This window comes from Ipomoea nil, unplaced genomic scaffold (assembly GCF_001879475.1).
Source record: "Ipomoea nil cultivar Tokyo-kokei standard unplaced genomic scaffold, Asagao_1.1 scaffold3162, whole genome shotgun sequence".
NCBI lineage: Eukaryota > Viridiplantae > Streptophyta > Magnoliopsida > Solanales > Convolvulaceae > Ipomoea > Ipomoea nil.
In genome coordinates this window covers 1,649,475-1,713,553 of record NW_017619590.1, presented here as the reverse complement: position 1 = coordinate 1,713,553, position 64,079 = coordinate 1,649,475, and the positions used below count along the sequence as shown (strand labels likewise).

At 37.0% G+C, this 64,079-nt stretch overlaps 3 protein-coding genes and 1 long non-coding RNA gene across 4 annotated transcripts; 2 read left to right on the top strand and 2 right to left on the bottom strand.

Annotated features, from left to right (window-relative positions):
* The first annotated feature begins 21,475 nt into the window (after window positions 1-21,475).
* LOC109167444 (serine/threonine-protein phosphatase 7 long form homolog) lies at window positions 21,476-23,666 on the top strand. Its single transcript, XM_019316459.1, has 4 exons — window positions 21,476-22,358; window positions 22,603-22,693; window positions 22,788-23,225; window positions 23,349-23,666. Exons 1-4 carry the CDS (start codon window positions 21,520-21,522, stop codon window positions 23,664-23,666), a joined length of 1,686 nt encoding a protein of 561 aa, XP_019172004.1. The 5' UTR covers window positions 21,476-21,519.
* Window positions 23,667-31,047: 7,381 nt separating this feature from the next.
* On the bottom strand, window positions 31,048-31,707 carry LOC109167443 (uncharacterized mitochondrial protein AtMg00810-like). The gene has a single exon (XM_019316458.1). The coding sequence runs from the start codon at window positions 31,705-31,707 to the stop codon at window positions 31,048-31,050; it is 660 nt and encodes a 219-aa protein (XP_019172003.1).
* Window positions 31,708-35,739: 4,032 nt separating this feature from the next.
* Window positions 35,740-36,049, bottom strand: LOC109167462. The gene is made up of 2 exons (XR_002051865.1): window positions 35,955-36,049; window positions 35,740-35,828 (listed from the first exon to the last, which is right to left on the bottom strand). It is a non-coding gene; the product is annotated as an uncharacterized LOC109167462 (long non-coding RNA).
* A 23,040-nt stretch (window positions 36,050-59,089) lies between these two features.
* LOC109167442 (serine/threonine-protein phosphatase 7 long form homolog) lies at window positions 59,090-61,377 on the top strand. The gene is made up of 3 exons (XM_019316457.1): window positions 59,090-60,069; window positions 60,314-60,936; window positions 61,060-61,377. The coding sequence occupies exons 2-3, from the start codon at window positions 60,571-60,573 to the stop codon at window positions 61,375-61,377; spliced, it is 684 nt and encodes a 227-aa protein (XP_019172002.1). The 5' UTR covers window positions 59,090-60,069; window positions 60,314-60,570.
* Window positions 61,378-64,079: the final 2,702 nt, after the last annotated feature.

Here is a 64,079-nt window from a genome sequence, read left to right as displayed (position 1 = left end):
GCTAGAAGAAGAAGAAAGCTCCAAAGGTATAACCCATGGACTCCCAAGCTATTCTAAGACTCTGTGAAGTCTTTTGTTGTTTAGAATTGAGTAGAAATGCTAGATATTTGAAGGATTTGAGCTACTAAGTGATCCATTTTTGGGTTATGTTGTGTTATTGATGTTTTGGTTGAGCTAGTTCTTGTCTGAGATTTATTGCAAGAGAAATGAAGAAGAACTGGTGCATAGGTAGTGCACCAGTAGGCTTGCTGGCCTCAGCCAACGGCCCAACAAGGGGACCGTTGGCTAAGGCCGATGCTCACCGGGCATAGGGAACGGCCCTAAGAGAGGGTCGTTGCCTAGAGCTGGTCAGTGAGCGGTATGAGGGGCGGGCCTAGTTGAGCCTCGCCCCAAGTTCCGTTGGCCGTCCCATGTGCAGTGGTCGGGCCCTTGAGGCTCAACTACGTGTCGTTTCGGACGGGGTGTCGAGGGCCCTTGTGGCTCAGTACCTCGGGTCCGTCTCGACGCACGTTTTGGCTTTGATTTCATTGAGAGTTTAGAGAAGAATTGAGCATTTTATGCTAAGATTGGTAAGCCTAATTGTTGCAGAGGTTGGTTTGAGTAATTCACAGTGATTGTGTTTAAGTTTATGAGACTTGAGTATTTTGTTGCTAAGCATGTCATTGTTTGATTGTTAAATAGAGAGCCATGAGCTTAATTAGTTGAGTTTAGATATCAAAGCATGCCTAAATTGTACAATATGAGTTGAGAAAGTTCACTGCCAAGTTGCTATTATCAAGTATGCCTATCTTGAAAGTGTTTTGAGCTCCAATAGCATGTTAAATACTTGCTAAGTGTTTATTGAGAAGAATTGTTAAGTTTTCAGTAGCAAGCATGATGTATGAAGTTGTTGAGTTTTACAGTGAATAGAAGTTAGAAGCACTATTTCACAGTAAATGTCTTTGTTGAGCATTCCATGTTTTAAAGGTGCATAAGTGGCCATTGTGAGCCTAAGTATTATATTCTAAAATCTCATTTTCATGTAGAAAGCCATTATCTTGTCATTTTGAGGTTGAGTTAATGAGTATGTGCATTTTCGCATAAGAAAAGTATTGCATGATTTGAGTTGCATGAGTGATATATCTATATATATCTATCGTGAGGAAAACAGTATTTTTTGAAGGACCCGTTTGGAGTATGTCCTTTCGGAGTAAATGAGAAAGCAACGGACATTGCGATCCGATATCATGTAACGCGGCGTATTCCCACGTTACTAGGTTGGAAACTTCCCACCAGGCTTGGAATCCTGGTCAGGGGGTGTGCACACTGATAGTTCGATACCTGATTCCACAGAGTATTAGTTTTGGAACCACGAGATTGGTTCTGTGGGCGAGACGAGAGATTGGCCGGCTATACGCCGTACCCAATGGGTTATTTCACACTATGGTGAAGCCCGGCTCGCCCACGAGTAAAGAGAAAGAAAACGAGTCAAGAGACTCAAGAGAAAGAAAGTGAGTCATAGTGACTCAAGAGAAAGAAAGTGAGTCATATATTGAGACTCAAAGAAAAGAAAAGCAAAGCAAGTCATTTATGACAACAAGAAACCTCCACAGAAAAGACTTCTTTGAAAGAGTGTGATAGTATATACTTATATATCTTGCACTAGATTGCATGAGTAGAAGCATGTGATCGTTTACTTATACATCTTGCACTAGATTGCATGAGTAGAAGCATGAGATCGTTTACTTATACATCTTGCACTAGATTGCATGAGTAGTAGCATGAGATTGCTTATTTATATATCTTGCACTAGATTGCATGAGTAGAAGCATGAGATTGCTTATTTATATATCTTGCACTGGATTGCGTGAGTAGTAGTACGGGATTACTTATCTATATATCATGCACGAGATTGCATGAGTAGAATAAATGTGAAATGTACACCGTTCGTAAATATTATAATTATACTTTAAAGTTAATTCTATTTACAAAACTAACATTCTAACAATGCAATGCATGACCTAAAATCATGTTCAAATGCCACAGTTTTTTTTATTAAGCAATACTAATTTGTTTGTTCATTTTAGACGTCACAATATATTAACAATGAATATTAGAAAACATGGCTCTATTGGTCAACATTTGAATCTCGAAAATTATAATCATATCAAGTAGTAACACAACACCTTGATCACAATGTTATCGACACAAATGTATTGCGCATCATCTGATAGATGATGGCACACAGTGTCCCCAAACCACTTCTGGCCTTTCTAGAGAATTTGAAGTCAATAGTGTAACACCCCCAAATTCTAACATGCGAGCCTAATATAGTTCATACGTACACTTACAACACGTTTGGTTCGCGAAATGAATTTTGAGGGAATAAGAATATGTATGGAATAAAATAGAAATTGTATTCTATTGTTTGGTTCGGTGAAGGAATAGACTGTAGGATGAAATGAATATGTATGGAATAAAATAGAAATTTTATTTTTATATTATCAAATGAAATTGTAGTTATATCAAAATGATACTGTAGTTGTGGTGAAATGAAACTGCAGTGTATATAAAATGAAACTGAATAACATTTCACATATTTGAGTGTATATTGTACAATGAAGCTGTAATTATATTAAAATGATTATGTAGTTGTGTTTTAATAAAACTTGTGTATAAAAAATAAAATAAAATAACATTTTCATATATTTGAGTCTATAAATATCGAATGAAACTGTAGTTATATCGAAATGAAACTGTAGTTGTGTTGAACTGAAACTTAAGTGTGTTAGGAATAAAATGTAATAGTTTTGATGAGCCAAATTTGTATTTTTAGAACTCCCCAATTTTATTTTTGAGTCTAGTTGTCTATTAGTCTAAGTCCCAAGTCAAGCCATAAAGTCTACGAAATTCTTAGCAAAATATACTTATCCAGAATGTTACTATTTGAGAATTATTTACCTTGGAAGACATCAAAGGATCAAGCAATGAAGTGGATAAGGAACAAGGTTGTTAAAGTTAGAGGTTGTGGGTTTCAGACTCAATCTCTACATTTTTGAGTAAGAGATAAAGAAGGGGATGACCAAGAGGTAGACTCGGATTAATTTGTGAATTAATCTAAAATGCTACTAAAGCCATTCTGGTAATAAAGATTAAATCCAAAAATATTAACCAATGAGTTAATATGGTGTAGTGGTAAAAGCTTGGGAGATATATTTTGTTGGCTCATGTTCAAATCTCACCAGAAGCATATTTTTGGAAAGATGACACTTGTTAAAGTGCATGCTGCAATGTGGACACATGTAATGCTAAGTTGACTACAAGTTTAGAAGCTTGTGGACATGATAAGGAAGATGTACGTGAATTCTTCTTTCTCATTTAAATCTCTTGCTATGCATCTCAAATCATTTCAGAAGAAGAAGAAATGGTCGAAGATATATTTTTTACTCAAGCAAGAATCAGCAGCAAATCTTTTGGAAGATTTCATCATTTTGAATCCGTCAAGATAAGGAAATTATTTTTCGGAGAAGATTCAGCTGATGAGCCGATATGTATGACTTTTGAAGAATTGTCAGGTGAGGATTTTCAAACTCACTGTAAGAAGCCCATCTCTTGCATTAAATCACCACAATGCAAGTTGGCAATAATGTGTAGCTGATCAAGATGAACGATCAAGATCAAGTGATGCTACAACGGTAATATAGCTTCTTTCGCTATATATACCAGAAGACTTGAAGACATGAAGCAGATCAAGGGAGGCAACACAACAAAAATAGAAAAGCAAAAATTTGAAATATCCAGTTGAGCTTTCACGAGAGATTCTTCAAGTCCTTAGAAGAGAAATTTGTTTTCTCTAAATCTTACCTCTACTGTGTGTAGAAAGAGGGTTGAGTGTAGCTTTGTGCAAGACACTACCCTGTTGAGTGTAGCTTTGTGCGAGACACTCGTGAGTGTAGCTTTGTGCGAGACACTCGTGAGTGTAGCTTTGTGCGAGACACTCGTGGTTGCTGAGTGTAGCTGTGTGCGAGACGCTCGGTGGTGCTAAGTGTAGCTGTGTGCAAGACACTTAGTTGGTGTAGGAGTATAGCTTTGTGCAAGATACCCAGGAGTAAAGCTTTGTGCGAGATACTCGGGATTGAGTGTAGCTGTGTGCAAAACACTCGGGAAGTGCCTGTGTGCACTGATTCACTATTTGTATCTGGGTGAACGAGATAGTGAATTTCCTCCTTGGAGTGAAAGGAGAAGAGTGGACTAGGAGGATTACACCACCTCTGAACCACTATAAATTGCCTCTCTCATTTACTTACTGCTTTTATTTATTATTGCATGCATACTAACCCATTTACTATTCGTCTTATTCATTCATCTTATTGATTGGGTTATGTGACTTTACAAGTGCATGCAGACACAATTGCTTTTGGATTCATCTCATTGCTTCACACGTGATATTGCATATGTATTGAGTGAACCATCTCTTTAAATATTTTGTTGTCTTGCATGTTGAATATTTGACTGACCCATCTTATATTGTGCGAATTTATTCATCTGGGTCTAGTAGTTTTCACGTATGCATGTGAGCATAAATTTGCATACTTATTATTTGAGCCATACCAAGCATATCCATCATATTGCATGTGATATATCTCTTTGATTTTACGTAACACTTGGTTGATTAATTATTCCGCTGCGCATCTAAATTTCATATCTTGTTATTTAGAGTTGAAATTATCAAAGTGTTATTAATTGTGAAAAAGTTTAGAAAGTCTATTCACCCCCCCCCCCCCCCCCTCTAGACTTTTTACCACCCTATCGGGACCAACAAAGTGTATACAAAATGAAACTGAATAACAGAGTTACTTTTTGCAGAAGGGTCCGGAACAACGGGAAACGGATGCCGTTTCTTCTCGTTAAACAAAACGACGTCGTTTTGATGCGCGGTGCATAATCGATTATGCACCGCGGTGCACGCTATAATTTGTCGCTAAAAATGTGGTCATTTTGAGGCACTATTTTGAGTGGAGTCCACTTTTAATTTGGGTTGAGTCAAAGTAGATTTGGATTCTCTTAGTCGAGATGATGAATTTCGTATAAGTATACACTTAAAATAGATAATAGGTAAATGAGAAATTGATTCTCAAAGTATGTCCATTAAATTAGTAAAATGGAGTTTTGAAAGTCTTTAAAAGAGTCTTTGTTCTACATTGAAAAAGTATGTGGGGTTGAACTAGTATAAGAGTTAATACCCAAAATGATCCTCGACTATAGTGGTTTTTCTCAATTTCGTCCTAAACGACTTTGGTGACCTAATGTAGTCCCAGACTTTTGTGTTTTCGCTCAATTTAGTCCTTCGTTTGTTATTCCGCCAAATTGGTGTTAAATAAAAGGACAATTTAGTAATCTCAATATTGACCTGTCTTTACTCTCAGCCCTGCGAAGTGAGAAATCCCTCTTTTTTTTTTTTTTTACGGATTACTCCCAGACCTGCGAATCAAATTTTATATTCGTATGTGTTAGGAACACTTGTATTAGGATTTTGATGATACCAATGTAACATAGAAAGTAGACCCCTAACCGTCATTACTTTTAATCGCTGCTTTCGTCGTAGACGAAAGTTGCCATAACTCACATGTAATTCGTGTTAAGCTAGTCAAACACACGAAGACGAGTTATGTTTAGTTGTTAGGGTTATCAAGATGAAAGAAGACACGAAGCATGAAGCAACTACAACGAGAGTTTACTAGGAGTTGTCATTTAGCACGAAAGGACAGTCTTATTTATGACAATCCTTCAAGACATTCCTTCTCATCAATAGCAAGAAGAATGTCTCCACTGTCTGACTTGACAACATCCTAGGAACAAAAGGACCTCAACTTGTGGGACACGCATACCAAGGAACATTAAATGAAGATGTACTATTTCCTGAAGCTAAAGGACAAAACCCTAAGGCTCCCCATGCCATCAATGGCTACAAGGTACAACCCCATTAATGGAGCATTTAATGCGGGAAGCTCCCCGGTCCTTACCCACTGGACAATAGGTTTGAAAATTTCATCTCCCTCCAATGGGTGGAATTTTCCTCATCTATATAAACCCACCTTCATCAACTTAGAAGGTGCTGGTTCCTATCACTCGATTTATCTATACGCAAAAGCTCTTAAACGTTCTCAGCTCTTTCAAGCTTTTGTGAACCAGTGTTAAGGTGCAAAGATACTTGAAGAAGTTCATTGATACTCATCTTACACCTTAAAGAAGTCTTGCAACTTGTACGAAGCAATCATTCCTCATCAGTCAAGACTTCATCACGTTGGAGAAATCAGAAATCATTTTCTACCAACCTCAACGCTGAAGAAGACGTTGATAGAGGCGGAGTAAACTCGAGGAGTTGAAAAACCTACGAAGGCTGTCCGGCTTAGTGATCAAGGAAGTCTTTGTGTAATTGTACTAACGAGTGATAGTGCAATCCTTCCATAAGTTGTGGAAGAAGAGTGGAGTAGGCAAAGTTAGCCGAACCACTATTAAACTCTCGTCTCCCTATCTCTTTACTTACGCTTTTTATTTCTGCATCATATTATTTTTCTCGTCATTACCGAAAGCTCTCTTTATAACAAAAACCCGTGCAAAGCAAATAAACGAACTTAACTTTTCCGCTGCGCCAAAACACTGAAAGGTTGTTTTTAGGGCAAAACACGAAAAAAGTCTATTCACCCCCCCCCCCCCCCCTCTAGACTCTCGCTACAACTCTACCGGGACCAACAGTATGTTTGAGAGTAATTCTGGGAGTAATTCGTAAAGAAAGAGGGATTTCGCACTTTGCCAGTCTAGGAGTAAAGAGATGTCAACATTGAAATTACTGAATTGTCTATCTATTTAACACCAAATGGACGAAACACCAAACAGATGACTAAATTGAGCAAAAACATAAAAGTCTAGGACTACATTAGGTCACCAAAGTCGTTTAGAACGAAATTGAGAAAAACCATTATAGTCGAGGATCATTTTAGGTATTAACTCACTAGTATGTTGGTAGAAGACTCCTTAAATTTGATAGCACAAACAAGTTAAGTTATTTTATATATGTTATAAATATATAAAATAAAATCATGGCCCAAACATATAATATTCTGACCATTTAAATTATACAATTAACAAGCCCATCAATTTTTGACAAATTAATTGGTCCAATTGTATATGCAGTTGTTATACTGTGGACTATGGTCCGAAAATAGTGCCGTTTTTTTAAGTAAAGAAATCAATAGTTTAGTGTTTATTACATGAAGATTTAGATTTGGAGTCACAATGACTCATTCTTTCGCTTTGGAGTCTCAATGACTCATACTTTCTCTTTGAACGAACGAGGTAGGAACTTCATCATAGTGTGAATGAACCAATCTGGGCACGGCATCTAGCCGACCTAATACTGCACGATATAATTTGCCATTGTATATGCGGTTGTTATATGGCAAATTATTGTGTGGACCATGGTGCACACATTGTTATGTAGACCATAACAAAAAGTACATTTTTAATATATTAAATATACATTATTTTTGTACTGCATGTACATTATACAATATAATGAACACTCAGTACAAAATAATGTACATCCCCTGAATACAATGTACATTATTTTTGTACTGAATATATATTATTTTACCGTATACAAAATATGGTCCACACAACTTGTGTGGACCATGGTCCACACAATAATAATTGGTTGTTGTATTGTGGACTATGGTCCAAAAACAGCGCCGTTTCTTTAAGTAAAGAAACGTCAGCCGTTAAATTTTAACAAATTTCATATTTTTGGTGTGTTCAGAACAAAATGAAACTATAGTGTATCTACAATGAAATTGTGTCGCATATTGTGCTTATATTATCAAATTAAACTGTAATTGAATTAAAATGATATTTTAGTTGTGTTAAAATGAAACTGCATTATGTATAAAATAAAACTGAATAACATGTCTCACATATTGAGTGTATATTGTAAAATAAAATTTAGTTGAATTGAAATAATACTTTAGCTTTGCTGAAGTGAAACTACAGTATGTATAAAAAGAAACTGAATAACATGTCTCACATATTGTGTGTATATTGTCAAATGAAACTGTAGTTTACAGGCACCATCAAACATGCAAGTCAATTGCAATCTTTTAAAGTTAAGGGACACTGAGAAGCATTTTACTTGCTCTTTGTCCTTCTTAGAAATAGCCTTATCGCTGCCAGTAATATGTGAAGCATTTGTAAGTGATACGCACCCAAATGGATGGGTAGTTTACTCATGCAATAAAAGGAATGAATGCAAGAATGGAAATAATTAAGCAAAAAAAGGAATGAATGGAAGAATGGAAATTAAGCAAAAAAAAAGGAATGAATGCAAGAATGGAAATCAGGAAAATAGAATGCACAAATCAGGGAAAGAGCTTAACTTAAGGGATTTAGACAATAATAAATCAGAGACACAATTATCTCATTTTCTATATTTGTTTATTTCTTCTTCCAAAAGGCTGAACTCCAACCCGACAGAGTATTTGGGAGGATGTAAATCATGGTAACTCAACTGAACATCAACCACAGAGACTACCCCCCTCACTTTGAGAGGTTGCTCCCTGGTCATTTTTCCAAAGTTTCACCTCTGTGACCAGTTGAGCTGCCCATGCAGGTTTATTTGTTTATTTCTTTGTATTATAAATTGGAGTCTCTAGATGAGAGGAAGGCATCCAATCTTTTATCCTTAGTCTGAAGGCTTTAGTAGCTGGGCAAGAGCCTAAAACTCTTGTTGAACAAGAGCCTAAAACTCTTGTTGGGAAAAGTCATAGTGACAATCCTTTTTTTTTTTATTATTAATTTCTATTCTTGAATTCATTCCTTTTATTGCATGAGTAAACTACCCATTCCTTTGCGTGCATATCAGTAAGCCTGTAGGCATTTAATCCAGCTATCACCTTTTCACTTTGGGCTTCAGATCTTTTACCTGAAGACGACTGACCAATTTTAGCAGTGAACTCAACTGTTCTATTGAGGATTTACCCACTATCTAATGAGCTCTCAATCAAGCCGGAATGACTGCCCAATCAAAATAGGAGCATTATTCCTGAATGATTGACATGTAGTGTTACTGACCTCTCTGGTAAAGGTTAGCCCTTGTGATGCAAAATTTATTGCATCCTTAATGAGAGAAAAATTAATTGACAAAGAACACATACTCTCCTAGAATCTGTAGCTGATTGTAAATTAATCAACATTCACTTTGTTGAGTGCTAATAACATCATGTTATTATCAACTCCCTTGAAAGAGAGCCCTGAGGATTGTGAATGTTCATTTGAATTGCTAAAAGCATTAGTAGCTGACAAGGCACTACTAATACAGTAATATCCATGGTATAGGTATCACCTGTTGTCACAGCTATGAACTGATCAGTTTCCTTCACCTGGCTGACTTTAACCTTTATAATTCCTCTGCAGTTAAGCCTATTCTAGGACCCTTAACAAAGTGAACTATGGAAAACCCCAATGAGGAATCAATTTTAGTGGAACTCTCTATTGGCTTTCTAGCCATACTCATGCTTCCAATGCCAACTGATGGAGCATGTATCTCATTATAGTGAACGGGTTTTGTAATCCCATTGTCTACAAGCCACTCAGTATATTGCACTGGTACCAAGTGGAAACTCATGGAATTCAACGAGGGCAAAAGATGTTTGAACTTCATAGTGAAGAAAATGAATGACTGTTTGTCCCTTCAACTGCTAGTCCCTTGTTGGGGGGTAACTCTGACTGAGAACGATCCACAAACCACTGAAGTCAACTTCTGGATCCAACTGTTGAGGAATTATTCTAAGCTACTGCAGAATCATTTATCCAGACTGCTTTATCATAGAATCCCTTGCTCTGTAATAAGTAACACGAAGTCATTCAACTATTAAATTTCACAGTATAGTTTTGCATTCAAGCTGCAGAAATATATAAATTGCAATATTTTCCACTTCATTTCTAATTTTAATTCTTTTCTATTCTCACACAAAAGCTCAACAATCAACATCCCACAATCTCTGCAAACTTTCTTAAAATCCAATTTCAACAATCAAATCAAAACAAATAAGCTAAAAGATTTTAAAATGTGACAACATATTTTATTAAGCAATACTAATTTGTTTGTTTATTTTAGACGTCACCACATATTACCAATGAATATTAGGAAATACGGCTCTATTGGTCAACATTAGAATTTGGAAAACTATAATCATATCAAGTAGTAATACAACACCTTGATCACAATGTTATCGACACAAATTGTATTGCGCATCGTGTGACAGATGATGCCACACAGCGTCCCAAACCACTTCTGGCCTCTCTAGAGAATTTGAAGTCAGTAGTGTCACAAACAATTTCCTAAATGAATGAGAAGATGCACAGTCACTTGACTCATTGATTGCATCAATATATTCTCTATCATCGCTTGACTCATTGATCACATAAATATATTCTCTATCATCGTCATAAGCATCTCGATAGGAATCATACTAGACACCATTTACAGTTTTAATATCTTCATAACATGTTGCACCATGAACTATATATATTCAAAAGACATCTAAAATAATATATATATCTCACCACTCCCTGGAGGTACATAAAATATTCACTCAATATCCTCTTTGTCTAGGATGTCTCCGCGTAATTTTTTTTCACACAAATTTATTCAGCATCTCCACATAAGTTAACACTCTCGCCTTTGGATACTTTTTATTTGCTTCAAACCATGAAAGGAACATACTATTATTACTATAACCAACAGTGGTTCTGTTTAAAACAACATCAATTCGGCCTTCATCATCATAAAAAATACGTAGTAATAGATTATTGTTGGTCCGGTAGATGAAAGCTCAATCTTCAACAACTAACATTCAATACTGCATTTCAAAACCTAAAATGATGCCCATGAATTGAAGCCTCACAAGGAGATATGTATTGCTAATCATATTAAATGTTGATCTCATCAATGTTTTTACCAGTTTCCTCATCAATTGTGCTCTTGTAAAACACAACTGGAACTCTATTGATTGTGATTGATTACACCACTCTACATTAATGTGAGCTCTATACTTAAACAACAAATAACGATTGTGAGGAATTGAACCAAGTATATATTGTCGAGGTCAATGTCAAATTTGCTCACAATTCGACTATCTTTTCAACACCTATACACACGATAACCATCTTCATCAAAGCATGACACATCAACAAATTTCTTTGAAAAATACTTTATACAATGACCATTCGACATACACGGGGATTTCTTTCTTGCTTCACCACATGGGCCATGTATCATAAACTCCTCAAAAATATTATAATATGATGGATCTAAAATTTTGTCCGGAATTTCAACAAATATTATTCGATCAATCTCTTCTATAATAGTACCCCTATCACTTTTCTCAAGGAACAACAATATATGAGCATGAGGCCATCCATGCTTTTGAAATTCCACCGTATAGATAACTGCAAAAGAAATTCAAACCAATGTATGGACAATCCCAAGCAAGTTAAAGTAGGAATAGATAAATATGTGAAACCAAAGTTCGTATGCAACGATAATGATTATTATAAAAAAAAATATAAATTATACATGCATATTTTTTCATTTGAACAAATAAGAAATCATTGTTGGAAAATTTAGCTAAAAAGAACATTTAAAGTGGTCATTTTGAGGCAATATTTTGAGTGGAGTCCACTTCTAATTTAGATTGGGTCAGAGTAGATTTGGATTCTCTTAGTTGAGATGATGAATTTCGTATAAGTATACACTCAAAATAGATAATAGGTAAATGAGAAATTGATTCTCAAAGTATGTCCATTAAATTAGTACAATGGAGTTTTGAAAGGCTTTTAAAGAGTCTTTGTTATACATTAAAAAAGTATGTAGGGTTGAACTAGTATAAGAGTTAATACCCAAAATGGTTCTCGACTATAGTGGTTTTTCTCAATTTCGTCCTAAACGACTTTTGTGTTTTCGCCCAATTTAGTCCTCCGTTTGTTATTCCGTCAAATTGGTGTTAAATAAAGCGACAATTCAGTAATCTCAAGATTGACATCTCTTTACTCTCAGCCCTGCGAAGTGCGAAATCCCTCTTTCTTTTACGGATTACTCCCAGACCTGCAAATCAAATTTTACATTCGTAGGTTTGGGAGTAATTCGTAAAAAAAGAGGGATTTCGCACTTCGCCGGTCTAGGTGTAATGAGATGTCAATATTGAAATTACTGAATTGTCTATCTATTTAACACCAAATGGACGGGACACCAAACAGATGACTAAATTGAGAAAAAACACAAAAGCCTGGAACTAAATTGAGAAAAAACACAAAAGCCTGGAACTAAATTGAGCAAAAACATAAAAGTTTGGGACTACATTAGGTCACCAAAGTCGTTTAGGACAAAATTGAGAAAAACCATTATAGTCGAAAATCATTTTAGGTATTAACTCACTAGTATAAATAAATTTCAACTTTTTAAAAAGTCTGAAATATGTTGGTAGAAGACTCCTTAAAATTGATAGCACAATCAAGTTAAGTTCTTTTATATGTTATTAATATATAAAATAAAATCATGGCCCAAACATATAATATTCTGACCATTTAAATTATACAATTAACAAAACCATCAATTTTGACAAATTAATTGGTCCAATTGTATATGCGGTTGTCATACTGTGGACCATGGTCCGAAAACAGCGCCGTTTCTTTAAGTAAAGAAACGTCAGCCGTTAAATTTTAACAAATCCCGTATTTTTTGTGTGCTCAGAACAAAATGAAACTACAGTGTATCTAAAATGAAATTGTGCCGCATATTGTGCTTATATTATCAAATGAAACTGTAATTAAATTAAAATGATACTTTAGTTTATTAAATAATCCTTTATGCGCTATAACTTAAATACGGAAGCACAATTAACAATGATCGCATGTAAATCAAATCAATCAACTAAACAATGTTCATGATCATGGAATTTTAATTAAATAGGAAAGATAGGACTTACTTGGTTCCATTGAAGATGTAATCTCTAATTTGAATGAATCAAGAATATAATGCTTCACCTCTCTGATCCGTATACCTTATTCACCTCCTGATGATATGGAGACTAGAAAACTTAGAGATTTGAAACTGTTCAGATCCCTAGAGTTTTCCTGGGTATTTATAGATGTGATGAGAAACCCTCTTTCAAGAGGAATGGGGAACCTCCTTTAGGAATAGAAATCCCTTTAGGAATGTGACCTCCTTTAGGAATAGAAATCCCTTTAGGATTGTGAAACCCATAACCTTATCCATTATACATCTTTTATCCCTTATAAACTTAAATTTTAACAGAATGAGAGGGAGGGAATTTCACCCAGTAATTCCGCCTTTACACATCACTGATCATCAACGTGAGTACGTTATGGAATTACAACCTTTATTATATAAATCATTGTTAGGAAATAATTATTTCTAACAGTCTCCCACTGATTCATATGAGCATGTACATCTTAATTATATGAATCAACGTTAGGAATAAATTATTTCTAACAATCTCCCACTTGATTCATATATGTGTGACTTTACAATTTTCAATCCTTAATTTGAGCTCACTTAATATGAAAATTTAAAAGTCACCACCTTATCGAACTTTATTAACCGAATCATGGCGGTTACAGGCCTGACATAGCGTCCCGCTCTCTTTCATGTATCACAGTTAATAAGAATTCGAACCATAATAATAAGGTAAAATCGAAAGTACCTTATTCCTTATGTCTTAAACAAGACCATTGTTATCACTTCTGAATTATGCATAAATAAGTGATCAACATCAACCATAACAAAATCAAAACCTGAATAGATATCTAAGAGTATCATCAACCTGATGTGCTATCAAACATAAATCCATACATGTATGGCAGAGTTAACCGTTATACAAGGACTTTACCAGTATGCCCATCCTTCCAACATGGCCAATGAAGGTCATGGGCGCCAATCCCTTAATCAACGGATCCGTGATCATAAAATCGGTGCCAATATGCACTATTAATACTCTTTTGATTTTGTACCTTCTCCTTAATAGACAGAAATTTTAAATCCATGTGCTTGGCACCACTAGTATATCTGTCGTTCTTTGAGAAGAACATAGCTGCTGTATTATCATAATGAATCCTCAATGGTTTGGCTATAGTGTCGACAATGCCCAAACCATAAATAAAATTACGCAGCCATGATTATTGAATTGTAGCCTCAAAGCATGCTACAAATTCTGCCTTTATGGTGGAAGTAGCCTCAAAGCATGCTCACCCATATCCTTCATTTCAAAGTTCTTAGAAAGATATTCCTTAACATCACACAACATCCCTTTTATTATTAGCAGCAAGAAGAATGTCGTCAGCATGTAATACTAGGATTACAAGCTTGCTTCCATTAAACCTTTATGTAGATACACCGATCAACAGTGATCTCTACAAAACCAAATGACAATTTCAAGTACCATTGTCTAGAAGCATGTTTTAATCCATAGATCGACATCTTCAATCTACATACCAGATTTTCCTTTCCTGTGGCCATGAAGCCTTGCGGCTAATCCATGTATACTTCATCTTTTAATTTATCATTCAGAAAGGCAATTTTAACAACCATTTGGTGGAGCTCAAGAACAGAATGAGCCACCAAAACCAAAATAATTCTCAAGGAGAATTATTATCCTGTATGGCTTGGTTAAATGAGACTGGATAATTATCAATGCTCAAGTCACTTTCATGCTCAAGTGCATAAACAATATAGTCATTAGGAATTGCTGATCTTTTCTATCTAGTAGATCTCCTTAATGCCACTTCCTGCTGAGATTTCACTTGATCATCATCTTGAGTTTCAACCTCATCTTCATTTACAATAGCTTCCTCATGTGGAATTTGAGCATCTAGTTGCTGTTGTTCCAAGGTATTTCCATAAGGCTACACTGCACTGCAGTAATAGGAACAACAACAGGAAAAAGGATCACTTGATGAATCTGGAACCATCAATGACTCCTTAATCTCAACATTACGAGCTCCCACACTCCCACTGACTTCGCCATTTTAAATGAAGCGAGCATCACCAGACTCAACAATCCTCGTACTTATGATTATGACAATAAACATGTACCCTTTAGACCTTTCTGGATATCCAATGAAATAACCACTAATGGTTCTGGATTCCAATTTATTTTCATGTGGATTATATATCCTCACTCCAGCTTGACAGCCCCAAATGTGAAGATGCCTCAAACTAGGTTTCCTTCTTGTCCACAGTTCATAAGGTGTTTAAAAAAAAAACAACCTTACTAGGAACCCTATTGAGTAAGTGTGCTGTTGTCTTTAATGCATATATCCACAATGAAACAAACAATGTACAATTATTTACCTTACTCATAACCATTTCCCTTAGAGTACGATTTCACCTTTCTTCCACACCATTTTGATGTGGTGTGCCTAGCATTGTGTATAATGCACAAATGCCCTTAGATTCGAGGATTTTCTTTAAATGGGCCGAGAATTTACCCAACTTTTGATGTTTTCACATAATACTCATCACCTTTATATGATCTAGTTATCTTTACCTTTCTATTTAACTGACTCTCAACTTCAAATATGAATGTCTCTGGGACATCCACAGACTGAGATCTTTCACGCAGTAAATAGATGTAACAGTACCAGGATGATTATCATTAAAGGTAATAAAGTATTTATCACCGCTCCAAGATGGATCATCAAAAGAGACCACAGATATCTGTATGTATTAAATCAAGTAATCATGAGCTTCTTGTGGCTGAGTGTACTGATACATGTCTGACTTGCTTTACCTTTATGCAATCGACACATGCACCATACCAGTCAGTAAAATCTAATTGAGACAAAAATCCAACTTTAATAAGTCTCAATATTCTTTCTTTGGATATATGACTAAACCTTTTATGCCACAAGTCAGCTGAAGATTCTTTTGGTGCATTCCTTTTAACACAAACATCACATTAAATATTCATTTTAACAAAGTCATCATTAAGATTGAAACAATATAGTGTATCCAACAAAAACACCAGAATCATAAAGGTTTTTGTTGATACAAACATTTGTTTCCAATCTTAAAGTAAAAACTCAATGTTTCCAACCTAGCTGTTGAAACAAGATTTCTAGAACAATTTGGAACATACAGACAATTCTCAAGATCAAGGCAAAAACCTGTATCCAGCTTAATTCTGTAAGTTCCAATACCTTCAATTCTAGCTTTCATCATGTTTCCCATGAAAAGACACTTTTCATTTTCCCTATGAGGTTGAAACATCAAAAATCTTGCTTAATGTTATAAACATGTGTTGTAGCACCAGTGTCTTACCACCAAGTATTAGAAGGAATCTTAACAAGATTGGATTCAAAGTATACTGAAATTGAATGTATACTTTTATTTCCATCCAAGCTTTCCTCTTCAGGCATTCAGCCTTCTTGTGCCCAGGTTTGTTACAGAATAGCATTTCTGCACTTTCTGAACATCACCTTGCATGTTCATAGGATGCTTGACCTTCTTTTTTAAAACTTGCTGCTATTACTACTGACATCAGAACTGTCACCATTATAGCGTGATACAATAGTGTTCACTGCGAACATTTATCTCACATATCAATTGCTTTGAGTAACAAACCTTTATTCAGACTATAACTTATAGACCTTAAGTTTGCATTTAAATCCGCCTTTGGGTCAAATTTAAATATAATGTCAATTTACCAACATGCATCATTCACACATACTTGAATGAGACTATTCATCAAGTTTCAATTTAATATATAGGCCATCTTTGGACATGCACTACATATTAACAAAACAAGAATCATAATCTCCTAAATTGTCATTAATCACATGTCTGATCTACCTTTGGGCAACCGCTAGAACCATATGTTAATGATCACAAATGTTTATCAATCCTTTAGTGTCATTCAACGATGCAAAATACTTGTGTACGATAAACATTTGTAAACATAAATAATCATTTAGCTATTTCCTTGAGTGGGCCACTTTGGTGACTAACACACTCGCCTTATGCTAATAATTTATTTATGTGAGTAAACTTTAATTTATGTTGCAAACATAAACATAAATGATCATTTAGCTATTACCATGAGTGGGCCGCTTTGGCGACTAACGCACTCGCCTTATGCTAATAACTCATTTATGTAAGTAAACCTTGATTTATATATATGCTGTAAACATAAACATAAATGATTATTAGCTATTACCTTGAGTGGGCCGCTTTGGCGACTAACGCACTCGCTTTATGCTAATAATTCATTTATAAACATATATATAAACTAATAGTGGATATAACCTCCAACCATAATTGATCCCAAATGAGCCTCTATAATTTAAAGCAAGTCCTTAATGCCTTAAATAAACCAAACAGCTCAAATATAAACCCAAATTAAATGAGCCTAGAATTTAAAGCAAATCCATAATACCTTAAATAACCCAAATAGAAACACAGATTAAATGAGCCTAAAATTTAAAGTGACTCCATAATACTTTAAATAAACCCAAATAGACTCAATTTAATTGTCCAAACAAAATAAACCTTAATTTATATGTCGTTCTCTTATAACATATAATTCATGATTTGATAGAGACAAACCATATAACATATGAATCATATACCGTACGAACACAGTACAACTAACATGATTCCATATGATTCAAATCCAAATATATATATATATATATATATATATATATATTCATTACAGTATATACATACATGTATGACATATATCTGATGCTTGATTCGAAGAAACAGCCACAATTGATCCCATTTCATTCAAGACAATTATATATATATACTGCTACTCGTGTTAATTCCAGTTGCCCAACTCATATATACAGAGTAAACATACACAGTAATTCCATATATACATATTCAGCACAATATATAATTGTCGTACGCCATATACGAACCAAATAAATGCAAACATGCATGCGAAATAATTCGACAGACAAAATAGTATCACTGGAATACTAAGTGAAATTGTGTATCTGTATGCATGTGACATATGTTTGTTGTGTGCATATGATTCGCATGTATCTTTAATCAACAAATTCTTGAATATTCATAATATTTATATAATCACATACATAAACATTGTTGATTCCACATATGCGAATATAAATATAAATACTGAAATTATATATAATGCACAACTAATTAAACCTTAATAATTAAAAATCCCCAAATATCATAAACCCTGATTTTAGTGATTAATCAATTTACAAGCAGACTCTGATACCAAATATTAAATAATCCTTTATGCGCTATAACTTAAATGCGGAAGCACAATTAACAATGATTGCATGTAAATCAAATCAATCAACTAAACAATGTTCATGATCATGGACTTTTAATTAAATAGGAAAGATAGGACTTACTTGGTTCCATTGAAGATGTAATCTCTAATTTGAATGAATCAAGAATATAATGCTTCACCTCTCTGATCCGTATACCTTATTCACCTCCTGATGATATGGAGACTAGAAAACTTAGAGATTTGAAACTGTTCAGATCCCTAGAGTTTTCCTGGGTATTTATAGATGTGATGAGAAACCCTCTTTCAAGGGGAATGGGGAACCTCCTTTAGGAATAGAAATCCCTTTAGGAATGTGACCTCCTTTAGGAATAGAAATCCCTTTAGGATTGTGAAACCCATAACCTTATCCATTATACATCTTTTATCCCTTATAAACTTAAATTTAACAGAATGAGAGGGATGGAATTTCACCCAGTAATTCCGCCTTTACACATCACTGATCATCAACGTGAGTACCTTATGGAATTACAACCTTTATTATATAAATCATTGTTAGGAAATAATTATTTCTAATAGTCTCCCACTGATTCATATGAGCATGACATCTTAATTATATGAATCAACGTTAGGAATAAATTATTTCTAACATAGTTGTGTTAAAATAAAATGCAGTATGTATAAAATGAAACTGAATAACATGTCTCACATATTGAGTGTATATTGTCAAATAAAACTTTAGTTGAATTGAAATGATACTTTAGCTTTGCTGAAATGAAACTACAGTATGTATAAAAAGAAACTGAATAACATGTCTCACATATTGAGTGTATATTATCAAATGAAATTGTAGTTATATCGAAATGATACTTTAGTTGTGTTGTAATGAAACTACAGTGTATATAAAATGAAAATGAATAACAGTTTCACATATTTGAGTGCATATTATCCAATGAAGCCATAGTTGAATTAGAATACTAACTTAGTGGTGTTGTGATAAGACTATGGTGTGTATAAAATGAAATTCAATAACAGGTCTCACTGTAATAAGACTACTATATGTGTATAATAATGTCAAATGAAATTGTAATTGAAACAAAATTAAACTCTAGTTGTGTTGAGATGAAACTGCAATGTATATAAAATAAAACTGAATATGTTAGAAAATTAGAAGAAATTACGCGGAACGGGTGTCGTTTCTTTTCATTAAAGGAAACGGCACCGTTTTGGACCATGGTCAACAGTAAAATTTGCCACTGTATATGACTCAATCCATTTAATGGACCTCAAAATGTTAAAATCCACACCGTTTCATCGCTTTTCACCAATCTTCTTCCAGTTTTACTAAGATTTCAATCGGAATTGATTACTGTTCACCACAATTTCTTCTCACCTATTTCTTCAATTTTCGCTAAGATCTTGATTCAATTTCTCATCATTGTTCACCTTCCTTATATGTGATTCTACTCTGTTTGACTTGTTACTTTTAGTGTTGCACATGTATAGAAAGCAATCCAAAGATCTGTAAATGATTTTGACCATTTCTGGCAAGTGAATTGGTTTCCTCCGAGGGCGATTGAATTTCTCTTCATTGTTCATCTTCTTTTAAGGTAATTTAACTATAGCTATTTCGTTTGCATTCTTGTACGGATGTAAAGAGAAAACACAAAATCAGTAAGGATTTTTTACTACAACGCTTTGCTACCCACTCCGCCAAGCTCTAACCATACCTCTAGGGTTACAAGCAAAATATTTGTATGCAACCCTAAAATTGTACATGTACAAAATTACCCACGTACTGTATCGGGTGTTGCCCTCGCAACCCTAACCCGCTTTTAATACCCACTTTTCTTCGTTCCATCCAACACCTATCATCTTCTCCATAACGCGATTTCTAGCATTTCAAGCAATTGAACTTGTTTCCACCAACGAAGACTAACTTTTTCTGTCATTGTTTACCCTTCCTTCTAGGTAATTATACTCTAATCTTTAAGGAATTTTACAATTTCAAGCAAGTGAACCCATTTTTTTTAATTATGAAATTTCGATTTATCATCACTGCTCACATTGTTTTTTAGATAATTATATTCTATTTAACTTTTCACTACTTGTCTTATACAGGTATAGATCGATAACAAACTATAAATCTACAAGTGATTTCTATTATTTCAGCAGGTGAACTCATTCACTCGAGGGAAGAAGACCGAATTTCTAATTATAAATACATTCCATTAAGGTAATTCTACTCTATTTCACTCACATTACTTTGTCTTACATAGGTGAAGAGTGCAAATGCTAGATATATAAGTGATTTGTACCATTTTAGAAAGTCTATTATCCTTTAATTTGTTACAATAACAGAAAGCAATTTAATCTAATCAGCTATATATTATACTTCTTTGAATGAATAACTATATATATGATCTTATATTCATAAAAATGCTTGTGATGAAAATATGCATGTTATTTATGGTTGAATTTTGTTTGGGTGTTGTTCAACTAGTGGTACAATGGGCATTGTCAATGTGCTTGGGCTGGGTAGAAGATGAAGATATTATAATAAAAAGGGAAAAAAAACATTATAGAAGTCTTTGAGAACTTTAATTTGCTTATTTTATTTGGATGAGAATAGAAAAAAGAAAGTGTATGAAGATATTTTGAGGAGAAAATGCGCTTAGGAATTTGGATAAAACAACCCAATCCTATGTTTTATTGAAGATTCTTTCCTTCAAAAATTGAGAAGAAAGTCAGGGAAAATGATGATAAATAATATGAGAATAACATAAGGATAAAAGAAGTTATCCACTTATTTTGTTAAATATTGTTTTGATAATTTTTAAATTCAAAATTTTGTTTTTATTGTTAATAATACAGATATAACATCTAAATATACAAAAATTTTCATTAACAATAAATTTAATACATAAAAATTGAATTGTAAACATATAACTCGAATTTGAACTGAATAAATAAAATAAGATTGATAAATTATTTTTCACTAGTTCCCATCCTATCTCTATGTTCCTTTTCTTATATTTTCTCTTCCATTGTCTTCCCACAGATGTTTTACCCATATAAACAACTAGTCCTGTTGTATTAAGGACACATAGAATTACCAAAAATTTCTAGTTTCCATGTGTATTGTAGAGGTATAACAATGTTTATGTTTCAACATTTTTTTTTTTGTTTGGCTTTGTAGAACATGGCACAACTTGAACCAGGTCCCATTTGCAATTCTGTTCTTAACCGACAACAGCTTCATAGATCTACTCGAGTTTGGGAAGGATCTCGTCGAATAAATAAATCCTTAAAGTGTTGCAGATATGATAGTTCATTTTGGAGCGCAAAAAACGAATTTGATGATAGGGTTATGACATACATTCAACTGGCAGGTTTTGATGGGTTGTCGAGATTGGAAAGGATACATTTGGATTGGTCTTTGATCACTGCAATGGTGGAGAGATGGCGCCCAGAAACTCATTGTTTCCAACTTCCATTTGGGGAAGTCACCATCACATTGCAAGATGTGGAGATTCTTTTAGGACTGCGCATTGATGGCATGCCAGTGACAACTGTCCAAATGAGAACAAAAGATGAATGGTCTGACATATGTCATGACCTCCTCGGCATTAGGCCTAACAGTAACTCAATTTCCGGGAGCTCTCGTTTGGTAATGACATGTCTAAAGAACCCGACACCACTAACAGAGCATTCAACTGATGAAGACGTGCAACGCATGGCCCGACTACATATCATGCAATTACTAGGTGGAACGTTATTTCCTGACAAGTCAAACAACATGGTGAGACTATGTTTCTTAGACCACATCAGAGATTTGCGTAGTGCCAACAACTACAGTTGGGGAAGTGCTGTTCTTGCTTTTTTGTATCGAAGCATGTGCAGGGCAGCCATGGGTAATGCTAATCAAATTAGCGGTGCACTCATTCTTCTTCAATTGTGGGTTTGGGAGCGTATCACCTTATTCTCTCCGAACATACACTCCCTCCCTCAGGACCTAATAGATCGACCTAGAGCTGCCAGGTATATATGTATACTAATTTATTTCAAAACTATACTAATCTAAGACCATGTGTTAAAAAAAAAATGGTCCAATAGGTACCGCTCATCAAAAAGGCAGGAACATAAAATTTTTTAAAAAATAAAACAATTATACTAATTTATTTCAAAATTATACTAATCCAAGACCATGTTTCTTAGTTTCTACTTTCTGACAGGTAAAATTATTAGTCACTACACTAACCACTACTTACTATGCTATTTTTAGGTGGTGTACTTCTAAAGAATTTGGCGATGTAGCCAGTCATGTATTAAAAGTTTACAGGGATCAAATTGACAATATGAAAGAGGACAGTCATGTATGTACCAAGATACTTATATTCTAATACACACAGTACTGAAACATGCAAACCACTTAATGTATTAATAATTCAATTGCATTTTTGAGTGCAGTTTAAATGGAGACCATATGAAAACGAGTTGGATGAGTTACCAGATTATTGCAAAGCAGGGAAGCACGTCTGGATGACGAAGTCTCCTCTGATCATGTATGAGATTGTAGAGTGGCACTTACCAGACAGAGTTCTCCGCCAGTTTGGGAAGTTCAAGCAGCCGCCCCCGGCCAACTTTGACACCGGAGTAGACTTGCACAAGATTGATGGGAGAGGGAAAAGGGGCACAGACTGGAGCACTAGGCACATGAAATACTTGTTTGAATGGGAAAGCCGCGAAGAAAATGTCGTGAATGCGGTGGCTGATGATGATAATGACCAAACGTGGTTAGAAGAATACGAGAGATGGTATAGCTTGATTGCACGTCGTGTCATTACCAACCCAGTCCACCGTCCTGAAAGAGGATTCATGCCTTTAGCGTCAAAGCTAGAACACTTGGTAAGTTAATACTAACATAATAATAATAATAAATTTGGCAAATCAGAATTCAATATATTGATTCTGAAGATATATTATTAGTCCAAGAAAAATTTAATTTGTTTGATCAATATATGCATGCAGGTGAGGGTTACGCATAAGATAAGTGGGATGGCCAGAGAGGGTTTGGAGAAAGCTGGAAATGCAGGTGAAGGCTATGCTGCCATTGAGGAAGCGTGTGTTAAAGCTTTGACCCTCATAGGGGAAGATAGGAGAGTTGAAATTCAACCCAATGATGACATCCGGCCACAGGATGATGATGATAATGGTGGTGGTGCTCCGCCAAGGCGTGATGCTCGCCGTGAGCGGCGCAGAGAGCCGGGCAACGACCCCCGGCCTAGAAGAGGTGGGAGGAGGAAGAAGGTTAGAGTGGATGAAGGTGGTGGTGCACCTCAGAATTGAGTTATTAATAAATATTATATTGTGACCATCCATAGCTTCTTAGCTTGTCTGTCACTTCTTGTTTTGCTGATGAGGAAACACCAAAAAGGTGTACCACTGGAGAAAATGAATTATTGTTACTGACTTACAGGAATGAATGGTGTACTATAACATGTTTCTTTTGTGGCTGCAAATTGCTGGGTTTTCTCTAATGGCACTTGAATAGGGGAAAATGGAGGCTATATGGGACTTCTGTATCATTGAGGACAAGCTAGGATCAAGTTGAGGGGAATGGAAGGGAACTCTGTCATGTTGTTGAGGTTAAATTTCAATTTTTTTAGTTGTCTGATCTGATCTACTCAATTTTTTTTAGTGTACAATCAACCTGCTCACCTTCTCCAATCAATAGACTTTTTCAATTATATAGATTACAAATTCCACATAAGACTTCTATCAAACACATGGTGGGATTGCTAATCAATAACAAAGCAAAAACAGAGAAAACTGGAGCAAATTAATCTGAACCTCACATAAATTGAAACAAAAGTAATTTCTGATCCAACCAATAGTTCATAAAAATTAATGAGTGAAGGTTTTGGGATTAAAGAAATGAATTGAAGAAATAACCTGATATTGTTTGCGACGTTATTGCACACTTGTGTCGACTCCACACCCTTCTACCACTCTTCTTTCACTCTCCTTATGATGCAAGCAAAGGAGGAAGAGAATTTTAGGGTGAAAAGAGATGTAAACACTTGTATGAGTTGTCTACGGATCATCTGTTTATTTTTTTTTTCCTTGTTTTTGTTTCTCAAATTAAATTTTTGTTTTTTTTTTTTATAAATAAAATTAATATATAAAAATATATCATTAAAAAATTCTAATTGAGATTTTTAAATGATGTTCGCATTGATTTTCATTTATTTTTTAATTAAATCTATAGTTACATAAAATCATTTCTTTAATATAATGTATATGTAAATTTAAATTTGTTTTTACTAATATATAGAAGATAATACAGAGTAAATGGAGAAAGATTTGATGTATCAATACTATCAATAGTTTAGTGTTTATTACATGAAGATTTAGGTTTGGAGTCGCAATAACTCATTCTTTCTCTTTGGAGTCTCAATGACTCATACTTTCTCTTTGAATGAACGAGGTAAGAACTTCATCATAGTGTGAATGAACCTATCTGGGCACGGCATCTAGCCGACCTAATACTCTGTTTGTCCACCGAACCACTCTCTTGGTTCTATACTCTAACTCTGTGGAATCAGGTATCGAACTTTTAGTGTGCACACCCTCTGACCAGGATTCCAAGCCTGGCGGGCAGTTTCCAACCTCGTAACGTATGTAAATTAAAATTTGTTTAATTTGTTTTTACTAACATATAGAAGATAATACAGAGTAAATGGAAAAAGATTTGATGTATCAATAGTTTAGTGTTTATTACATGAAGATTTAGATTTATGATTATATAGAACAAATGGTATGAACATAGTACGACATATTGAATACTACTAAACATGACGCGTGAATGTTTATGTATATTAAGCTTTATTTTAAAAAATATAGAATTAACATTATAGACTTACTATAGAGTAAATAGAAGTAGATATGATGTACTTGCAATTTAATGTTTATATACATTAAGGTTTATGTTTATGAGCATATAAAACAAATTTTATCACTTGTACAAAAGAGGGAACACTCCTTATAAATTAGAGTTTTCGCCACCTTTTTTTTTTTAAAGGTGATGTTTGGTTAAAAAATGTGTGGTGACAAAATTGTAAATAAATTAATTAATAAGAAACCACGACCCTTTATAAACAAATTAAAAGGGACATGATTCTTTAAAAAAAAAAAAACTTGTCGAGTTTCCATGACCCTTTCTAGAAGAATGGGTCACGGAAACTTGATTAAAATAAAATAAAGAAATTAGAACTTTTCACGACCCTTTTTTGAAAAAAGTGTCGTGGGAAAGTCCTTCGCAAAACCAAATCCACATCGCAACCATACCAGGGCGTCCTCAATCTCTTATCTTCTCTTCTCCTCTGATCTCCCAAAACCTTCATTGTTGCCGTCGTTCGTCATCTCTCCTTCGTTGTCGTTTATCCCTTGTTGTCGTTCCACCACCGCCACCCTTATCCGCCATCTCCTCTCCTCACCTCTCCTCTCAAAAAACCTCCATTGTTGTTGTCATTCATGGTTTTTCCATTGTTGTCGTTGTGTCATCGCCACCCTCATCCCTCATCACTGTTCGACCATCTCCATTGTTGTCGTTGTAGCCTTTTCAGAAATTCATATCTTATCTTTGATGCTGTGTCAGAAAATATTCCAGTCATCTTCTTTGAGCTCCAAGTTCACGCAAATAGGCTCTCAAAATATGTCTGTTGTAGATCACGCCTACTGGAAAATTTAATCTTCAAAATTTTTGCTCCAATCTAGTCTCTTTCTATTTTGGACTAGTCACTTTCCTTTTATAACTTCAGCTCATACTTCTTCTCAATATGACGGCTACACTTTAGAATTTGCTGTATTTCATCTCCAATTGAGCCCCAGAAGGAATCTTGACTTTGCAATCTCATCCTAAGGAATCTTGACTTGCAATCTCATCCCAGAGAGTCTTGACTTGCAATCTCATCCCATAGACTTGAAATCTTCGCCCATTGTAATTTTATCTCACCTTATTTGAAATCTCCACCCAAACTTGCTGCCCCATCAGTCTTCTCATTCTAATCGATACCCAATACTTCTTCTCATCATTTCAATTTTGAAATTGCTTTCCAATACCAATTGCTACCCAAACTTCATGTGCCCCATCATTCTTCTCACTCCAATACCCAATACTATACTTCTTCTCATCACCCCATTGTAATTTTATCTCACCTTATTTGAAATCTCCGCCCAAATTGCTGCCCCATCATTCTTCTCATTCCAATTGATACCCAATACTTCTTCTCCCAAACTTCTTCATCTGCCCCATATATCATTCTTCTCATTCCAATCGATACCCAATACTTCTTCTCATCATTTCAATTTTGAAATTGCATCCCAATGCCAATCGCTAGTTGCTACCCAAACTTCACTGCCCAATATTCAATTTCATTGTAATCCCATCTCATTCGGCCAACCTTCGCCCAAACTTCATCTCACAATTTGACGTCTTTAAAATTTACCTTGTAAAATTGTAGTTGATGAGATTCGAACCTAAAACATTTAAATTAATATATCAACTTTCTAACCACTCCATCCATACAACCTTTTGGTTAATATGCTATTCTTCTTGATGTACTCCTTTCTTTTCTCAAATACTTGATCTCCATGGTAGCTTCATGCAATCTTCAATTCACGTCATCTTCTTCTTCGAATTTGGTGAGTGGATGAGACTTTAAGTATACATATCATATGCATACATCTTCCCCTGTTTTTCTCTTTTTAATCTATTAAATAATTTTCCGTTCATGGTCTATGACACAGCTAGACTTAATCAAATAAAATTGGGAGTTCTACAAATTACAATTTGGCATATCATAATCTATTACAAAAAACTTTTAACTTTGACGTCGAAAATTATAAATACGTAATTAAATGAATTTGATAGATTCTTAGTCACCTAGGAAAAAGAGTCCTACCTCTCATAGGTGAGATTTACTTATGTTAGGAACAAGTATATTAAGTAGATTTTGATGATACCAAATAGTTTGATAAATTTATGTCCCCAATTATTTTTTATTTCTAGACTTAAAGAAATTTTTCATGTAAATTCGAAAGGTCAACTTTTAGAATGAACTTTACTAACCAGAAAGTAAAAATTCTGGAAAGTAAACTAAATTTGATAAGTAACCTTACAATAGTTAAGTCTTGGAATGTTGTAATAGTAACTTCCAAAATGTCATTTTTCAAAAAGTCAAGGATCCGTAAAGCTGATGAGAGCTAATAGAGTTGTGTATTCAATAGCAATAATACAATGTACGTTTTACAGGTATATATAAGAAGGAAGTCTCAGAGAGACTGAGATAGGGAATCATAATCAAACACAAATACATAGAGTCCTAATACTCCCCCTCAAGCACAAGATACACTGGTGACTTGTAGCTTATCCCTAAGAAATGAGAACCGAGAACCAGGTAGAGCCTTTGTAAAGATATCTGCCAACTGATCCTTGGTTGAAATAAAGTTAACCTGTATATCACCATTTGCAACTCTGTCTCTAACAAAATGGTAGTCAATTTCTATATGCTTGGTTCTAGCATGAAAAATAGGGTTCGCACACATATATGTAGCTCCACGATTATCACACCAAAGCTTGGGAGTGGGCACATTGGTTATGCCGATTTCTCGTAGGAGAGAGAGAGAGAGTCCAGATTACCTCGGCACAGACATCTGCTAAAGCTTTACACTTGGCTTCAGTAGATGATCTAACAATTGTAACACCCCGTGTTACGACCTTCAAATCCGAATTAATTATTAAATTAATTCCGTTAATTAAAATAATTAACAGGGATTTAACACAATTATAATTCTCTTAATTAATCTATGCGATCCTTGATGGATCGTGGACCTTTGCCTGAACTAGAAACCTTAAGCCCGTAGGGAATAAGGAAAGTGGGCCTTATAATTATGACTCTGAATAGGTTTTCCTTAAACATATAAATAGAAGATTAGGAAGCAGATAGAACCCTTCCTCACCTCCTACTTACTCGAAAATACTCTCAGGAAATCCAGCCGAGGAAATCCCCCACCAGCAAGCTTAGGAAGATCAATTGGGAGAAGAATCTTAGGGAAGAACCTTAGTAGCCAAGGGAATCGATTAGGGCTAAGAGGTAACCCATGTCTTATAAAACCTATTTTCCTTGCTATATCTTGATTATTGGCTCCTTTGATAATTGTATGTGTGATTCTGTGATTGAGTCTTGATAGAGCCTTGCCTAGGATTTATACTGTGTTTATTTGATAATCTTGGTGATCTTGATGTTGTGATTGATCATATGTGTAATCTTGTATTTAATTATGTCTAGAGCCTGTTCCTAGGGTTTATATCGTGAATCTCGTTGTTGTGGCGTTCTTGGTATTCTTGGGTGGGTTTATGCATGATCGTTGTTGAGTCTAGCCTAGGACTTGTCTTTAGGGCTTGCATATAGATTTCTTGATGTTCTTGAGGTTCTGGATGCTCCTGAACCGTTATGTGATTAGTGTCGGGTCTTGGTATATTTAGGAATCATGTTAGAACGTATTTGGAATGATTCTTGGTTTAATCTTCGTTAATTGATTCCGTGATATTGTTGCTACGTGATTAGAATGTGTTTGGACCAGGTTTTGAGTTCTACGAACAAATCCGAACCGGATTTTCTACCTTAGTACCAGTGGGGGGACGAATCCTCACCACCTACCCGCTGCCCACGCTGCCCAGTTCCAACGGGCAGCCGGTGGGCAGGCGACTGCCCGCCGGGCACCCGCTGGAATGGCGGGGTGTGGTGGGGTGTTTTTCCCCATTTGTCGTTTTCCCGTGTCCAGTTGTACCCCGTTTGATGGTTGTGAGTTTCGTACGATGTTTTGAGTACCGTTCTAGGAATTTACGTGTAGTGCGTGTGTCGTTTGTTTATGTGCCTTGACTGTTATTGTTGATTACATGATTGATTGATTGAATTATGATGAGTACCATGGTCATTACGCAATGATCGATGTGACTGATGATGATGAGATTGTGATTGGTGGAGATGAATTGTTGGCGGAAAGCACAACGAGTGCTCGGTTATTGTGCTAAAGGCACAAACCACCCCTTAGACTTGCTAGCTAAAGGCTTGGGTCAGGGTATAAGCACCGCGGTGTCATGTTAGAGCTATATGCGCTGACCCCTTGGTATTGGTGCTAGAGGCACGGACCATGCGAATGACACTTCGGTGCTACCATGTTGGTGGACTTGTTGGTGGTTACAGAGTGGAGCATGTAGTTGCTCCGGAGGAATAAGGAAGGAGGTATAAGGGTGTCCTAGAGGTACAGGTTGGAACTGAAATAAGGATGGAGTGGAGTGAAAATGTTGGGAACTTGGTATAAGGTTGGAAGATGGATTGTGTGCTTTGATGATTACTTGCTAATTGATTGTCCTTGAATCCCCTTGTTGCCTTTATTTGCTATTTATGAGCTTACTTGTCTATTATGCCCCGTCTCGTGTTCTTAGGGTGCATGCTAGTCCTTATGATTGTTCTATAGTGTCTAGTCTATTGTTGTGTCTCGAGCCTTGATCTTGGTTTAAAGCTAGAGTTATTTAGGATATATACGTATTCCAGTTTCAAAATGATTTTCTTATATCTACCTATATTGTACTTAACGCGTTGGAGTGGGTTACCACCATTATTCGCTGACGGTTGTTACACTGTATGTTTTTCAGGTGCAGATCAGTAGCTTCGGAGCGCGTTAGATGAACTCGTGGACCTAACTTAGTGCCTTGTATTGTATTGTGGATAGTAGTTATGATTTATGCCTTGTTCAGTTAGTCTAACCTGTGCATCTAGGTTCTCAAACCTAGATGTGGCATAACACTTCGACTCTTACGGATTATCTATGCTCTGTTTGGGATGATTAATGATGGTTTGCGTTATTTATATAAGCTTTTAATTGTTAACAAATTAGGGGTGTTACACGAAATTATTCCCAAGATATTCCCCACCACCAAGCATAGGGAGATCAATCGGATGGAAATCTTAGAGAAGAACCTTAATAGCCAAGTAAGGATTAATTAAGGCTAAGAGGTAACCCATGTCTTACAAAACCTATTTTCCTTGCGATATCTTGATTATTGGCCCCTTTGACGTGTGATTCTGTGATTAAGTCTTGATAGAGCTTTGCCTAGGGTTTATATTGTGTTTATTTGATAATCTTGATAATCTTGATGTTGTGATTGATTATATGTGTGATCTTATATTTAATTATGTCTAGAGCTTGTCCCTAGGGTTTATATCGTGAATCTCGTGTTATGATATTCTTGGGGTTATTGGATGGGTTTATGCATGCTCGGGTGTTGAGTCTAGCCTATGACTTGTCTTTAGGGCTTTGCATATAGATTTCTTGATGTTCTTGAGGTTCGGATGCCCCTGAACCGTTATGTGATTGATGTCGAGTCTTGGCATGTTTAGGAAACGTGTTAGAATGTAATTGGAACGATCCTTGGTTTAATCTTTGTTAATTGAATCCATGATGTTGTCGTTACGTGTTGGAATGTGTTTGGACAGGGTTTTGGGTTCCATGAACAAACCCCGAACTGGGAAATCTACCTTCGTACCAGTGGGGTGACGAGTCCCCACCACCTACCCGCTGCCCATGCAGCCCGATTCCAGCGGGCAGTCGACTGCCCGCCGGGCACCCGCTGGATTAGGGATGCCCACCGGCGGGTGGTCCATCACCTATCGCCCACCTGCTGGAAATTGTTGGTTATGCCGATTTCTTGTAGGAGCGAGAGAGTCCAGATTACCTCGGCACAGACATCTGCTAAAGCTTTACACTCGGCTTCAGTAGATGATCTAGCAATAGTCCGTTGCTTCTTGCATACCCACGATATAAAATTAGAACCAAGAAAAACTACATACCCACTGGTTGATTTACGATCTTCAGGATCGCCAGCCCAATCGGAATATGAGAAAGCATGTAATTCTCTGGATACTGATCTGCGAATTCGCAAACCAGAAGTGATAGTTCCCTTTACATACCTTAGAACACGTTTCAATTGTTCCCAATACGAGACGGTAAGCACATGCATGTGCTGACATAGATGATTTACTACAAAGGACAAATCTGGGCGGGTAACTGTAAGATATTGTAATGCACCTGTCAGACTTTTATAGTGTGTGGCATCTTCATATAAATCCGCATGGGAGACAGCGGGTTTAGAAGCAGACATAGGGGTGACAAGAGGTTTACAATCTGTCATGCCAGCACGTTTTAAGATATCTGTCATGTATCTTTGCTGAGAGAGCAAAATTCCATCCTTACACTTGATTATTTCAATCCCTAGCAAGAAACTAGGTTCACCAAGATCCCTAATCTTGAATGCTGTTCGCATTGATTTTTATTTTTTTGGCTAAAGTGTCATCCCGCACCATGAACCATTCCTGACTATTCATGTCACACCATAATCTTTAATATGTGATATTTAGACCCATAAATCATAATTTTTTTTTTTGTCTAGAACCTTTTACAGGTTTCCTACAGGTTATCATTAATAATATTGCTGACATGAATTTTTTTTTTTTGAAAATATCTGACATGGAATTTTTATTAGTTTTGTTTGGTATTTTTCTTCTTTCGCCTTCGTATTATTTTTTGTTTCGTATTTTTTTTCTAAACGTATATGCCTGCTATGCGTTTTTCGCTTCTCGTTTCTCCGATCAAGCCGTCTGGTTGTCTTCTCCAATGGAGAAGGCGGCCGTCCGGTCGTCTTCTCCAGTGGAAGATGACCGAACGGCAGAATTTTTTTCGCCGGTGGCCGAAATTCGTCTCTAGTTTCCGGAATCCATCGCTGGAACTAAAATGACCTGTAATAACAGGTCATTTACCGGTTTTTGGGCTTCAACCCAATTTGACATGTTTGAGGGTTTAATTGAACTTTTTTAAAGTTTAAGGGCCTAATTGACCTTTGGGGTAAAGTTTAGGGGCCTATTTGACCATTTTCTCAAAGTTTTGTTAATAATTAAAAACAAAATTTTGAATTTAAAAATTATGAAAACAATATTTAAAAAAATAAGTGTATAATTTCTTTTTTTTTTTTTTAATCAAATAACGAGAGCTTTATGAGCAGCGAATTGTCCAAAGGGAGGCAAAACCCCTAAAATCATACATGAGAGCCTACATGGCCTTTATAGGCAAAGAATTGAACGAGCAAAAAATCTGAGAGGAACTAACGCTAATACTAACCGTCGCGAGAGCCTCTGCAACATGATTGGGTTTCCGGTAGACATGTCTAACTGAGGAGCCCCAGGTCACCAGGCAAGAGCGAATGTAGAGAATTGCTTCTTTGATTTTCCATGGGATCCTTGTAGCTTTAGAGGCAGCCAAGCTAGCGAGAGTGAGGGAGTCCACCTCTACGATAAAAGGCCTCTTGGCCATTGCTTCACGCCACTGGAAGGCAATCTGCAAGGATCGCGCCTCAGCTTCAAGAGCTGACGATGCATCTAAGCGGTAAGACAGACCCATTAAGATCTGGCAGCTAGAATCTCTTAGACAAGCGCCACCCGCAACGGCAGACTCCGATAGTGTCCGTGTTAAGCTTCAATCTCCCTGTAGGCGGTGCGAGCCATTTAACCCAAATCGTCTCAGTTCGGGGCGGAGAACTGAACCTTGCAGTCAGACCATCTGCTAAGAAAAAAGCATCCTGGGGACCCTTAGAGCGAAGTGGTCTAGAGAGGGAGATCAGTAAGGATTCTCGTTTGATCCTCTTTATAACACCCAATGCCGCGAATGCCGTGTCATCATGAACGCACTCATTGTAGGAGACCCACAAGAACCAGAGAATATGGCTCGACATGAGACACACAAAGCTTTGTTTCACCGATCCTAGAGCCACAAGCAACCACCATGCGTGGCATTCAGCCCGCACCGAGGAAGCATCGGAAGACGTCAAATCGAAAAGCCCTCTAAAGTGCCTCAACACCTCTTGAGCGCGGTTATAGTGATCGAGACAGTGATCAAGAACAACGCTATCCTGAAGACATAAAGGGCATATGGAGGGCAAACTGTAACCAAAGCATTGAATAATATCTGGGAACGGCAGAAGGCCTTGGAGAAGCTTCCACATAAACACAGAAATTTTTGACGGGATAAGGCTATTCTAAATGCAATCAGACGAGAGAGTGCACCCAGCTTTTGGTCTGTTGTGTTTGTCTCATATAAGGATTAGGAATATGAGTTTGTCTCATATAAGGAATAGGAGTGAAAGGGAGATTATATGCCTATAAATATAATCAATGTATCTCATCACCTGGATCACCATCACAAATAATAAGAGAATACTTTCACTCCTGTGGATGTAGGCACATTGCCGAACCACGTAAATCTTGTCTTCTTTACCTTTCTGCCATTATTATTTTTCTTGTTCTTGTTAATCTCAACAAATTGGTATCAGAGCACTGTTGAGATGACCAGTTCAAGTACAAAATTCGAGGTATCAAAATTTGATGGTACAGGAAATTTTGGGTTATGGCAGTCTAGGGTAAAGGATTTGTTAGCACAACAGGGTCTTCTGAAAACTTTGAAGGCGGAAAAGCCAGCTAATCTGGAAGAGAATGATTGGGAGGATTTGAAGGAGCGTGCGGCAGGAACCATTCGGCTATGCCTGGACGATGGAATTGTGTATCACGTTATGGCCCTGGAAGCCCCAAAAGAAATTTGGGATAAATTAGAACTCAGTTCATGGAAAAATCTCTAACAAACAAATTGTATCTAAAGCAAAGGCTTTATAGGCTTAAGATGCAGGAGGGTTCAGACTTGGTGCATCATATTAATGTCTTCAACCAGATAATCTAAGATCTTGCCAGGCTTGATGTCAAGATTGAAGATGAAGACAAGGCGATGATCTTGCTATGTTCATTACCTTTTTCCTTTGAACATCTGGTGACTACTCTAACATACGGGAAAAACACGATTAAATACAGTGAGATCTCTGCGGCCCTGCAGGCTCATAATAAGCGCATGCAGAGTGTAGGAGATGGATCGTCTGTTGGTGAAAGTTTGTATGTTAAAGAGGGTTAGGATCGTGGAAGGAAGCAAGAGAAAGGTAATTCTGGGAGGAGAAACTCCAGGTCTAAGTCCAGAAATAGCAGGAAAATCCGGTGCTACAAGTGTAATGATATTGGACACATTAAGAGAGACTGTCCAAAGTTGAAAAAACAACAAGAAGCGGCGAACGTGGTGCATGCTGATGACTCAGATTATAGTGAAGGTGATGTTCTAGCAGTTTCATCGAGTAAGTTGTCAGATGCTTGGATTCTAGACTAAGGATGCTCTTATCATATTACACCTAACAGGGAGTGGTTCACAACCTATAAGTCAGGTACTTTCGGTTCTGTTTTTCTGGGTGATGATAGATGTCATAATATCATAGGTATTGGTGATGTTAACATAAAGATGTATGATGGTATTGTCAGAACTTTGCATGATGTCAGACATATACCGGGATTAACTAAGAACCTGATTTCTCTTGGCAGTTTGCATGCTAATGGTTTTATTCATAAGTTTGAGAGTGATAAGGAAACCATTAAAATTAGTAAGGGTGCTTTAACTGTGATGAAAGGGAAAAGGACCACAGGGAACATTTATAGGTTGTTGGGTAGTACTGTTGTAGGTGGAACACATTCTGTTGAGTCTAGTGATGATACTACTAGGTTGTGGCATTTACGTTTGGGTCACCTTGGTGAACGTGGTTTGTCTGATTTGCACAAAAGGAATCTGTTAAAAAGAGTTAAATGTTGTAAGTTAGATTTCTGTGAGTTCTGTGTCCTTGGGAAACAGACTAGAGTCAGTTTTTCTACTGGGCAGCATAAAACTAAAGGGATTCTGGATTATGTGCATTCTGATGTTTGGGGACCTACCAGGGAACCTTTAATGGGTGGCTCTCGATATTATGTTACATTTACTGATGATTTTTCTAGGAAAGTCTAGGTGTATTTCTTGAAACATAAATCTGAAGTGTTTGAGAAATTTAAGTTGTGGAAAGCTGAGGTTGAGAACCAGACTGGAAGAAAAATCAAGTACTTGAGGTCTGACAACGGGATAGAATATACTAAGAAATAATTTCAGAAATTCTGTGCAGAACATGGAATTCAAAGGCACTATACAGTGCGTAAGACACCACAACAGAATGGTGTTGCTGAGCAGCTGAATAGAACCATTGCTGAGAGAGAGCAAGGTGTCTCAGATTGAATGCTGGGCTCTCTAAGTGTTTTTGGGCAGAAGCAGTGAACATGGCGTGTTACTTGATCAATAGATCACCACGAGCATCACTTGGTAGCAATGTTCCTGAGGAGGTTTGGTCAAGTAATCATGTGAGTTTTGATCACTTACGAGTTTTTGGTTGTCCTAACTATGTTCTTATTCTAGGTGATGAGAGATCAAAGTTAGATCCCAAGTCAAAGAAGTGCATCTTTTTGGGTTACAAGAAAGGTGTAAAAGGATATAAGTTTTGGGATCCTGCAACCAAAGAGGTGGTGATTAGCAGAGATGCAGTGTTTGATGAGAATTTCATGTTCCAGCCAAAGAAAAAGGATACACTAGTTGATGGTTCTAGAACAGTAGAAGTGGATGTAGATCGTGTACCTTTGAGTGAGAAAGTAGTTAATCCACCTACGATTGAGACTCAAGAAGTTGCAGATTCTACATCTGCAGCAGGTTCGAGTTCAGAAAATTTACAAGATTACAGTTTCGCTAGAGATAGACCAAGACGCACCAATGTCAAGCCACCTAGTAGGTATGGGTTTGAGGATATGTTTTCTTTTACACTTCTTGTTTCTAATAATGATCCAGTTACCTTTCAAGAGGTTATTTCTAGCTAGGAGAAAGATAAATGGATGGCAGGTATGATTGAAGAGATGGAGTCTTTACATCGTAATCATACTTGGGAGTTAGCTCAACTTCCTCAAGGAAAAAAAGGCTATAGGGTGCAAGTGGGTCTATAGGAAGAAGCCACCAGTATCAGAAAAAGAAGGGGAAAGGTTTAAGGCTAGGTTAGTCGTGAAGGGGTTTTCTCAACAGAAGGGGATAGATTATGATGAGGTTTTCTCTCCTGTTGTTAGACATACTTCTATCAGATTAGTATTTGCTTTGGTAGCCATTTGGGATTTGCATTTGGAACAAATGGATGTCAAAACTGCTTTTTTACATGGTGATCTAGATGAGCAAATTTACATGAAGCAACCTGAAGGGTTTGTTAAACTCGGAGGTGAGCATCTGGTTTGTCGACTCAAGAGGTCTTTGTATGGGCTGAAACAGGCTCTACGGCAGTGGTACAAGCGGTTCGATGCTTACATGATTCAAATTGGCTATACACGTTGTGAGTATGATTCTTGTGTCTATGTTAAAAGCCTTGGTGATGGTTCTTTTATTTTTCTATTACTGTATGTGGATGATATGTTGATTGCTGCTAAGAGTATGAATGATATTACTGCATTGAAAGTGTTGTTGGGTCAGGAATTTGATATGAAAGACTTAGGAGTTGCACAGAAAATTCTTGGCATAGAAATTCACAGGGATAGAGGTGCAAGAAAGTTATGGCTAACTCAACAGAGTTATATAGAGAAAATTCTTGAAAGGTTTGGGATGAGTAAGTCTAAACCGGTTAGTACCCCTTTGGCTAATCATTTTAAACTCTCATCTAGTCAGTGTTCTCAAACAGTTAGTGAGATTGAAAATATGGCAAAGGTTCCTTATGCTAGTGCAGTTGGCTGTTTAATGTATGCAATGGTTTGTACTCGACCTGATTTGGCTCATGCTGTTAGCCAAGTTAGTAAGTACATGTCTAAACCTGGGAAGCAGCATTGGGAGGCAGTTAAATGGATTCTCCGGTACTTAAGGGGCAATATGGAGCATGGTATTATATTTGGGAGTCAATAGAATGAGCATGTACTCATGGGATATGTGGATTCTGATTATGCTGGTGACATGGATAATAGACGTTCTACAACAGGGTATGTTTTTAATCTTGGGGGTGGTCCAATTTACTGGAGATCATCAGTTCAGTCTATTGTAGCTTTGTCTACAACTGAAGCAGAATACATGGCTGTGACTGAGGCAGCTAAAGAGGCTTTGTGGCTTTCAGGTTTGATTAAGGAGTTGGGTATTGAGCAAGATGGAGTTCAATTACACTGTGACAATCAAAGTTCCATCTTCTTAGCTAAAAATCAAGTGTACCATGCCAGAACCAAACATATTGATGTAAGGTTTAATAAGGTTAGAGAGTTGGTTGTTTCTGGTGAGATTTTGTTGCAGAAAATTCATACAAGTGAGAATGCAGCAGACATGTTGACAAAGGCAGTTACTAGTGACAAGTTCAAATATTGTTTGGACTTGTTGGGTGTTTCCAGATGTTAAATGAACAGGGTGGTCCTAATCCAGGGAGACTATGAGATGTGTTTTTTCTCCTAAAGGGCTTATTTGCAAAGGTGGAGATGGTTAGATAAGTATTTTCTCCTAAAGGGCTTATTCGCCAAGGTGGAGATTTGTTGAGTTATCTTTTCTCCTACAGAGCATATTCGCCAAGGTGGAGATTTGTTGTGTTTGTCTCATATAAGGATTAGGAATATGAGTTTGTCTCATATAAGGAATAGGAGTGAAAGGGAGATTATATGCCTATAAATATAATCAATGTATCTCATCACCTGGATCACCATCACAAATAATAAGAGAATACTTTCACTCCCGTGGATGTAGGCACATTGCCAAACCACGTAAATCTTGTCTTCTTTACCTTTCTGCCATTATTATTTTTCTTGTTCTTGTTAATCTCAACATGGTCTAAGAGCGTCATAAGTTGAAGAGAAAGAGTAGTCTCTGAAAGATTACAATGACCAGACCAGAGACCCTGATATATCCACAATATTGTCACAAACAAAGTCTTTAACCTGTTGCATGCGCCTCTATATGATCGAATCTGTAGCCCGAACAAGACGATCAGGTTATCGGGCATGCATAAAATCACTCCACAACGATCCTCCCTGCAACAAATTAAAATAGAGTTTTGCTGAGAGAGCTTGTTGAATAACAGCTAGTGACCGGACTCCCAAGCCTCCCTTTTCCATTTTGGCTTGCCTTCGGTCGTGCCCCAAAAGAAATTGGCGAATTTAGACTCCAAGGCTTTTTTAGTCTGGCGCGACAAAGGAATAGAAGCTGTTGTATATAGTGGAATAATTGATAAGACATGTTTGATGAGAATTAGACAACCTCCCGGGGAAAGCAGCTTGCGGTGCTAGCTGAGCAGCCTGCCATCTACCTTTACCAATAAGTGTGATTGTAGTATATTTGCAAACAAATAATACCCGGAGTATCGGGTAATCGATCCACAGGGAAGTGGTTGTATTAAGAACCAATTACTAATTTATCCTATAAAGCTAATCCTAGCGATTGACTTGGATGGTTGCAATAACTAAATAAATTAAAGCAATGATTCAGGTTTTGAAAACAATAAAGAGAGAAAATGAGATTCCTGTGATTCAAGTGTTTAATCACCTAGTGCCTAACCTAATGTAATATTAAATATGGGTTTAAACGGGTGTGAGGATGCAAAGTGGTATAGAGATACTCTCGTAATCACTAACACTAGTGAATATCCACTCTCGTGGTATAAACACCCAATAAAACAAGAACAAGCATCATAATTACCCTTTCTCAAGGTGCAACAGTTAGGTGCAATTGTGTGTGCCCTGATGCAGCCCAACATAATGAAGATCCATCAAGAGTACCAATTGGGCCAATCACAAGGCCCAAGTCCAAACGATTAAGACAACTCTTCATTGGTGATATTCAAAGATGGCGGAAATCCAAGTCAAGCCCATTTGCAAAAGATGAAGAAGATTTCAAGGCTTTTTATAATTGTTTAAGTGCTGATTTTGGTGATTAAATTAGGCCCAAATCAGCCCTATTATTTTTGGTCATCATTAATTTAAATTGTTTGGCATAAAAGAGAAAACACTAGTTGTATTTAGAAAGGATTCCTTCAATCCTTTTCTAAATAAAACTCTATTTACTTGTTTTCTAGATTAGGTTTAGGACTCTTTTTCCTATTGTATTTAGATTACAATGCTGCCCTATACCTATAAATAGGGCACATCCATATCAGTTTGAAAGAGACTTTAATTCAATAAAATTCTTAAGTTTTTCTTTACACTTGTGTAAGAAACCTTATAGCTAATTGTGGACTCAATTAGTGACTAGTCGTGGACTCGACTAGCAAATTGATTCGTGGACTCAAATCAATCTTACTTTCTTCAACCTTAGATTTAGGTTCGTGGACTCGTTCTTGAATCGAAGGAAACTAGATCCGACTCTAGTTGATTGAAGATTGCAACATCGAGGTACTTGAAGCTACAATGGGATTCTTCCAAGTCTTTGAGGATTCGAGACAAAGGGTTTCTCGTGAGGTTTAAGGTATTTCGATCCATCTCTATCTTTACATTGAGAGCATTCTTGGGACAATATTCCATATTTATTTGAACCCAGGACTAGGTTCATATCAATTTGGTATTCAGAGCCTAGGTTTATCTCATTATTATCATTAGAAATTTGGTTTCTTTGGTTCCCTAGGTTTATCTCGTTCTTATCTTACATACTACTTTTATTCGTGTCTTATTCATTAAAAAACCCTAAAAAAAAAATTTCCTTTGCATTCTTGATTGTGTTCTTGAATCTTGATACATGTTTTCCAGTTTCTTGAAAAACAATCCCGAAAGATTTTTCCCTTTTTCCCGTACAATATCAACGATACCTCACACCTCCTAAGCACCATATTACCAAAAATTCTGTCTAGAAAACAACCCCATATCACCCTTACCTATATCCAAAGCGCATTTACGCGCAATAACGTCGCAATCACACCCTGTCCAGATTTCCGCGTTCTGTGACCAGTTTCAAAGAATGACCTATATCTCGAGATCCACTGGTTAGTTTTATCTGAAATTTTGATATGTTTTAGATCTCTTCTGGGGCGTTCTTTTGATATATTATACACGTGCTAATTCCTTACGGTCATTGAGATATTCATCTTCGAAGTAAGGACAGTGTTTCTGTTTTTCTGGGTGATTCTTGAAATTCTTGATTCTGTTTTGAAGGTGTTGTGTGGATCCTCTTGGTCCGAAATTTTTGTTGATATTTACAGTAGTTATTTGGAGGTTACTTATCAAAAAAATCATAAAAAAAAAATTCAAGAAAGTTGAAAAAAAAAAGAAAAAAAAGAAAAGAGAAAGCAATAAAGAAGAAGAATAAGGTTGGGGAAAGAATTTGGCTGGTAGGAGAATTTTGGAGAGACAAGGAAGGGGAAAAGTATAGGGTTGGAAGGAGTTCTTGATAGATTCCTAATTGGTTGTGGTACGCGTGAACCCTTTTTATATTCTATTTGTCTCTATCTTTTGATATTGGTCTTGCATATCTTTCTGTCATACTTCCTTCTTTGGTTTCCTTTTTCTTTCAAATCTTGTTTAGTTTTTTTGCTTGTATTGTCCTTTTTCTTTGCTTCTTGCTCTCAATTTTATTACCTTCCTCGCGATACACCCTTACTCTCAAAGGCTTGTGAAGTCTTCCAAGGTACGTTTTCTTGAACTTTGAGGTTGAATCCATATCAACTGGAGTACCGGAATAGAATTTTCCTTTTTGGAAAAAGCTTGTGAGAGTATCTGCCACCTTGAGCGATACACGAGTGGAGTGTGTGTTTGTAAGAGTGTGTAGTGCACCCCCAAAAGCCATATAATCCACCCCTTACTTGCGAGCTAAGAATAGTGAGGGAGCGAGCCAACTTTTTGGTTTCACTAAACGTGACTACTCACACATCTTCTTGTTTTTAGATATTTTTTTTCGTTTACAGATGGCTCAACAAGTTCCAAACTTGCCGCAGAAATTAGAAGAAAAAATAGACAGGTTACTCAAACGAATGAATAATTTGGAGCAACGCTCACAGCAAGTGCAACCACCACACAATGATGAGCGACACCTGCCACCAGTAGGAAGAGTGGATCCTAGATGTCAAAGAATCCAACAGCGTAATACGGAGTTAGGAAACATTAAACATGAAATTCCTAACTTCACCGGTGAGAAAGGACCTACCGAATACATAGAATGGGAGAATGCTGTTGAAACTCTTTTTTATTTAAAGCAATATTCTGATCTTACAAAAATTAGGCTAGTTTCTACATCTTTTAAGGGGTATGCATTATCTTGGTGGCGAAAAAAAAATAGAGAGAGAGTTGCTAATTTTATTCCCTATGAATCTTGGGTTCAAGTGAGGGAAGATATGCGTCTAACCTTTCGTCCTAAATCTTGTTTCTATGATCTTGAAAGAAAATTGCAGGGAACCGTGCAAGGAACAATGTCAGTTGATGAGTACCACCAAACTATAAATATTTTGCTTGAACAGGGCAACATACATGAAGAAGAGGCAAAAACTATTGCTCGTTTCGTACATGGATTGAACTTAGAAATTCGATGTGGAATGAGTATTCAGAGATATGACACCCTTTATAATGCCTTGTATGCTGCACGGGAATCTGAGGCAAAAATCAAAGAGATGAAAATGTACAAGGCCAACAATGGTGCATCAAAATGGAACAACACTTGTTCCACCTCTCAAAGGTGTGATGAACGTCCTCTTCCAAGAGATGATTCACGAGACAAAGGTAAAGAAAAGGTAAGTGAGGCAGTGAAGCCTCAACGTGATAGAGAATTGATTTGTTATAGATGTAATGGGAGAGGCCACATAGCTCGTGATTGCCCTAACAAGAGGGTAGTTAAGATAACAACACAATCTAAAAATTTTACTTCTTGTCTTGAATATAAATCTGAGGATGAGGTTTGTGACCATTTTGAAACCCCCAATGAACATGTTGAGAGAGAACCATTCATACCTTTAGATTCTGATTCTAAATATGTTGATAGTGAGTCTTGTCATACTGTTGTTGTTAAGAAGGTTTTGAATGTTCACCCTTTAAAAGAATATGAGTCTCAAAGAGAAAATATATTTTGTGCTAAAGGGTCAATTAAAGAGAATGCTTGTGCTATGGTAATATATTCTAGAAGTTCCACAAATGTGGCTAGTGCAGCTATGGTTAAATTTCCCCAGTTACCTTTGTTTAATCATCCAAATCCTTATTGTTTGCAATGGTTAACTGATGTAGGAGAAGCTAGAGTAACCAAACAGGATCTTATTCCTTTATCTATTAACAGTTACTCTGATGAAATCTTGTGTGATAATATCCCAATGCAGGCTGCTCATATCTTGTTAGGTAGACCATTGCAATTTGACAGAAAAATAAGTTCTGATGGAATGAGGAACACTTATGTGTTTCACATGCATGGAGTTACATATTTCTTGTCTCGTTTGTATCCTAAACAAGTAGAAGAAATTCAATTGACATTGATGCAAGCTCTCAAACCAGCCTCAAAGAAGGAAGAAATCATAGAGAGAAAAGTGGAACCTCCATGTTTGGAAATGCAATCACCACTCCAATCCTCTAACTCAGTTTGTAGCCAAACAAAGGGACCACAATCAGTGATACAGTGGAAAGGACCAGCCCAAGGTGTCAAAGTGCAACATCTCTTGGTAACTAAAAAGGATAGTATGCAAGAGAAAGGAAGGGGAGTCACTTTATACTCACTTTTATTCCAAAAGCATGCATTATTATTCTCTAGATTTCTTTGCCATGTTTCTATTAATGACGTACTTGCTAGATGTGTTAGAAATTTGTTTGCCTCCATACATCCAAGATTCCTTAATTTTGATTTTACTAAAACTTTGTTTGATAGAGATAATGAATCACTGGAAAGTTATAAGGCACATTTGAAAACTTCTTATGTGAAACACTACTTGCTCAAGGGATTTTGGTTCAAAGTTAATGGGATTGGCACTTTTTGCTTTGTTTTGGGCAATGGTTTAATTGTTGATTCACATAAAGGACACTTTGGTTTTCCAAAGAGTGATGATGTTTTGCATGGATATTTTCATTGGCCAAAGAAGAAAAAAGATGTAGAATCTTATGTTCATAATTGTGCTACTTACCACCAAAATACATCTAAATCATTACTTGATATTTCCATGGATTTTGTGTTTGGTTTACCCTTAAGCTCTAGGAGGAAAGATTTTGTGCTTGTTGACAATTCATACAAGATGCCTAAATTTAATATGTCTCATTTTGATGAATTATTACCGTCCAGAATGTTTAAATTTCATGATGTGTCATTAGACTTAATTGCCTTACTTGTTGATTGTACGATGATGATTGGAGCGACTCGTGTCAAGCATCCCAAGAAAAAGTTCCATGAGCGTGATAAAACAGAAAGTGAGCTTCCTACTTTGTCTTTCATTGAATATTTGGATTCGAGGACGAATCCTTTTCAAGAAGGGGAGAATAATAAGAACCAGTACACATGGAATCCAATAAAGGTCTATAGTGGGCCCATCACAAAGCCCATAACTACATCCTTAAAGAATCATTGGTGGAAGAAACAAGAAGGCCCAATAATAATTCCATTCGATAGAGGAAAGTATTATAGTGGCCCATTTCAAGTGATATCATGGATCGAAAACAATGCTTACAAGATTCGAGGTCGAATCATTTTCAAGAAGGTGAGGATGATGCGGCCCAACATAATGAAGATCCATCAAGAGTACCAATTGGGCCAATCACAAGGCCCAAGTCCAAACGATTAAGACAACTCTTCATTGGTGATATTCAAAGATGGCGGAAATCCAAGTCAAGCCCATTTGCAAAAGATGAAGAAGATTTCAAGGCTTTTTATAATTGTTTAAGTGCTGATTTTGGTGATTAAATTAGGCCCAAATCAGCCCTATTATTTTTGGTCATCATTAATTTAAATTGTTTGGCATAAAAGAGAAAACACTAGTTGTATTTAGAAAGGATTCCTTCAATCCTTTTCTAAATAAAACTCTATTTACTTGTTTTCTAGATTAGGTTTAGGACTCTTTTTCCTATTGTATTTAGATTACAATGCTGCCCTATACCTATAAATAGGGCACATCCATATCAGTTTGAAAGAGACTTTAATTCAATAAAATTCTTAAGTTTTTCTTTACACTTGTGTAAGAAACCTTATAGCTAATTGTGGACTCAATTAGTGACTAGTCGTGGACTCGACTAGCAAATTGATTCGTGGACTCGAATCAATCTTACTTTCTTCAACCTTAGATTTAGGTTCGTGGACTCGTTCTTGAATCGAAGGAAACTAGATCCGACTCTAGTTGATTGAAGATTGCAACATCGAGGTACTTGAAGCTACAATGGGATTCTTCCAAGTCTTTGAGGATTCGAGACAAAGGGTTTCTCGTGAGGTTTAAGGTATTTCGATCCATCTCTATCTTTACATTGAGAGCATTCTTGGGACAATATTCCATATTTATTTGAACCCAGGACTAGGTTCATATCATGCCCTAAGTTATGCCCAACTCTCGTTGTGACACAAACAAAGCTATGAAGCAAGTAATTCGGGCCCTAAACTACTAACAACAAGAATGATAAACACAATTGCAACACAATTATTAAACCAAATAATAATATATTAAATAATCTGAGAGCTCAGGCACATACGTTCATAAACACTTTTACTCAAGAATCTCTAAAGAATTTAGCCTACCATGGCTAAATTATACATAGCAAATATATAAAAGAATTACAAATTATCAAAGAGAGTACAAGATTGAACTAGACAATTTGCTCAAATCTCCCTAGTTTTCTTCATAATTCCCAAGATAACTTGTGGCTCTTGATTTCTCTCCTTCTTAATTGTCTCCATAGATCTCTGAATGAATATTAGGGTTGAGAAAGGGGGAATTTTTAGTCTGAATCAATCCCGGAGGAAATAGAAATTTTTCGTGCAAAACTGGGCCGCCATTTTCGACGCGTCAAGCCTTAATCCTCAAATTTCAGAATGCACACTGGAAATTTTCGACACGTCGAGAATTTCCAGTGTTGTAGGTCCGTCTTGCAGGCATATTTTGACCCTTATCCCTTCAGATCTGTACTTCGATGTCTTCATAAGAATTGTAGACCTTCGAATCTTCTTTCCAATGGCGTAAGAATTACTTCATTTGAATATTTCTAGGCGGAGATATGGTCCAAAAACCAAACTGTCACCAATCTGTGCGAGAATTTTCACTTATTGCTCTTTTGCTCTACTTTTGCCTCGGTTTGCCCAAGTGATGAAGACCATTGAAAAGATCACTCTTTGGCTCCCTTTTGAAGTATTTAAGCCATCTCCTTAGCCTCACATTGACTTTCTTTTGGCTCCAAACTCGTCCTAGAACTTCCCTTACTTTTGCACTTGATCTGTAATGGTTCCAAAACACTAACAAACAACGTAAAACATTCAAATCAAGTGTAAAACCATATCTTAATGATACTTAATGATAAAACAAGGAATTATGCAATTAAATTACCAAATTCATGAACTTAAGCCTAACAAATACATTAAAACTAATACTGGAAATATGCACAATTAGGCTCACATCAACTTCCCCACACTTAAGCATTTGCTTGTCCTCAAGCAAAACCAAGAAATAAGTCACAAGTCAAAACATACAAATTACTCCTACCCTCTCTTGCACAACCTCTCAAACCGCCAACCAACTTGCTACAAAATAATAAGCTTCAAGAATCAAATTAGTTTGGCACATAAGACCCATTCTCATGCCAATAACCAAGCACCAAAAATTTAAAGTATGTGAGAATCAAGTGTGCACAAGTGCTCAGTTGAGATTATGCAAAACACGGCTCATAAATGAGATCCCATAGGATTGCCCTTCATACTCCCCTAGATCAAATCTAAGAATGCATGCTAAGATCAAATATGACTTTATTTAGCTTGTAATCGGGCTACGAGTGATGGCTAACAAAGAAGTGGTATGGAAAAATTAACAAAAAGAAGAATGTCGCAATTATCTAAACTTTTCAAAATTTGGAAGAGATGAGACAATCACAATTCAAGGAGCAAATTTCTTTTAAGAACAAAGCAACTCTTTGGTAAAGTGGGGTCCAAACTCAAAAACTTTCAATCTTTCTTTCCCTTTTTTTTTCTTTTCTTTTCTCATCATTTCTTTGATTCTTTTCTTTGGATCTCTTTTTAATACAACAAGAAAATTTTAATACAATCTTTCATGACCCCCACACTTGAACATTTGTAACAACAGATGGTTTTTGGCAAAATTCGATAAAACTCTTCTTACAGGAATAATAAAGATAAAAGTTTCATTCCCTCAAAGGGTGGAAGGGAAACATTTGGATAAGAGCTAAGGGTTTAATAATGAGGGTAAATCAAAGAAAAAAAAATCACAATGAGGGGATAAGTGCTTAGCACTTATTTGAACAAATGAGAGGCACAATGGGGACACAAGAGATAAAAACACATGTAAGGACATGTTTAAAGGCTATGGCTAAATAAAAATGGCCTAAATCACTTCAAAACATGGAATACTTAGTCTTTACTTAGGGAGTAATGAGGCAAGTTCTAGCCAAACACCCATGACCGGAATCTCACATAAGCCTTCACTAGCAATGCATAACACACAAGATCAAGAATTAATCAAATTATTAAGTGGTTAACAAAGCTATTGGCAAGGGAATAGATCAATTATGTGTTACAACTCAAATCATCATTCACAAATTGAGATGCAGCAAGCACCACTAAAACAAACCACAAGCCAACAAGAGAGAGTAATTGCAATTGCATGCTGAGACAAGTAACTTACTCACCAAAAATAGCATATGAGTCATCTAAGCAAAAGCAAAAATTTTAAAAACTATCCCCAAATTAATGACTCCCCCCACACTTAAAAATTTGCATTGTCCCTAATGCGAAACAAAAGAAAGAAGAACAAGAGAAAAGAGAAAGCAAAAATAACATGAACTAAAAAGCAATAAATAATAAAATAAGACGAAACTAGAAAGCAATAAATAAAACTAAATAAAACGAAACTAGAAAGCAATAAATAGGAAAGCAATAAAAGATAACATGGGGTGCCTCCCATGAAGCGCTAAGTTTAACATCGTTAGCTCGACGTTACCTCTCAAAGTACTAGCCATCAAAAGATGTGAAATTGAAAATCCCCTTCTTTTCATCAATTTTCTCTTCCAAATACTTCTTCAAGTGATATCCATCTATAAACTCTCTTAAGCTCAAAACCATCATATCATTATGTAAGGCACCACATTCTCTCGAATCAAGAATTATGCCTTCATTCTCTTTCCTTCTTTTTCAACACTCTCTTGTTCAACAAGTAATAAGAGTCTCGGATCATTCACATGAACCAGCAAGTATTGGGAGTCATTGGATATATAGATAGGAAAATGTGTGTCATCACTCTTAAGAACTCCAATGCCTCCGAAATTCAAAACTTCTCTAAAGTTCTCTCCAAGGGAAGTGTTCTCCATTGGTGAGACATCTTCGTTCAAATCATGTACTCCATAAAAAACTTCCTCATCTAATGGGCAACCCTCCATGTGTTCTTGCCACCATTCACCTCATCCTCTTCTTCACTTAAAGTTTCCATCTCAATGCATTTATCAAATATTTCTTCATCTTGCTCTCTAAGGTCCTCATCCTCCTTTTCATTGCCGTCAACATCATGACCTTCTTTTGGCAAAAGCAACTCTTCTAGATCCTCTCCATTAAATGAATCTTGAAGTGGCTCTTGAATTGTCAAATCTTGACATTGAGCCATCTCGCGATCCATTTGAGCTTGTTGTTCCAAAAATTGGGAGTACAATTGCATTAACTTGTTGGTCTTTATGGACTTCATCTCAATTGTTGGGTCAAGTGGTTGCATTCTTGTTGAAACTCTTGGTATGGAGACTCTTGAGCTCGCCCTTGATACTTGTAATTGGGATCCAAGGTGAAACAATTTTCTGCCTCATGAGGTCCACCACATATCATGCACCATAAGGGTTGTGGAGTAGGTGGTGTGCATCTTTGATAAGTGGCTTGAATCATGTTGGCACAAAATCCCTGCGTAGATTGTCGAGGAATATGGTTGGTGGGGTTCAACATATAACAATTTTCCACAAAGTGATTCCCACCACAAATTGAGCACCATTGGGGTTGTGCTATGAATGCTTGAGATGAGCTTTCTTGAAAATATCCTTGACTAGAGTTGGCAAATTTTGAGAAAGGGAATTGTTGTTCCATTCCTCCATATTCTTGATTCGTATTCCAACTCATCTCATAACCCTGAGAAGGGGGGTAGATCGGTGTCATGGTTCCTTGAAATTCATATCCATCCATAAACTAAAAAAATTGTTAATAAAGATAAAAATAAAATAAAAAATAAAATAAAAATGGACTAGACTCCTAGAATAAAACTTTCACTTATGTCAATACTTAACGCCACTTCCCCGGCAACGGCACCAATTTGATTGTAGTATATTTGCAAACAAATAATACCCGGAGTATCGGGTAATCGATCCACAAGGAAGTGGTTGTATTAAGTACCAATTACTAATTTATTCTATAAAGCTAATCCAAGTGATTGACTTGGATGGTTGCAATAACTAAATAAATTAAAGCAATGATTCAGGTTTTGAAATCAATAGAGAGAGAGAATGAGATTCCTGTGATTCAAGTGTTTAATCACCTAGTGCCTAACCTAATGTAATATTAAATATGGGTTTAAACGGGTGTGAGGATGCAAAGTGGTATAGTGCTACTCTCGTAGCCACTAACAGTAGTGAATATCCACTCTCGTGGTATAAACACCCAATAAAACAAGAACAAGCATCATAATAAATTCCTAACTGCTACCATCTCTCGATGTGCAATAATTAAACTCCCTAACAAAATTACCCTTTCTCAAGGTGCAACAGTTAGGTGCAATTGTGTGTGCCCTAAGTTATGCCCAACTCTCGTTGTGACACAAACAAAGCTATGAAGCAAGTAATTCGGGTCCTAAACTACTAGCAACAAGAATGATAAACACAATTGCAACACAAGTATTAAACCCAAATAATAATATATTAAAGAATCTGAGAGCTCATGCACATAGGTTCATAAACACTTTTACCCAAGAATCTCTAAAGAATTTAGCCTAGCATGGCTAAATTATACATAGCAAATATATAAAAGAATTGCAAATTATCAAAGAGAGTACAAGATAGAACTAAACAATTTTCTCAAATCTCCCTAGTTTTCTTCTTGATTCCCAAGATAACTTGTGGCTCTTGATTTCTCTCCTTCTTGTCTCCACAGATCTCTGAATGAATATTAGGGTTGAGGAAGGTGGAATTTTATATTCTGAATAAATCCCTGAGGAAATAGGAATTTTCCGCGCAAAACTGGGCCAAAATCGCGCCTGGGCTGCCATTTTCGATGCGTCGAGTCCGGACTCGACGCGTCGAGCCTTAATCCTCAAATTTCAGAATGCACACTGGAAATATTCGACGCGTCGAGAATTTCCTGTGTCGTAGGCCCGTCTTGCAGGTTGATTTTGACCCTTTTCCCTTCAGATATGGACTGAGATATGGTCCAAAAACCAAAATGTTGCTAATATGTGCGAGAATTTTCACTTTGTGCTCTTTTGCTCCACTTTTGCCTCGGTTTGCCCAAGTGATGAAGACCATTGAAAACACCACTCTTTGGCTCTCTTTTGAAGTATTTAAGCCACTCCTTAGCCTCACATTGACTTTGTTTTGGCTCCAAACTCGTCCTAGAACTTCCCTTGCTTTTGCACTTGATCTGTAATGGTTCCAAAAAACTAACAAACAACGTAAAATATTCAAATCAAGTGTAAAACCATATATTAATGATAAAACAAGGAATTGTGCAATTAAATTACCTAATTCATGAACTTAAGCCTGACAAATACATTAAAACTAATACTGGAAATATGTACAATTAGGCTCACATCAAAGTGCTGATAGAAAATTGGCCGATTCCGACTTCTGAACAGATTCACTCCCAGATAACGAAAGTGTTGTTGGTACCGTTGGTAGAAAACAAATAATAATCAAATAAAAATTGACTATTATTTTCTGGAAAGAAGGGAAGAAAAATGAAGAAAAGTGGCTAGTGTTTGGTGTTGGGTTTTTGCAAGAGTCGATTGAGCACTCTTTCCTTAAAACCTTATTTGCCACCTCCCGTAGATGCTAGGAGCGTTGTGGCCTAGGCTTCCCAAGATAAAACTTGCTAGTGATTCAATGTTTGAGCACTCAAACAAGGAATCCGGCGAGCAAGACACGGTTATGAACACAGTATGGCTAAGAAGGAGTAGAAGCAGAGATTTTTGAAGCTGGAAAATTATACTTTCGTGTTGTGTAATTCTGTTCTCACTGTGTGTAAAACTCTACTGCCTCTACCCTCTCTTATATAGGGTTGAAGGAGCCAATAGCCTTTATTATGGCAATTAAAAAAGACATTAAAGCTGCCTTCCAACAGCTATAACAGCAGGCCACTACCTGGGAATTGAATTCAGAATTCAAAAATTAGAATTAATAAACAATTAATTCCGTAACAGATGAATTCAATCCCCTCAACAGTCAGAACTTTCGGGTTCCAGACCGTTAGCGTACAGGGTTCGTTCTCAACTTTCGACCTCATCCAGTTTCAGCCCTTGCACCTTTCGTGGACTCTGTTGCACGAGAGTTGTGCTCTCGGTTCGGTTCTGGCCGAACCAAGTGGCTATACCAGTTGGAAAATGATACCGAAGTTTGGCATAACTTAGCCCGGGTTCGGTCTCAACTTTCGACCTCATCCAGTTTCGGCCCTTGCACCTTTCGTGGACTCTGTTGCACGAGAGTTGTGCTCTCGGTTCGGTTCTGGCCGAACCAAGTGGCTATACCAGTTGGAAAATGATACCGAAGTTTGGCATAACTTAGCCCGCAAGGCTAGCCAATTTCCGGACGACATTCGTGCCCCCAGGTGCCATTCAATCTCTGCTAGTTGGAATTTGATTTGCACCCACCCCCCAGGTGCCATTCACCGTTCCTGGTTCTGCGAGAGTTTCTAAAGAATTGTGCCCAACAATTCTCCTTTGAAGCGACCCTCACTTCTCTCTAACATAGGTGATTCTTTCTCGAGTATCCCGCGTACTCAAGAATCATTAAAGCATTAACATGCTAGCCTCTTGCGGGAGTCACTGTTTTAACGAGGAGAGGTAGGGAGTCCGAGACCCCCACAGTGACGCGCTCCGTTCCATAATTTAGTTGTCCCATTGAACCTAGGTGCCAGCTAGGTTGGGTATCCACTATAGAACTTTTTAGTCCAAGGGCAGTAGACCCATTCCTCGTGTCAACTTCTCCACAACTTCTCTTCCTAACCCTTTGGTCAGCGGATCCGCTATATTGTCTTTTGACTTTACGTAGTCAATCGAGACAACACCAGTTGTGAGTAGTTGTCTAATGGTATTATGTCTACGACGCACGTGTCTAGACTTACCATTATACATATGACTATGTACTCTCCCAATTGTGGCTTGACTATCGCAATGCACACATATTGGAGGTACCGGTCTTTCCCAATTAGGAATATCCTCTATAAAATGGCGTAGCCATTCAGCCTCTTCACGACCTTTGTCCAAGGCTATCAGCTCAGATTCCATCGTGGATCTAGCTATCACAGTTTGCTTAGAGGATTTCCATGCAACGGCTGCACCGGCTAGTGTAAACACGTAGCCACTCGTGGACTTAGAGTCCTTAATATCAGATATCCAATTCGCGTCGCTATACCCTTCAAGTACAGCGGGATATCTCCCGTAGTGCAGTCCAAGATCACGAGTATACCTCAAGTACCTCATAACCTTTACTATTGCCTTCCAGTGCATAGCACCGGGGTTACTCGTATATCTACTGAGTTTACTAACCGCATAGGCAATATCCGGCCTAGTACAGCTCATAAGATACATCAAACTACCAATAACCCGAGCATATTCCACTTGTGAAATACCTTCTCCGTGGTTCTTGGTTAGATGAATATTTGTATCAAATGGTGTCCTAGCCACTTGACTATCATCCTTGTTAAATTTCTCAAGGATTTTGTCAATATAATGTGGTTGGCTCAACACGAGACCATCAGGTCTTCTAATGATTCTAATCCCGAGGATTAAATCGGCCAAACCCATATCCTTCATGTCAAATCTTGCATTTAACATGTTCTTGGTAGACTTGATCATCCGATCATTACTACCAACGATGAGAATATCATCGACATATAAACAAAGAATGACGTGGCCGTCTCTCGTTTCCTTAACGTAGACACATTTGTCACTTTCGTTTATTTTAAACCCATTAGTAAACATCGCATGGTCAAACTTCTCGTGCCACTGCTTAGGCGCTTGTTCTAAACCATAGAGCAATTTAACCAACTTACACACTTTCCTTTCTTGGCCCGGAACCACAAACCCTTCGGGTTGTTCCATGTAGATTTCCTCATCTAATTCGCCATTTAGGAAAGCGGTTTTCACATCCATTTGATGAACTTCCAAGTTCCGCAACGCGGCTATGGCAAGTATCATCCTAATGGAGTTTATTCTCGTCACGGGAGAATACGTGTCGAAGTAATCGAGGCCCTCGCGTTGCCTGTAACCCTTGATTACAAGCCTAGCCTTATACTTCTCGATGGAACCGTCCGGTTTCATCTTCCTTTTAAAGACCCACTTGGATCCTAAGGGTTTACTACCCGGAGGAAGATCAACGAGTTCCCAAGTGTGATTTTGTAGGATAGAATCCACTTCACTTTTTATAGCCTCTTTCCACATTGGTCCTTCCGTTGAAGTCACGGCTTCTACATACGTTCGAGGCTCGTTCTCTATCAAACAAGATAGAAAATCGGGTTCATTTTCTAATAAACAAGTTACAGTACCCGAATCGTACTCTAACAAGTAAGTTAGAAAATCAAGACCGAATGATTTTCCAACTCTCGCCCGCTTACTGCGTTTCGGCTCGAGCTCGGGTTCTCTCTCGGATTCCCCACTATCATTATCCATAGTTTCGTCAAACGTTCGTTTTGACGTACTTGATCCCTCGTTGGACCTACAAGGAAATATATTTTCAAAGAAATATGCATCCCTTGATTCTATTATCGTGTTCTCGTGTACATCCGGATTATGGGACTCGTGTACTAAGAACCGATAAGCACTACTATTATGTGCATAGCCAATAAAGATAGAGTCCACCGTCTTAGGACCTATTTTTACTTTCTTAGGTGTTGGCACCAACACTTTGGCAAGACACCCCCACACTTTCAGGTACTGGTAGGAAGGTTTCCTACCATTCCATAGCTCATAAGGAGTCTTATCGAGCTTCTTGCGGGGTACCTTATTCAAAAGGTAATTACTTGTCAAAATCGCCTCACCCCACGCATCTTGAGGTAGGCCCGAACTTATAAGCATCGCATTCATCATGTCTTTCAATGTACGATTCTTTCGTTCGGCAACACCGTTCGATTGAGGTGAGTAAGGTGCCGTACGCTCGTGTATGATACCTACACTTGCACAGAAGTCACCAATAGGTGCTTCATACTCACCACCTCGATCGCTTCTAACCTTCTTAATTCTCCGATTAAGTTGGTTTTCTACTTCATTCTTATAAAGAACGAATTTATCAACGGCTTCATCTTTGCTCTTAAGCAAATACACATAGCAGTATCGTGTGCTATCGTCAATAAATGTGATAAAATACTTATTACCACCTCTCGTTTGTATCGATCTAAAATCGCACAAATCACTATGGATTATTAATTCTAGTGGTTCAATTTCCCTTTCAACCGATTTGAAAGGTACTTTAGTTAGTTTTGCCTCAACACAAATTTCACACTTGTTATTTGTGTCAATTTGGAAGTTAGGAATATGGTCCATGCTAATTAATCTACGCATAGAATTAAAATTAACATGGCCTAGTCTACCAAGCCATAAATTGGAAGACTCAAGCAAGTAAACAGAATTAACTTTGCTTTTATTGATAACAGGAATTACACTGAGCTTAAACAGCCCATCAGTTACATATCCTTTACCAACAAACATCCCTAACTTGGACAAAACTACTTTGTCTGACTCGAACACCATGCGAAAGCCATGCTTGTTCAACAGAGAGCCAGACATAAGATTCTTCCTCAGCTCAGGAACATACAGCACGTTGTTCAACGTCAGTTCCTTCCCGGAAGTCATCTTCAGAACCACCTTGCCCATGCCTTCCACATCAGACTGAGCAGAGTTTCCCATCCACACCTTTTCACCCTCAACGGTCTCAAAGGTGTTGAACATCTCTCGGTTGCAACACCAGTGCCTGGTTGCACCGGTATCAATGAACCACTCATGAGGGTTTGAGCCCACGAGGTTCACCTCGGTCACCATAGCCGAAAAGGCTAATCTCGACCTCCTTCTGACTGCTATCTCCAACAACGTTGGCTTCAGAACTCTTGTTCTTCTTCCTTGGAGCCTTGCATTCAGATGCTCTGTGGCCATGCTTGCCACAATTGTAGCATTCACCAGGAAACTTGTTCTTGGTAACGCCACCTTTCGGACCTAGCTTTCGCTTGTCCTTCGTGTTCCTCTTGGAGCTCTTACCATGCTCCACAACATTGGCCTTAGCGCCAACAACGATAGGAACTTTCCTATCATTCGTCCTGTTCCCCTCCTCAATCCTGAGTCGCTGGATCAGGTCCTCCAGATTCATTTCCTTTCGCTTATGCTTAAGGTAGTTCTTGAAGTCATTCCACCCTGGAGGCAACAAATGGATCACAGATCCCACTTGGAAGGCTTCACTTAACACCATACCCTCGTCACAGATCTCATCGAAGATTAACTGCAAATCTTCTACCTGACTTAGCACGATCTTTGAATCAACCATTTTGAAGTCGAGGAATCGGCCAACTACAAATTTCTTTGAGCCGGCATCCTCACTTCGGTATTTATGATCCAAAGCTTCCCACAACGCCTTTTATGTGCTTATCTTTCGATATACATCATATAGCGTGTCACACAATCCATTCAGGATGTAGTTTCGGCAAAGGAAGTCCGAATCCTTCCAATAGCCAACTGCCATCACGGATTGTGCATCTTGTTCCTTCAAATCGGGAACCTTCTCGGACAAGAACCTTGCCAAGCCGAGAGTTGCTAGGTAGAACAACATCTTCTGTTGCCACCTCTTGAAGTTCGAACCAACACCGGTGAACTTCTCCGGCTTTTCTGCCGAACCACTCGGTACCGAAGGTACCCGAGACATGGGAATATATCCCTCAGTGCTCCCACCATCTTGTGAACCAACGTTCACTGGTGTAGCTTGGGAATTAGCAACATTGTTGCCATTCCCTCCACTGTTATCAGCAACAACATTATTGTTTCCGTTTCTTCCATTGTTGTCCGCAACAACATTATCCTCCCCATCAATTGGCAGTACGGGATGCTCCATTTTCTTCAAGGAAATTCGGAGAAGACCACCAACGGGAAAACAAATAAATAAGATTTTAAGACTGTTGGAACCGTTGGTAGAAAACAACTATTAATCAAATAAAAATTGATTATTATTTTCTGGAAAGAAGGGAAGAAAAGATGAAGAAAAGTGGCTAGTGTTTGGTGTTGGGTTTTTGCAAGAGTCGAGTGAGCACTCTTTCCTTAAAACCTTATTTGCCACCTCCCGTAGATGCTAGGATCGTTGTGGCCTAGGCTTCCCAGGATAAAACTTGCTAGTGATTCAATGTTTGAGCACTCAAACAAGGAATCCGGCGAGCAAGACACGGCTATGAACACAGTATGGCTAAGAAGGAGTAGAAGCAGAGATTTTTGAAGCTGGAAAATTATACTTTCGTGTTGTGTAATTCTGTTCTCACTGTGTGTAAAACTCTACTGCCTCTACCCTTTCTTATATAGGGTTGAAGGAGCCAATAGCCTTTATTATGGCAATTAAAAAAGACATTAAAGCTGTCTTCCAACAGCTATAACAGCAGGCCACTACCTGGGAATTGAATTCAGAATTCAAAAATTAGAATTAATAAACAATTAATTCCGTAACAGATGAATTCAATCCCCTCAACAGTCAGAACTTTCGGGTTCCAGACCGTTAGCGTACAGGGTTCGGTCTCAACTTTCGACCTCATCCAGTTTCGGCCCTTGCACCTTTCGTGGACTCTGTTGCACGAGAGTTGTGCTCTCTGTGTACCACAACCTCTCGTGCTCTCTTGTAGCACGAAAGTAGGTGCTCTCGGTTCGGTTCTGGCCGAACCTTGTAGCACGAAAGTAGGTGCTCTCGGTTCGGTTCTGGCCGAACCAAGTGGCTATACCAGTTGGAAAATGATACCGAAGTTTGGCATAACTTAGCCCGCAAGGCTAGCCAATTTCCGGATGACATTCGTGCCCCCAGGTGCCGGCGCACACGAGCTCGGGCTTGAATCAAGCCTTTTTCAATCTCTGCTAGTTGGAATTTGATTTGCACCCCCCCCCCCTCCCCCCCGCGAGAGAGAGCCTCTATGCTATACAATTCTACAAGCTTCAAAAGTGCTCTTGTATATAAGGGGGGGGGGGGGGCGGGGGGGGGGGGGGGAAATCTTCATTCCAAAGCAATGTGGGACAAAAGCCACTTTTTCCCATCATTTTCCAACTCAAATGGGTCTACTTTGAGAATCAATATCTCATTCACCCATTATCCGTTTTGAGCGTACAATATATCAATCTCTTCGTCTCACTACGAAGTATCCGAATCCACTTTGACACGACCCAAATCGGAAGTGGACCCCACTGATAATTGTACCACAAAATAGCCACTTAACATGCCATTTTATGCCATTTTAAGCTATTTTTTCCAACAAAATTAAACTCTAGTTATGTTGAGATGAAACTGTAATGTATATAAAATGAAACTGAATATGTTAGAAAATCAGAAGAAATTACGCGGAACGGGTGTTGTTTCTTTTCATTAAAGGAAACGGCACTGTTTTGGACCATGGTCCACAATAAAATTTGCCACTATATATGACTCAATCCATTTAATGGACCTCAAAATGTTAAAATCCACACCGTTTCATCGCTTTTCACCAATCTTCTTCTAGTTTTACTAAGATTTCAATCGGAATTGATTACTGTTCACCACAATTTCTTCTCACCTATTTCTTCAATTTTCGCTAAGATCTTGATTCAATTTCTCATCATTGTTCACCTTCCTTATATGTGATTCTACTCTGTTTAACTTGTTACTTTTAGTGTTGCACATGTATAGAAAGCAATCCAAAGATCTGTAAATGATTTTGACCATTTCTGGCAAGTGAATTGGTTTCCTCCGAGGGCGATTGAATTTCTCTTCATTGTTCATCTTCTTTTAAGGTAATTTAACTATAGCTATTTCGTTTGCATTCTTGTACGGATGTAAAGAGAAAACACAAAATCAGTAAGGATTTTTTACTACAACGCTCTGCTACCCACTCCGCCAAGCTCTAACCATACCTCTAGGGTTACAAGCAAAATATTTGTATGCAACCCTAAAATTGTACATGTACAAAATTACCCACGTACTGTATCGGGTGTTGCCCTCGCAACCCTAACCCGCTTTTAATACCCACTTTTCTTCGTTCCATCCAACACCTATCATCTTCTCCATAACGCGATTTCTAGCATTTCAAGCAATTGAACTTGTTTCCACCAACGAAGACTAACTTTTTCTGTCATTGTTTACCCTTCCTTCTAGGTAATTATACTCTAATCTTTAAGGAATTTTACAATTTCAAGCAAGTGAACCCATTTTTTTTAATTATGAAATTTCGATTTATCATCACTGCTCACATTGTTTTTAGATAATTATATTCTATTTAACTTTTCACTACTTGTCTTATACAGGTATAGATCGATAACAAACTATAAATCTACAAGTGATTTCTATTATTTCAGCAGGTGAACTCATTCACTCCAGGGAAGAAGACCGAATTTCTAATTATCAATACATTCCATTAAGGTAATTCTACTCTATTTCACTCACATTACTTTGTCTTACATAGGTGAAGAGTGCAAATGCTAGATATATAAGTGATTTGTACCATTTTAGAAAGTCTATTATCCTTTAATTTGTTACAATAACAGAAAGCAATTTAATCTAATCAGCTATATATTATACTTCTTTGAATGAATAACTATATATATGATCTTATATTAATAAAAATGCTTGTGATGAAAATATGCATGTTATTTATGGTTGAATTTTGTTTGGGTGTTGTTCAACTAGTGGTACAATGGGCATTGTCAATGTGCTTGGGCTGGGTAGAAGATGAAGATATTATAATAAAAAGGGAAAAAAAACATTATAGAAGTCTTTGAGAACTTTAATTTGCTTATTTTATTTGGATGAGAATAGAAAAAAGAAAGTGTATGAAGATATTTTGAGGAGAAAATGCGCTTAGGAATTTGGATAAAACAACCCAATCCTATGTTTTATTAAAGATTCTTTCCTTCAAAAATTGAGAAGAAAGTCAGGGAAAATGAATGATAAATAATATGAGAATAACATAAGGATAAAAGAAGTTATCCACTTATTTTGTTAAATATTGTTTTGATAATTTTTAAATTCAAAATTTTGTTTTTATTGTTAATAATACAGATATAACATCTAAATATACAAAAATTTTCATTAACAATAAATTTAATACATAAAAATTGAATTGTAAACATATAACTCGAATTTGAACTGAATAAATAAAATAAGATTGATAAATTATTTTTCACTAGTTCCCATCCTATCTCTATGTTCCTTTTCTTATATTTTCTCTTCCATTGTCTTCCCACAGATGTTTTACCCATATAAACAACTAGTCCTGTTGTATTAAGGACATAGAATTACCAAAAATTTCTAGTTTCCATGTGTATTGTAGAGGTATAACAATGTTTATGTTTCAACATTTTTTTTTGTTTGGCTTTGTAGAACATGGCACAACTTGAACCAGGTCCCATTTGCAATTCTGTTCTTAACCGACAACAGCTTCATAGATCTACTCGAGTTTGGGAAGGATCTCGTCGAATAAATAAATCCTTAAAGTGTTGCAGATATGATAGTTCATTTTGGAGCGCAAAAAACGAATTTGATGATAGGGTTATGACATACATTCAACTGGCAGGTTTTGATGGGTTGTCGAGATTGGAAAGGATACATTTGGATTGGTCTTTGATCACTGCAATGGTGGAGAGATGGCGCCCAGAAACTCATTGTTTCCAACTTCCATTTGGGGAAGTCACCATCACATTGCAAGATGTGGAGATTCTTTTAGGACTGCGCATTGATGGCATGCCAGTGACAACTGTCCAAATGAGAACAAAAGATGAATGGTCTGACATATGTCATGACCTCCTCGGCATTAGGCCTAACAGTAACTCAATTTCCGGGAGCTCTCGTTTGGTAATGACATGTCTAAAGAACCCGACACCACTAACAGAGCATTCAACTGATGAAGACGTGCAACGCATGGCCCGACTACATATCATGCAATTACTAGGTGGAACGTTATTTCCTGACAAGTCAAACAACATGGTGAGACTATGTTTCTTAGACCACATCAGAGATTTGCGTAGTGCCAACAACTACAGTTGGGGAAGTGCTGTTCTTGCTTTTTTGTATCGAAGCATGTGCAGGGCAGCCATGGGTAATGCTAATCAAATTAGCGGTGCACTCATTCTTCTTCAATTGTGGGTTTGGGAGCGTATCACCTTATTCTCTCCGAACATACACTCCCTCCCTCAGGACCTAATAGATCGACCTAGAGCTGCCAGGTATATATGTATACTAATTTATTTCAAAACTATACTAATCTAAGACCATGTGTTAAAAAAAAAATGGTCCAATAGGTACCGCTCATCAAAAAGGCAGGAACATAAAATTTTTTAAAAAATAAAACAATTATACTAATTTATTTCAAAATTATACTAATCCAAGACCATGTTTCTTAGTTTCTACTTTCTGACAGGTAAAATTATTAGTCACTACACTAACCACTACTTACTATGCTATTTTTAGGTGGTGTACTTCTAAAGAATTTGGCGATGTAGCCAGTCATGTATTAAAAGTTTACAGGGATCAACTTGACAATATGAAAGAGGACAGTCATGTATGTACCAAGATACTTATATTCTAATACACACAGTACTGAAACATGCAAACCACTTAATGTATTAATAATTCAATTGCATTTTTGAGTGCAGTTTAAATGGAGACCATATGAAAACGAGTTGGATGAGTTACCAGATTATTGCAAAGCAGGGAAGCACGTCTGGATGACGAAGTCTCCTCTGATCATGTATGAGATTGTAGAGTGGCACTTACCAGACAGAGTTCTCCGCCAGTTTGGGAAGTTCAAGCAGCCGCCCCCGGCCAACTTTGACACCGGAGTAGACTTGCACAAGATTGATGGGAGAGGGAAAAGGGGCACAGACTGGAGCACTAGGCACATGAAATACTTGTTTGAATGGGAAAGCCGCGAAGAAAATGTCGTGAATGCGGTGGCTGATGATGATAATGACCAAACGTGGTTAGAAGAATACGAGAGATGGTATAGCTTGATTGCACGTCGTGTCATTACCAACCCAGTCCACCGTCCTGAAAGAGGATTCATGCCTTTAGCGTCAAAGCTAGAACACTTGGTAAGTTAATACTAACATAATAATAATAATAAATTTGGCAAATCAGAATTCAATATATTGATTCTGAAGATATATTATTAGTCCAAGAAAAATTTAATTTGTTTGATCAATATATGCATGCAGGTGAGGGTTACGCATAAGATAAGTGGGATGGCCAGAGAGGGTTTGGAGAAAGCTGGAAATGCAGGTGAAGGCTATGCTGCCATTAAGGAAGCGTGTGTTAAAGCTTTGACCCTCATAGGGGAAGATAGGAGAGTTGAAATTCAACCCAATGATGACATCCGGCCACAGGATGATGATGATAATGGTGGTGGTGCTCCGCCAAGGCGTGATGCTCGCCGTGAGCGGCGCAGAGAGCCGGGCAACGACCCCCGGCCTAGAAGAGGTGGGAGGAGGAAGAAGGTTAGAGTGGATGAAGGTGGTGGTGCACCTCAGAATTGAGTTATTAATAAATATTATATTGTGACCATCCATAGCTTCTTAGCTTGTCTGTCACTTCTTGTTTTGCTGATGAGGAAACACCAAAAAGGTGTACCACTGGAGAAAATGAATTATTGTTACTGACTTACAGGAATGAATGGTGTACTATAACATGTTTCTTTTGTGGCTGCAAATTGCTGGGTTTTCTCTAATGGCACTTGAATAGGGGAAAATGGAGGCTATATGGGACTTCTGTATCATTGAGGACAAGCTAGGATCAAGTTGAGGGGAATGGAAGGGAACTCTGTCATGTTGTTGAGGTTAAATTTCAATTTTTTTAGTTGTCTGATCTGATCTACTCAATTTTTTTTAGTGTACAATCAACCTGCTCACCTTCTCCAATCAATAGACTTTTTCAATTATATAGATTACAAATTCCACATAAGACTTCTATCAAACACATGGTGGGATTGCTAATCAATAACAAAGCAAAAACAGAGAAAACTGGAGCAAATTAATCTGAACCTCACATAAATTGAAACAAAAGTAATTTCTGATCCAACCAATAGTTCATAAAAATTAATGAGTGAAGGTTTTGGGATTAAAGAAATGAATTGAAGAAATAACCTGATATTGTTTGCGACGTTATTGCACACTTGTGTCGACTCCACACCCTTCTACCACTCTTCTTTCACTCTCCTTATGATGCAAGCAAAGGAGGAAGAGAATTTTAGGGTGAAAAGAGATGTAAACACTTGTATGAGTTGTCTACGGATCATCTGTTTATTTTTTTTTTCCTTGTTTTTGTTTCTCAAATTAAATTTTTGTTTTGTTTTTTTTTTTATAAATAAAATTAATATATAAAAATATATCATTAAAAAATTCTAATTGAGATTTTTAAATGATGTTCGCATTGATTTTCATTTATTTTTTAATTAAATCTATAGTTACATAAAATCATTTCTTTAATATAATGTATATGTAAATTTAAATTTGTTTTTACTAATATATAGAAGATAATACAGAGTAAATGGAGAAAGATTTGATGTATCAATACTATCAATAGTTTAGTGTTTATTACATGAAGATTTAGGTTTGGAGTCGCAATAACTCATTCTTTCTCTTTGGAGTCTCAATGACTCATACTTTCTCTTTGAATGAACGAGGTAAGAACTTCATCATAGTGTGAATGAACCTATCTGGGCACGGCATCTAGCCGACCTAATACTCTGTTTGTCCACCGAACCACTCTCTTGGTTCTATACTCTAACTCTGTGGAATCAGGTATCGAACTTTTAGTGTGCACACCCTCTGACCAGGATTCCAAGCCTGGCGGGCAGTTTCCAACCTCGTAACGTATGTAAATTAAAATTTGTTTAATTTGTTTTTACTAACATATAGAAGATAATACAGAGTAAATGGAAAAAGATTTGATGTATCAATAGTTTAGTGTTTATTACATGAAGATTTAGATTTATGATTATATAGAACAAATGGTATGAACATAGTACGACATATTGAATACTACTAAACATGACGCGTGAATGTTTATGTATATTAAGCTTTATTTTAAAAAATATAGAATTAACATTATAGACTTACTATAGAGTAAATAGAAGTAGATATGATGTACTTGCAATTTAATGTTTATATACATTAAGGTTTATGTTTATGAGCATATAAAACAAATTTTATCACTTGTACAAAAGAGGGAACACTCCTTATAAATTAGAGTTTTCGCCACCTTTTTTTTTTTAAAGGTGATGTTTGGTTAAAAAATGTGTGGTGACAAAATTGTAAATAAATTAATTAATAAGAAACCACGACCCTTTATAAACAAATTAAAAGGGACATGATTCTTTAAAAAAAAAAACTTGTCGAGTTTCCATGACCCTTTCTAGAAGAATGGGTCACGGAAACTTGATTAAAATAAAATAAAGAAATTAGAACATTTCACGACCCTTTTTTGAAAAAAGTGTCGTGGGAAAGTCCTTCGCAAAACCAAATCCACATCGCAACCATACCAGGGCGTCCTCAATCTCTTATCTTCTCTTCTCCTCTGATCTCCCAAAACCTTCATTGTTGCCGTCGTTCGTCATCTCTCCTTCGTTGTCGTTTACCCCTTGTTGTCGTTCCACCACCGCCACCCTTATCCGCCATCTCCTCTCCTCACCTCTCCTCTCAAAAAACCTCCATTGTTGTTGTCATTCATGGTTTTTCCATTGTTGTCGTTGTGCCATCGCCACCCTCATCCCTCATCACTGTTCGACCATCTCCATTGTTGTCGTTGTAGCCTTTTCAGAAATTCATATCTTATCTTTGATGCTGTGTCAGAAAATATTCCAGTCATCTTCTTTGAGCTCCAAGTTCACGCAAATAGGCTCTCAAAATATGTCTGTTGTAGATCACGCCTACTGGGAAATTTAATCTTCAAAATTTTTGCTCCAATTTAGTCTCTTTCTATTTTGGACTACTCACTTTCCTTTTATAACTTCAGCTCATACTTCTTCTCAATTTGACGGCTACACTTTAGAATTTGCTGTATTTCATCTCCAATTGAGCCCCAGAAGGAATCTTGACTTTGCAATCTCATCCTAAGGAATCTTGACTTGCAATCTAATCCTAGAGAGTCTTGACTTGCAATCTCATCCCATAGACTTGAAATCTTCGCCCATTGTAATTTTATCTCACCTTATTTGAAATCTCCGCCCAAACTTGCTGCC

Bases quoted from the DNA above. Each gene is read 5' to 3' on its own strand.
- LOC109167444 (XM_019316459.1), top strand. From the start codon at position 21,520: ATGGCACAACTTGAACCAGGTCCCATTTGCAATTCTGTTCTTAACCGA. The intron at 22,359-22,602 runs GTATATATGTAT...TGCTATTTTTAG, and splicing joins GATCGACCTAGAGCTGCCAG to GTGGTGTACTTCTAAAGAAT. The intron at 23,226-23,348 runs GTAAGTTAATAC...ATATGCATGCAG, and splicing joins CGTCAAAGCTAGAACACTTG to GTGAGGGTTACGCATAAGAT.
- LOC109167443 (XM_019316458.1), bottom strand. From the start codon at position 31,707: ATGCGAACAGCATTCAAGATTAGGGATCTTGGTGAACCTAGTTTCTTG.
- LOC109167442 (XM_019316457.1), top strand. From the start codon at position 60,571: ATGACGAAGTCTCCTCTGATCATGTATGAGATTGTAGAGTGGCACTTA. The intron at 60,937-61,059 runs GTAAGTTAATAC...ATATGCATGCAG, and splicing joins CGTCAAAGCTAGAACACTTG to GTGAGGGTTACGCATAAGAT.